This window comes from Thalassophryne amazonica, chromosome 7 (genome assembly GCF_902500255.1).
Source record: "Thalassophryne amazonica chromosome 7, fThaAma1.1, whole genome shotgun sequence".
In the NCBI taxonomy this organism is placed as follows: Eukaryota; Metazoa; Chordata; class Actinopteri; order Batrachoidiformes; family Batrachoididae; genus Thalassophryne; species Thalassophryne amazonica.
In genome coordinates this window covers 13,827,270-13,899,358 of record NC_047109.1, presented here as the reverse complement: position 1 = coordinate 13,899,358, position 72,089 = coordinate 13,827,270, and the positions used below count along the sequence as shown (strand labels likewise).

Sequence of the window (72,089 nt, the reverse complement as noted above, 5' to 3'; positions counted from 1 at the left end):
TCTGTTATTTTCTGGTCATCATAATTATTGAAATAATTAAACTGATAAAGAATTTATATGAAGATGATAATTTAATTAACTTCCACTGGAAGAATTTTGCAGTTGACATTTAAAGAGTAAAATAGAAAGTTATTCATGTCTTTGATGATAAAAGGGTGAAACATAAAAAACACATTTGTGCTAATGACGTCACATTAGATGAGTTAATTCAAACGTGCATGCGTCTATAAACGTATCAACAGGAAAATGTCTGTTATGAGTTAAATGTATCAGTTTATTTTACTATGGGCCATGGACTATATTATCATATTTATGTGCATATTTTTTCATTTGTCCTCCTTATTTGTTTCTTTAGTCACTGTATGTGATAACTATGTTCTGTAATTTCATTAAATGCAAATTAAAAAAGGTTTTCTGTTCATCTCATTCATTCAGATATTAAGATGTGGTTTTGGAAAAAGGTTTTCAAGTCATAATAGGTCATAAAATGTCAGATGATTAAGTCATCCACCGGGATGTTTGTTTGTGTTTCTTTTACATTTAGGGCGGAATCTAAGTTCACCTTTGACACCTTTTGAATAAATCCTTCAGTATCCACAGAACCATTGAGAACATATCAATGATTTTTCTGTGGTAGGAGGTGACAATAAAAATCCTTTTGTTTAGTTTGTTGAGTTGTTACCAGAGTTACTCGAACTCTAAGAGCCGTATTTTACACACACAGTGAAGATCACCACAGGTAGTGTTGTAATCTCCACTTGTCATTTGCACACACAGTGCGTGTTTCTCCTGAATAACAATGCTGTTTGTGGGTGTGTTGGTGTAAAAATGAGCACGTTATCTTCCATCACCAGAAAGTATTTGCACCTTAGACCACCAAAAACCTGGGGCCTCATGTACAAAGGCTTGCTTGAATTTCCGACTGAAACATGGCGTCCGCTCAAACTCAGAAACTGGTGTAAGCACAAAAAAATTCCAATGTATCAACGTGTGCATACACAGGGATCCAAGCATGTTCTGTTTGTACATCCCAGTCAATGTGGAATTAAGCGCACATGCACAAGCACCAAGTTCCTCTCTTAAATATGCAAATTCATGTCAATAGAGAAAGCTAAGAATCCCCCTCTGTCAGATCAGTCAACATGAACACAGAAAAGAAATTATACCAAGTGTGAGCTACAGATGACTGGAAATGACGTGGAAATATGCAGGGACAGTTTATTTGGTACCCTGTCAAATGGAATAAACATGAAACGGGAAAAATGTTAGTGAGAGAGTGTGTGTGAGGCCGTAAATGTTGTGAGCTCAGAGCAGCACACACACACACAAGTTTAAAAAAATGAGGCTGACGCTGTGTGACATACACAACTTCACACATGCATTTATTGACAAATACTGAACACATGGAGACTATCTGTGGCCTGTTAAGAAGCGCTGCAGCTCTAGTTTCACCATCAAGAAAAAGAAAACACATTAATTGTTATGGTTGGGTTCGGAGATAAGCCAAACGGGGATTTGAACGGGACTAAACACAAGGAAACAGAAAGGAGAAAAGAATGAATAACTGAAGCTTTATTCACGCTTAACCCAAAGCAACAGAATAGTAATAATCAGGCAGTATTGGAACACTTGGTATTTCACACATTTTAATTTGTTTATTCCATTTCAGATACATTTTTTTCCTCTAAAATTATCTTCCTTAAACTTAAACTGAAAGCAAATCTCTACAACTTGATATAAAGTCATTAAAAATCTAAAATCCAGCTTCCTGATGAAGTGGTGCAGAGGAGGATTTTCTTAAAAAGAAGACCTGAACGTTCAGCTACAATTTGACAGAAAGTACATTTGAGATGAAAGTCTTGATGTGAAGTTTATCAGGTTTTACAGATTTGCTTTCAGTTTGAGGAAGATCATTTTAGAATTTTTTTTATTCTTTATAGTTTTTTGTGTTTCTTGTATTTAAAATTACAAATTAAAACGTGTGAAATTCCAAGTGTTCCAATGCTTTTGGAGGGCACAGTATCCTAACCTTATGATGAGTGCAAAATGAGTGTGGTATTATTATTACTGTTTTGTTTAAGAATGTTTAATTTTCACTGTTGCTGCACTTTGTGTCAAATCATAGTCATATTGTATATCATACTGACATGATAATTCAGTAAGGTATGTCTTCTATAATACATTCCAATTCTAAGGTAGAACTATACTAGTGTATACTAAGGTATATCTAAAAAAGAAGAGCAGAATAGAAGAGTAGAATAGAATAGAGTAGAGTAGAGCTGCTTAGGTCCCTGGTCTTGAGAACCAGGGATGGCTGACAATATGACAATATTGAGATACGATAATTTGGCCATATCGTACCGCCCTACTGTCAACTAGCTGAAAACTTTGAATATTAATTTACATCTACATTTAAAAAAATGCTTAAAGTGGCAGGGGGTTAAGAGGGCTGTAATTAGGGGGATCAGCTGAAAAGCAAAAAAGAAAAATGCTTAAAAAGGTGGAGGGTCTGGGGGGGGCAGAGCCTGCCCCCAAAAGCTGAAAGCAAAAAAGGAAAATGCCTAAAATAGCTGAAAGGTTTTAGCCATGCTCATGCTCCCATGAAACATTTTACTGAAAAAAAGTCTGAAGGATGTAAATGACATGGTTCGATGCTGAAGAGCTTATAATAATAATAATTTCGACAAGTAAAATGTTTAGAGAGAATTTAAATGTTAGAAAAATGTTAGAAAGAATTTAATAGTTACATTTATAAACAATGTAGGTTAGAAGTTTTACTGTTACAGTGCTGTCAACAGTTAAATATGAGGTCAAGAAAGAGGTCTTTATTTTACTTTTTATAAAACAAGTATTTATTTTCATTGAAGTCAAGAAAGGGTGACTATAAAGTGAGTTTTGGCAAAACAAGTATCATTGTCATGTTGAGGTGGCAGAGGGTTGTTGTCGGCAGCTGGGGAAAGTAACTAAAAAAGTAACTAGTAATCTAACTTAGTTACTTTTACAACTGAGTAATCAGTAAAGTAACTAAGTTACTTTTTCAAGGAGTAATCAGTAATCAGTAATTGGATTACTTTTTCAAAGTAACTGTGGCAACATTGGCCATGTTTTTGTGCCTACGCATGCTTTGTACAAGATGCCCCAGGTCTGAAGTCCTGCCCTGGCTAGCGCTGTATGAAGAGTGTAACAATCAGATGTGGCCCACATAAGCGGCTTCACAACACACGGACACTCTGCCTGCACAAATCACTCATCACCTGCAACGGTCTATACACCATCATATTAATATGACAGCATATTAGCCCCCCCGCGCACACACACACACGCAACATTATGTACATAAAGTATACGATGAACGTGACCTGAGAATGACAAATAAACCAAATAAGTGAGAAAAACCCCAAACCTCACTTCCTGCCTGAAATCCTTTTATTTGTTTCTACTTCCTCGATACTCCAGCTCTGTGTGCTGGGTGCAGTCCAGTTTAAATAGAACAACAGGTGGCGCTCTGACTGGTTATTATCATGTTTGGACTGCATTACACTGATTGAATGTGGTAAATCAAACCCTTTTGTGCCCAGTGTTCAGCTTTGCACCAACATTTTTCATTACTTAAATAGTTATGTGCACATCGACACGCCCCAAATGGACTAACTGACTGTCAAAATAAGGCTCCCTAAATACATTTTTATGACTATAAAGTGAAATTGTAAAATTTGCATAAAGGGGCTGAACCAAAAAAATAAAAACTGCGTAATTATTGCTGCGGCTTCAGCTTTTCATACAACACTCTGAAAATGTTCATTTTGGTTTGAAATAGACACTGATACAAAAAAAAAGAAGGATGGGGCCAACTAATTTTTCAAATATTGTGAGTTTGGACATTTCATTATTTATCTGTGCGATAACGTTGAATTTTAAAACAACAATAGATTTTGGCACTGGGAACACGTGATTCATCTTCGAGGATGATCCAAATCTAGATGCAAAAAGAATTATAATAAAAAACCCTCCAACATTGAAAGTGCTTTGTGTTGAATGCTTATACCACTTGATGCCACAAGGAGGCACTCTTACATAACTGATAACATTGAATGATTTAAAACATCCATCTCTCCATCACTTTATGACAAAGGGATTAGGAAGGCTAGCTCTGTCCTGGGACGTCCCCTGGACTCAGTGCAGGGCAGGAGGTGGCAGAAAGGAGGATGATGGCTAAGCTGTCATCCCTGCTGGAGAACGCCTCCCACCCCCTGAGTGACACACTGAGTGCACCAGAAAGTTCAGTGACACACTGCTCCACCCAAAGTACGTGAAGGAGCAACACCGCAGGTCCTTCCTTCCTGCTGCTGTCAGACTCCACAACCAATACTGTTCCCAGTCGACCACTCAGACCACTCAAATCACTAATATCGTTATAGAGGAAATTTCTCAGCCATTTGCAATAATACAACACATTCTGTGCAATAATACTTGTACACTCATGTACAAATCCCTTGAACACCCATGTACAATATTACCAAACATTCTTTCTGCTTGTACATATTGTAATCAATATATACAGTACCTGAATATATTGTTATTCCATACAGAACTTGACTTAATTATTTTTCTTTTACCTTATTTTTACGTATTTGCACGGTTGTTCTATGACTGTCCCTGTGCTGTTGTAACATGGTAAATTTCCCCGCTGTGGTACTATTAAAGGATTATCTTATCTTATCTTATCTACATAACATCCCTTTTGGATATGTTATGTTGACATTGTTCTTTTGTTTTGTCTTTATGATTTGTTGCTTTTCTATGTTTGCTGTTGCTGCTCTTTGTTTTGTTTTTCATGTCCGAAATAAAACTTTAATTCATTCATTCATTCATCTTATCTTATCTCATCTCATCTACATAACATCCCTTTCGGATATGTTATGTTGACATTGTTCTTTTGTCTTTTTTATGATTTGTTGCTTTTCTATGTTTGCTGTTGTTGCTCTGTGTTTTGTTTTTCATGTCCGAAATAAAACTTTAATTAATTCATTCATCTTATCTTATCTACATAACATCCCTTTCAGATATGTTATGTTGACATTGTTCTTTTGTTTTATCTTTTTTATGATTTGTTGCTTTTCTGTTTGTTGTTGTTGTTCTTTATTTGTTTTGTTTTTCATGTCTGAAATAAAACTTTAATTCATTCATTCATTTGATCTTATTTTATCTACATAACATCCCTTTCGGATATGTTATGTTGACATTGTTCTTTTGTTTTGTCTTTTTTATGATTTGTTGCTTTTCTATGTTTGCTGTTGTTGTTCTTTGTTTTGTTTTTCATGTCCGAAATAAAACTTTAATTCATTCATTAATTTTAGCTTATCTTATCTACATAACATCCCTTTCGGATATGTTATGTTGACATTGTTCTTTTGTTTTATCTTTTTTATGATTTGTTGCTTTTCTGTTTGTTGTTGTTGTTCTTTATTTGTTTTGTTTTTCATGTCTGAAATAAAACTTTAATTCATTCATTCATTTGATCTTATTTTATCTACATAACATCCCTTTCGGATATGTTATGTTGACATTGTTCTTTTGTTTTGTCTTTTTTATGATTTGTTGCTTTTCTATGTTTGCTGTTGTTGTTCTTTGTTTTGTTTTTCATGTCCGAAATAAAACTTTAATTCATTCATTAATTTTAGCTTATCTTATCTACATAACATCCCTTTCGGATATGTTATGTTGACATTGTTCTTTTGTTTTATCTTTTTTATGATTTGTTGCTTTTCTGTTTGTTGTTGTTGTTCTTTATTTGTTTTGTTTTTCATGTCTGAAATAAAACTTTAATTCATTCATCCATCTTATCTTATTGTGGTAATTTTCTATATTTTAGACATTTAATAAACATGATTTTTTTCTTAGTGAATCTTGGCTCTTTTTTCCCCCAGCAGCACTTTCAGCTGTAACATGTCCACGGTGACTGTCTGCCATTTTTTAAAGAACAGCAGCTTCTCTTTGTAATCTCCGAATCAAAGCCGGATCTTTTGGTGATTTTCTAAAGGTGCAGAATACTAATAACCATTTATCCTTTGTGCCTGTTTCATATACGAAAAATAATTGTCATAACGAAACTCCCCCTTCCCCCGAGCCTTTTATGAAAATCAGATGTAGAGAGCGCCTAATTAGGCGTGATTCACGGTAAAGGAAGAGAAAGAGAGGAATGTGAATAAATTGAGAGCAGGAGGAGGAAAGGAGCGACAGACTGGTGATTAATGTGAAGACTGTGATGCACGTCAGCGAGGAGACAAATGAAAGGATGAGGAGAAGAGAAACTATCCTGCAGAAACGCACAGAAAACTGTTCACGCTATTTGGGAAAATAAAGATGCCGGCATCACAATTATCTTTATTTGATTTGGATTTTACATTTCCCTGCATTATACGAAACATCGTAAAAAAAATATAAAAAATATAAAATTATATATATATATATATATATATATATATATAAAATAATATAAAAAAAAATATCGTAAACATAATAACATTTAAATGTTAAAAATATTTATTTGTACTGCTACAATATCTGACAACACAATTTCACAATTTCATTGGATTCTCATTTTAGAATTAATTATGAAAAAAATGAGCATCAACACACACACACACACACTGAAGGGTGGATGCAATTTATTTAACAAACTGTGCTAAATGTACTAAATCGTTAACCTAGAGCACCTTTTTGTTGTTGCTGCTATTGTATCTGTTGATACAACAGCAACCTGTGTTTTCTACTACAAAGTTGCTTTTCTACATATCATGTAAAGTTACATTACACACAATTCAAATAAAATACTGAAATACATTGTCATTTGTAACTGTGCAGGAGTAATACCAGGCAAATTCTACCATAAAGACTCAAGAGAAAAGCTAAAATTGATAATTTTAAAATGAAATTATACACAGAAAGCTATAGTCTATGGTGTCATTTGGTGCTGGTCACCATCATGGAAGAGAGTAAAGTTGAGAAAAGTGCAAATTCTGCCAATGGAAGGGGTAAAGGTTGGGTAGGCTTGGTGATGGGGTGGAGGAGGGGATGTCTTTTCAGTGATCTGTAAACAGCAAGAAGTGAGTGAGATCACTGATGTTTTAAGGAACATGGGCGGTTCCTGTTGGTTGAGAGCCGATAACTAATAGGAAACACCTACTTGTTTGGCGATTCAAGCTGATGTTAATAAACCAATTCTGATTGACTATTTAAAGATCTGAATCTTCTGGTACAACTTACACTGTGCTGCATTTCTCACCTGGTATTTATAGTCATTTGAGGCTCTTGACTTATATTCTATAACAGAATTTATATGCCAATAATGGACAGCATATTAGTGATTGATCTGGAATTGAAAGTATTTATCGTGTATTTAAGTATAGGTGCGGACGTATTTCCTTCATTATTGTTAATGTGTTTTGGATAATTCGGTCGGGTCTGGGAACATGCGCTGGTGCCGTACTCACCTCACTGCAGAACTGCCGTGGGTCCTGGATGGCAGACAGCTGGGTCATTTCCATCTGTGTTATATCAACGATACTGCAATCCCCAGGGATGAATCCACTCTATTCAAGCTAAAATTATTTCAAGGTGTTGACATTACACCTAAAGTTAGCATAAGCTCAGTGCTTCCATTGTGAACAACGGGATTCATAATGTGTTTTTAAAAATACACACATTTGTGGTTGCTGAGGGCAACTGGGGTGGGGTGGGATGGTCACCGCTAAACCTTGAATTATGATGGATTTAATCATTCATGAGTCTTAAAACCTGTTAGCATCACATAATGCAGAGTTGACAGGTTAACATTAGCATGATATTCACATGACAACTCACTAGCGTTGCATAACGCAGTGCTAACAGGTGGCACATAATCTGATGCTAATGGGCTAACATTAGCATTTGCTGACCAAGTGCCTCCATTGTGAGCGATGAGATTTATAATGTTCTTAATCAGGGTTCACACTGACACCGTCCTGACGCAGAATAATCAAGGCTGGATGCAAGATATAAAATGTACCACGCTCCTGGGACAAAACGTCCACGGGACACGTGCATCCTGGGACATCCTGCACATTCCCTAAATGTTAAGGATGTTCCCTAAAAAAGTTCCCTAAAAAGCCTTCAGTTAATTCAAAATGCTGCAGCTAGAGTACTGACGGGGACTAGAAGGAGAGAGCATATCTCACCCATATTGGCCTCTCTTCATTGGCTTCCTGTTAATTCTAGAATAGAATTTAAAATTCTTCTTCTTACTTATAAGGTTTTGAATAATCAGGTCCCATCTTATCTTAGGGACCTCGTAGTACCATATCACCCCAATAGAGCGCTTCGCTCTCAGACTGCAGGCTTACTTGTAGTTCCTAGGGTTTGTAAGAGTAGAATGGGAGGCAGAGCCTTCAGCTTTCAGGCTCCTCTCCTGTGGAACCAGCTCCCAATTCAGATCAGGGAGACAGACACCCTCTCTACTTTTAAGATTAGGCTTAAAACTTTCCTTTTTGCTAAAGCTTATAGTTAGGGCTGGATCAGGTGACCCTGAACCATCCCTTAGTTATGCTGCTATAGACGTAGACTGCTGGGGGGTTCCCATGATGCACTGTTTCTTTCTCTTTTTGCTCTGTATGCACCACTCTGCATTTAATCATTAGTGATTGATCTCTGCTCCCCTCCACAGCATGTCTTTTTCCTGGTTCTCTCCCTCAGCCCCAACCAGTCCCAGCAGAAGACTGCCCCTCCCTGAGCCTGGTTCTGCTGGAGGTTTCTTCCTGTTAAAAGGGAGTTTTTCCTTCCCACTGTAGCCAAGTGCTTGCTCACAGGGGGTCGTTTTGACCGTTGGGGTTTTACATCATTATTGTATGGCCTTGCCTTACAATATAAAGCGCCTTGGGGCAACTGTTTGTTGTGATTTGGCGCTATATAAAAAAAATTGATTGATTGATTGATTGATTCAAAAATCAATTTGTCTCCATTTTCTTTGATTCTCCTTGCTGCCGTCAGTGAGTCACTGCGTCTGTTCCTCTCGCATGACTCTGCAGGTGTTTGAGCATAGATCTGTAACTAGAATGGACACCAGCCTGCACCCTCCAGAATGTTTGGAATAATAAACAGAACTGGTTAATTGGTACATTTTTCTTTCTTACAAACTAGGTACCTAAAAGCGAACATGTACTGAACCACTTTTGTGTTTATTGACTGTGGCTTCAGGAAGACAACGGCACTTATACTACATTACATGTCATGTGACTAGCCAAAATAAATAAATAAAGTGCTGCAAATTAATCAGACACAAATGACAATTAATGTCTTTAATTGAAAAAAGTGTCAGTTTGTCTGTCTCACTGTGTTAATGTGTCTGATGCAGCTCTCAGATTAAAGATACTGTGTGTAGATTAGACATGTGAATCTCATCACTGACAGTGTTTCAATACACACCTCAATACACGACCACCTAGATCTCTGGATCCTAACTCCACAGGCTCTGAGCTGAGCTCAGTCGGCTGCGCTGCACGTCAGGATATAATTCAAAAGAAATGGAGGACGTCTCATTTTGGGAGAAAAAACGGTTTCGGTTGGTTGTAGTTTATTGTTTATTCTAACGTTTGGAAACAGGTGTAATTTGATTTAAAATGCGATTCGCTCTGAAGTTAGTAATTCCGACCATAATCTGCATAGCTCTTTGGAGTTGTGTACTTAGTCCCACAAAACAGACAAACAAATTATTATTATTATGATGATGATGATTTCAATTACCTGATGGACAACTTCAGTTTACACACCGGCTGGTGCTCACGCCAGAGAACCATTGTGTAAAACTCCGGTGTGAAACAGAGGACGATTCTCGGTTCTTGCCTGCAACAAGTCAAGAGTCCCAGTTAGTGACTTTAATCCACACAAAAGTGTCTCACAATTGACATCTTTAAATGGCTTTGAGAGGGGTTAATGAAGAAATTGCTGACCTGCCGCTGGAAGCGAAGAACCAGCGACCAGCGGGTCGAAGTGCTGCTTCATTGCTTAAAGTTTCAAGAAGCCCCACTGCAGTCTGCAACCAATGTAGAGAAATGAGCATTTTCCGATAAACACCCTTAAGAACAACGGCTGCTCCGGTGTCCCAAACTGAAGGACCGATAATGGAATCGTTAAGCAAAAAGGGTTTTGATGTCAACATTTTTGTTGTGGTAGAAATGTTCTTTCTGGCTTCCGTCCATGGTGCATTCAGTGTGCATCAGAATAACATCGATGCAAGCAGGCAGCGACCGATCCATCAATCAACTGAATCAATGCACACTGATTGAATCGATGCACTTACATCACGCACGTTTATACCGATTCGTATCGATTAATCTCCACATGCCTAGTGTAGATGCTATCCATCCAATATTAATGTTTTTAACATGACTCATGATTAATATATAACAAATGACATGAAATATCAAAATAATTCAATATTAAGTGTGCGTCATATTTCAAATGAATTGGCTCAAGTTGTTTCTCTTACAGTAGATAAAAATATCTTGAATGTCAAATTCTGAAGGTGCAAAAAGAATAACTTGACCCAAGACCTGTTTCATTTCAAAAGACCTGCACCCCTACAGTGTCATGGATTTACTCTTGTTTATGCTGCCTTTTTCAGATTTAAATCTACACAGACGCACTTTGCTTTCATGACATCATTTGTCACCTTTCTTTGTACAGTGCAGCACACTTAACTCCTGAAATTAGCAGCTCTGTGGATTGAATTCTGCACTTGTGAGAGGCGGAAAAGCCGCCTCGAGGTGCCTGGATTCAGTGCCGGGCCTTGGGACTCACATTTTCAGTACCTAGTGTGTCCCAGGTAGGGTTGCCACCTTGCAGAAATGAAAATAAAGGCTGTTCACCGTGCCTCCTCAGTACCACCACCCAAGGAGTATTTAATTTTGAAAAAAGCATTTAGTCATACTTAAAGCTTTAAGTGTTTTATTAACACAAAACTGTTAATGATAAACTATGCAGTCACTGAAGTGTGCAACAATAAACATAAATATTAAGGAAAATAGACCAATCATTTTTATCTTTAAAGTGAGGACATTTTTACTTTAAGTACTTTATGTAATTTATAATGTGCTTAAAACCACACTTACAGTTACACTTTTGCTTAGAAAATATTACTGCACATCTTCAGGTAATTTGGAATGTTGCCTGAAAACAATGACAATCTAGTTGTGCATTTTTCCTACGGACAGACTAACTGACATATACGGTATTTGGGATTTGAACCTCTGAGAATTAATGGTATAGATTAAATTTCCCCTGTAAAATGCCATAACTGATTTGAAGTTATTGTGAAATTGCCGCCATACAGAGTCTGAGTTCTTAAGTGATCGGCACGCCTCTGCAGGCTGAATTATCCTCCACCACCAATGTGAGGCACCGTTGCTTTCTGTAAAGCTCAGACCTGTTGATGCTTCACAACGGACCTAAAAAAAAAGTTTGGTCCCTCTGCTGAAGAAATGCAAGTACCATCATGAACCAGAAAGAAATGAATGCGCCCGGCGTGATGATGTCACTGCACACCTGATAGTTGCGTATTGTTCCACCTTCCTGGTTTTGTCGTCCACATGGTGGTTTTGGACTCTGAGGTGTTTGTGCTCTAATGAGTGCAGCTCGACTTTGTGTTTGCGATCATTCGTCAGTATGTTGGCAGTTAACATTGTGCTGCAGCTCTCCCTGCTTTACCCACAATGCCTTGTTGTCTGTGTTGAGCAGCAGGCTTCAGCGCGTCTCCTCTGCCATCAGGGAGTGATCAGTGTTCCTTTTCTAGGTCACTGGTTATGCGATACATGGAGCCACTGGGAGCCACTTCTTCCTTTTCTCCCTCTGCAGGAGAAGCCAGTTGCATGTTCAATTAAGGCGCCTCCACCAGCCGACCCCCCCCACCCACACCACATCCCCCCACCCCCGCTGCAGGATCTGGAGCAGTCATCTCACATTCAGACGTGCTCGCTCGCACTTGCTACCCGCAGTCCCTGAAGATGCCGGGCTGCGACAAGGAAAGATTGTTTTCTGATTGCTGGCAAGAGGAAAAAGGGGGAAGGTTTTTGAAATATTTAAGGGGGAAGTGGTCTCACCGGAACGCAGAGGTTTTGTTTTGTTTTATATTTGATGCTGGTAAACTATGGAGGTACACAGGTCTTCCATTTAAATCACTGAGATGTCACAGGCAATGAGAATTCACGGCCACTTCACTCGGGATGCTGTCGAGACTATTATGACTTGTGGAACAGCCGGGAATAAGAACACGTGGCACATAATTTATGCAGAAAAAATACGGTTAAAGTAGATCAGAGTTTTGTTACTTTGAAAAGCTGTAGATTTATAATGTCCCAGAGCAGCGTTTGTTTCTGCTGACACCAACACTTTGCACACTCATTTCCTTCTAGTTTTACTTTAAAGTTTTTAGAGCCTGATATTTGCTTTATTTTTTGTACTTCCACATTTTGTGTGTTCTGACGTTGGCTGGGGAAGCAACCTGAGATGGACTGGTGTCCCATCCAGGGCAGTTAGAGACTCTCATCTGCTTCACACTACGGAATCCAGGGATAAGCGCCGGCACCAACAAGCCTCGACAGAGTGTAATTCATCAGGTAGCTCAATGGAAAAGGAGTGGGTATTGCTATGTAGACTTGGGTTTGATTCCCAGTCATACTATGGTGCTGGCCTGTGTGAAACTTCTTCTGATACTTTATGTGTCATATAAACTCATGATACCTCCCATATCACCTCTGGTTTCTCACTTCATAAACCTACTAGTTTGTTTGGGATTGTTACTTCCCAGTGATATTACATCCCTCGTATTAAATTGGGTAATTCACATAATATTAATCGGCGGACTGTCGTTTAATAGAAAAAGTTTCTGATAAATATAAGGCTATGTCTGAGGAAGAATTTAGCCCCACAAAACCACTGTCTGCATTTCTGAGGTGTCCCTATTTTCAGTTGTAGTCATAAAATCTGCTATTATGACTGAAATATCTGCGATTAACGAAAACTTCTTCCATTAGAACTTCAACTTGTGGATCAGGCATGAAAACCAAATTCTTTTTCTTTTACAGCATCAAGAAAAGGCTGTTTTGGCATTAAAATTGTTAAATAACTTGACAGGAAACTTTCCTTTAACTATATTCTGTTGTCTTTATTGTCCATAAAAGCTCCATACAAAGCAATAAAAAGATAGAAATAGTTCAGCACAGTGTTTAGCAGAACAAGTAAAAACATGTACAATCAATAAAAATAATAGTTTGCAATTTAGTGAAAAATACTTAAAGTGCATATCATTGGTAAATAAAATGTCAAATTATAACGCAATGCTAAAATATCCTTCGGCCATTGTCTTCTTTATAATTCGGAGTTGTTTAATTAATTATTAAGATCTTATTGTCTTACATACAATTCATACATGTTCAAGGGCGTGCGTGTGTGCATACATGAGCTTTTGACACTAGCAGAAGTTATCTTTGAGTTAGCAGAGGTTATGTGCACGCTAACATCTGCGAAATGTCTTGTAAATTCTTCCAGAGATGTTACAAAAACAGTATTTCAAGTTTTAGAACTGTTTATTTCTTGCTAGCTTTTATATAATATATAAGAAAGGTGTTACATTTAGCCAAAAACAAAGCAAAGTTAGCAGCTAGCAACACAGGAAGTGATGTCACCACGCTCACATCTGCGAGATCATACCATAAAAATAGGAACAGAATGTGGCTTTTTAACCTTTTAAAATACCTCTTACAATATGTCAAGGTTAGTCATCTTTGAACATGTCCCAGGTCTGTGTCCCAAGAATGTTCCCTGTGAATTTAAAGACTCTGGCAGTATTCGGACTGGACTAATGCTGAGCACAGACAGACACAGACAGATGGATGGATGAAAAACCTTGGCAATACCCTGTGGCCGTATTTGATATCTTCTGGTAAAATCCCAACCAAAAATTGGTCATGAGAGACAGAGTTTACTTCCTAAAATCTAACCAATGAGCGAAATGCTTTCCTTCTTGAAGACAAAATTCAGTGGAGCATTGTTAGCCAAGACTTTGATGTGAGGACCGTCAAAGACCACAAGGATTTCAAATTCAGGGGGGAGCTGATGGAAGCCACCTTGAGCAGACTTGTCCATGGTAATGATATATTCCTGTCTTTCTCACTTTTATGAACATACTGATTACTGATAATTCTGTATAATTACAAACACATCATTGAAACACTTACATTGCAGTTGTCAAGGAGATATAAAGTAAACCATGCGCCTTTGTTTGCACTTGGAGTCGCCACAGTAAATGAGAAGTTGATTTGCATGTTGACTTGGCAGATGACAGATGCAACTCCACAGTACATGTGGCAGGATTGGGGTTTGAATCAGGAACCTTCTGCACTGAAATCAAGTTGCACTAGCCACACTCACCTAAAAAAAAGACCAGCTTTTGTTATTTTGGCAAAGCAACTATTTACAAAGTTCTGAACCTAAATTGGATGCTGTTGACATTTTCCATTGTGCTACAAACTCTGGAAAAATGTAATTTGTTTCACTTGAGGGAAGTTATTGCTACATTGTATGATTTCATACTTTTTATTTTAGGGACCGATTCCAAAGATGGTGCCATACCTGTGTACCAGAGCAGGCAAGGAAAACCATCAGCAAGAAGGACAAGCCAGTCAAGTTGGAAACCATCCAAAACCATGTGTCAAGATTCTGTAAATATTGCTGATGGAGTAGTTATCTGGAAAATTATTATAAAAATAAAATATAAAAATATCATCTACTCGTGTAATAACCTGATTTTTAGTAAATCAGTTTATTTTATTTTTTTCTTCAAGGTTTATTTTATTACAAAAAAAATAAATGGAGTACTAGGTGGTTAATGTTTTCTCTTTGTAAAATAACTTACAATACTTCATGGTTTAATGATAAAATATTCACTTTGGTTCATGTTGAAAAACATTGATAAATATTAAGTAATTCATAAAAAAGTTAATAGTTCAGTTGTAAGAAAAAAAGGTTGAATTCCAGATCCATTTAATTTTTTATTAATCTTTTTGGTTGTGATGCTTTGAGTGCCTTACGTTAGACCGGAAGGGAAAAGAGGAAAAAAGCGGGACTTGCGATGCGGAGGAGGACGGAAGGTGTCGTGCAGGTGCAAGCAGGAGACATGCGTTTTGAAGAGACTGAAAGTAATTAAAAGCAGAACTACCTTGAGCTTGGGTACCAGTTCCTCACATCCGTGGACTGCAGAGGAGATTTCTGAACGACCCGCACCAAAAAGGAGTGAGTTTGAGCTGCAGTTCAGGACATAACTGAGCAGGCTAGGCTAAGCTAACACTGAAGCTAACGCTGCTGCTTTGAAGTTTTAGCTCGTTAAGAGTCGGGAGAAGAGACGGTGCTGTTGCCAGTGAAACCACCCTCACCTGCGTGGAGGATCAGGGAATGGAGTTTCTGCATGCACATAGTCACTCTCTGGGTCTTGAAGACGAGGATTTGCTCCAGACTGGTAGGATTATTGTTTTCCAAAGGGTTCTTCAGTGGATATGAGCTCCAACACGCGCCAACAGTCCTAATTCGCAAGCTTGCATAAAACACTCAGAGTACACTCTTAAGACTAAGACTTCATTTAATAGCGTCAAACCATTATTTCATATTTCAATTTAAATGTGTGTTTACCCTATTCTTTCCTTTAATTAATACAAAAAAGACAATCCTGAAACTGCATTTATTGTATGTGTTTATTATTCCTTTGGTTTCAGCAGTACATTCTAGAGATACTATTCCTGAGTTACCTGGTAAGTTACTGTATTCAATTACTTATTCACTGATTTATTATTTCTGGGAGAACCCCTTATTATTAGTTGTGTAAGTGAGAGTCATAATTAACCCTAGACAAAAAGTTATTTATACATCTTGATGTCTCTTTTACCATAGAAGTCAAGGAAAAGGGGTGTACAATAAGAAATCACTCCCTTACCATAATGAGCCGGGTGGTAAAAGGGTTACACTCGTGTCATATTTTGAACTGCTATGGAACAAAATGCAAAGATTTTCAATACACAAAAGAATGTGAGACATTATTAAGCTCAATTATATCAATATAAATATTTGCAAGTTTGCTTATCTGCTTAGTGGTAAATGTGAGTTGTTTGAACAATTTCAGATGGGAAATTTAGAAAAAAAATCTGATCAATAACACTCTCTTTACCAAAATAAGAGGCTCAAATAAATGCTAACAAATATGCAATTATTCTTTTTGACTTTCAAAATTAAACAATCAGCATGATGTATTTTTATATATATATATATATATATATATATATATATATATATATATATAATTTGACTTTATTTCTCTCAATCAACCACATCCAAAATATTTTCATTACCCAAATGTCATTTTACAGATATGAAGACATGTATTGATCCTTATGGAGAAGCTGGACTGGGTCCTCACTCAACACAGCATGGAAGCCTTCATAAATGCCATTCTCTTCTGGGAACCTGTTTATTATCACCATAACTGCACAGGCCGGAATCACCTTTCTGCATTTCCTCCCAAATTTGCCATAGACCCACCAGGTAAAACTTCAGTATGCTATGTATCTGCACAATCTGAAACAATAAAATTCAATAAAACATTTTTTGGACAATGTATGAACAGGTGTCAGAGTGAAATTTACAGATATGGATTCTTTTGGCAATCATTAATAATATTGTTATAATACAATACCAAAGCAGATTTTCAGTCCTGGATGATTGTTCATCATCACTGCTGTCTGTGTCGTCAAAATCACTGTCATGGTAGGTTCAAAAAGAAAACCCTCTCTGGTGCTACTACTCTCTGGCATCTCTGCACAAGATAAAGTGGGAAAAAAAAGCTTTGCAAAAAACCTGTTGTGTTGTACACACGTGCCCATACAATGACGTCACACTTCCGGGTTGATTGCAGCACCACTAGTGACAGATTATATATAGTGAATATGTTTTTAAAAGTGAAGTGGAGGGTGGTTAAGGTTAGAGTTGGGGGAAGGAGTAGGGTTAGTAATAGTGAGTTAAAAAAAAAAACATCACGAAAATTACAATAATTTTGTGACGGGAGCATGAAAAAAAAAACGTGAGACTGGGCTGGATAATTATTAATAGGAAAAAAAATTTTGGGAAAAAAACCTGCAAATATTAGTTTGATTTACCATTTAGAATGAAACTATTGCCCACAAAAATTTTAGAGGAGGTCCCTTTTAAACTGCCGTCTCTGGCAGACGCCTCGAAGCTCCCGATCCTACACATTTAACAAATGACTTCATTTCTTTAACAGTAAAATATAATATAATATAATACAAGCACAGGTACACTTGCTATCAGTCCTCAATCATTATGATTAACTCAAAGCTTTTTATTAATGTAACTTATGTTTTTTTTTTTTACATTTCCAAACAGCGTTATCTTCATTTTTAATCATGTGATAACCAAACTTTATTACCCTCTTTGTTACTGTTCATCTTTTTTCCTCTTTTACTCTCCAGAAGATGTATTTTTATTGCTGCTTGTTTTAACTCCTTTCTCAGTGGCCTCATAAATAAGGAACAGCACGCTGGTTTCTCTCTCTCTGGTCATGAATGCTCATGAATCCTTGGACAGGACAGAACATCCAGGATACAAACAGCTGTGGTGTGGTCCGTCTGCACAAACCTGTCCGCTAAATTACACTTGTCGTCGATGTGATTGACAGTGAGGCTGACGTGCACGCTGACAGCGACGTGAGTGGCATTGGAAAAAGTTAAAATTTTGGCTTTTGTAAGTGCTTTTGGCAGGAGTTAAAAGGGACAAGCATCACTAATCTGTCTTTTTTTAATATGGGCACTTTCTCCTTAAAGGGTACCTACCCAAAATGTGTCACAGGGGTGAAAAGAAAGTATATCCTATTTAGAAAATGTTACTTATAGAAACAAATCAATAACAAAAGCAGAAATGCTGCATTCTTCTCTCCATAAATCACACCTGTATCTGTCCCCACACTTTATTGTCTTGGAGAGGACAAAATTTTTAATGAGGAGACGTTACATTTTGGAAAACTGCATCTAATTTTAACCCTTTTAAATGTAGGTCAGGCATTTTGTAAGGTAAATGTCAAAAGGAATAAATTTGGTGTGGTTTTATCTTGGAACTTTTAAACTTAATTAAGTTTCCATGGGTAATTAAAAAGTACATTAGTTAAAATAAATCTCCATCAGCATTAAATAAATGGATGAGGTAGTACTGTAGATGCAGAAGAAGGGCTTTTGGGTCCAGACTGGCCCATCCTCATGAAGATACTGCACCAACTCGCCCCCGCTGAAGTACAAATAAACACACATGCCCTTAATAAATCTACTATACTGAACAATATCTCTATATTCTGGAGCTTTGAATAAAATAAATGATGAAAATTCTGAAAATAGCAGATTTACATGTTCAAACCACATCACACAGCAACATGTGAGTTGTTTGTAGATCTGCAATTATGTGTGACAGCCTTTGATGAAAGTGTAAAACAGTGGTTAAGTGGTTATTAATAAAAGCAACTAATCATTTAATCAGGATATGAATATGGTATTGTTTTTCAATACTTTAGATAAGTAGATTTAGGAAATAACCCTGTTCTGTCTGATGAGTTGCAGACGTTCATGCTGGTTATCCGGTAAACTGAGCTTTAAAAAGGATTTTTACCAAAAAAAAAGGATATTTGCGACTGTAATACAACATGAACATCTGCAAATCATCAAACACATGGGAGTTATTCCCATTCTAATCCAATTCTATTGTTTGCACAGTTTATTTCTCTGTAGGTAATTTGGTCGGTGAGGCTTACTGTCGAGCCGAGGCAGCATTGCTCCAACAGCGGTCAAGGCGCGGAGTAATCCATCAAACGTGATCATCCATCAAATGTGAAACAGTAATTCTGTATCAGAATCCACATCATCACGCACAATATCACCCATTTCAGCATCTTCGTCGTTACGTGACTTTCTCTCAGATTACACTGCCACTATTGACATCTGCGTAGCAGCGCGCGCGCCGTCAGGACACAGAGTAATACGTCCAAATGTAAAACGGTCAAATATTTTGCCACCCTACACCCAATATTATATGGTCTGAAATTTTACAGGACTAACCAATCAGATTTGTGGAAAAAATGTAATTGGATTAGAATTAGTTGTAACACACCACACTATGCAGAGTTTGCTATGAGGTGAGTGAGTACATTACATATTTGATTTGATCGTTTATGGAGACATAAATCTCTTAGACCTGTAGGTGGAACCGGAAAAAGGCGCGGGGGGTGGGGGGGCCATTTATATGAAAGGCTAAACATTTATATGAATGAGTGTTTAGCCACAGCATGCTGGCACACACCTGCTATCACCTCCACTCCACTATCATCTGTATATATATATATATATATATATATATACACAGTGGGGAAAATAAGTATTTGACCCCCTGTCAGTTTTGCAGGTTTTCCCACCTACAAAGAATGGAGAGGTCTGTAATTTTTATCGTAGGTACACTTCAACTGAGAGACAGAATCTAAAAAAAAAAAAACAAAATCCAAAAAATCACATTGTATGATTTTTAAATAATTAATTTGCATTTTGTTGCATAAAATAAGTATTTGACCCCCAAGAAAAACAGAGCTTAACAATTGATACAGTAGCTTTTGTTTGCAATTACCGAGGTCAGATGATTCCTGTAGTTTTTCACCAGGTTTTCACACATTGCAACAGGGATTTTGGTCCACTCCTCCATACAGATCTTCTCCAAATCTTTCATGTTTGGAGTTTCAGCTCCCTCCAAAGATTTTCTATTGAGTTCAGGTCTGGAGACTGGCCAGGCCACTCCAGGACCTTGAAATGCTTCTTGCGGAGCCCCTCCTTAGTTGCCCTGGCTGTGTGTTTGGGGTCATTGTCATGCTGGAAGACCCAGCCATGACCCATCTTCAATGCTCTTACTGAGGGAAGGAGGTTGTTTGCCAAAATCTCGCAATACATGACCCCATCCATCCTCCCTTCAATACGGTGCAGTCATCCTGTCCCCATTTGCAGAAGTTCACCCCCAGAGTATGAGATGTTTCCACCCCCATGCTTCACGGTTGGGATGATTTTCTTGGGGTTGTTCTCATCCTCTAAACATGGTAAGTGGAGTTGATTCCAAAAAGCTCTATTTTGGTCTCATCTGACCACATGACCTTCTCCCATGCCTCCTCTGGATCATCCAGATGGTCACTGGTGAACTTCAAATGGGCCTGGACATGTGCTGGCTTGAGCAGGGGGACCTTGCTGCCCTGCAGCATTTTAAACCATGACAGCATCATGTGTTACTCATGTAATCTGCAGGTCTACAGTTTTCTCCCTGGTGTCCTTAGACAGCTCTTTGGTCTTGGCTATGGTGGACAGGTTGGAGTATGATTGATTGAGTGTGTGAACAGGTGTCTTTTATACAGGTAACAAGTTCAAACAGGTGCAATTAATACAGGTAAAGAGTGCAGAATAAGAGGGCTTCTTAAAGAAAAATTAACAGGTCTGTGAGAGCCAGAATTCTTGCTGGTTGGTAGGTGTTCAAATACTTATTTCATGTAATAAAATCCAAATTATTTAAAAGTCATACAATGTGATTTTCAGTTTTTTTTCTTTAGATTATGTCTCACAGTGGACATGCACCTAAGATGAAAATTTCAGACCCCTCCATGATTTCTAAGTGGAAGAACTTGCAAAACCGCAGGGTGTTCAAATACTTATTTTCCTCACTGTGTGTATATATATTCACTTATTACACAGTTATTACTGTAAGAAGAGTGAAAACAGTCGAGCTGTGGGGAAAGTTGTGAAAGAAGAATGCAGACAGCTCGATTGTTTTGTCTCTATCCTCTGTTCACCTCAGCTAACCTGCACCAACAGATGCGTCTCCTACACACCATGTGGTGAGGGCCACATTTTTAAAACCACCTCGTTATTCATTTTGGGAAATCTTCACTCAGGCTCCAGCACGTTAAACAACACCCTGACAAAACCTCTGTGCTTTAGAATCCAAACTTTCTTCTTTCAGTGTAATAAACTGGAATAAATCATTTTTTTTTAAAAAGGCAAACCTTTGTGTTGGACTGTGGAATCTGTTTTACAGCTACATTACACCACCATATATAAACTACACTTCAGCCTTATGTTACACACATGTATTTACATATAAATGAAAAAAAAATATATAGTTAGAGAAGCACAAAACCCCCTCATGAGGGACAAATGTCCATCCACACAAAACTAGAGTGAAACACTGGCAGAGCCGAGGAGCGGAGCAGAGTGTCAGGCACAAAGGGGTTGGAGTTACCATGTTCATAGGCCACAGACATGTTGTGGGTGTGACATAATAATCACCCAATCAGAGTGGCACCTATCACTCCTTTTAAACTGGAGTGCAGCAAGGTTGTGGTCTCCAGAAAGCAAATTCATGTGACACATTAACAGATTAATGTCAACCCGTCTGAGTGAACAGTGGACACCAAAACTCCCTGAGGTGAAGCAGTGAAGCAGCAAGGTGAACTTTTTCATGTTTCCAAACGTGTTCACTCTTATTTCATTTAGTGGTTGTTTTCAGGTCACTGTTGTGTATGTCCTGATATCTCCTGTGTGTTGAGAGGGGGTGAGAATAAAGGATTTTTAACCAAGCGCGACTGTATGGGAAAATATCAGACCGTATATATATATATATAAAATATGCTTATACTTATTTCTTTTCTTTGTGTTATGGTATTCTCTGGTGTTGTTTCACATTTATTTTTTGTGTTTTATTATCTGGTTATGTTCCTGTTGTCAGTGGTCTTGTTTTCTGTTAGGGTTTAACTTTTGTCATTTATTGCATTAATGGTTTGCTGTTCATCACTTATTTTCTACTTAACCCCTTTAGTTTGATTTACTATTTTATTGTCATTGTTTGCTGCAACTTTTATACTGCAGCCATGTTCAGTTCTGTTCCAGTTTTGGTTATAGTCTTTTATTGCTCTTGTTCTCTTTTTACATCTGTCACTTTATTTCCTAGTTTGTCCCTTTAAATGGTAAATGGACCACATTTATATAGCACTTTTCCATCTGCATCAGATGTTCACAGCACTTTACAAATAATGCCTCACATTCACCCCGATGTCAGGGTGCTGCCGTACAAGGCGCTCACTACACACCGGGAGCAATAGGGGATTAAAGACCCTATTGCTAATCACCCTTTATGTTGTTCACGCTTCCTTTTGTTGGTCTATGGGCACGTTACATGTTCACCATTGGTTCTTTCTGTCACTGACTCCTCTTGCTTTTGATCTGCTTTGTTTTTCACTTACTCACTCTCTTGCCTCTCTTCCTGCTTCTTTGCTTCACCAGACCACACCTCCTTCCAGAACCTTCACTAACACCTGTGTCTTGTTCCACTAATTACATCACCTGTTATTTAAGCCCTTCACTTTCCTCACAGCTCAGTCTCACATTTTTTTCGTGCTCCCGTAACGAAATGTTTTTTTTTAAAGTCACTATTACTAACCCTACTCCAACCCCCATCCCTAACCTTAACTACTCCCAACTCCCCCCGCTTCACTTTTAATTTCGTGCAGCCATCGCAGAATGTATTAGACTGAATTTGTGCTGCTGTGATAAAAATGTGGCACTTTTCATGACAATAATATGAACCAATAGATTAATGTATATTTTGTGCTGCTGAATCACAACATGCTGTGAGCCTGGGTTGTTCCTCACTGCGCTGCCAGTTCGTTGTCTTTTGCAAGCCTCGTTCCAGCCTTTTGTTATCACCCTGATTGCCTTGCCGTTTTTTTGACCTTGTTTTGTTGTTTCTGGATCCTGCCTCTGTCTTAGCCTGCCGTACTCTGAATTGCCGTGATTGACCTCAGCCTGTTTTTTACTAAGCCTCAGCCTCATGCCTGTTTGTACCTCTGCCTGTTTGCTTGTCATTCTGTGTACCGTATCTCTGCGGTGTTTAAAGATAAAGCCCTTTTATTACGCCAACGTCTGTGTCCTGGAGTCCTGCATTTGTGCCTGCCGCCTCGACTATATATATAATAATAAACAAATTATTAACCTCTGTCATGAACATCGCTTCACTTTGTAACCTCATATTACTGACACTGACCCAAAATATGCACGTGAGGTGCAACAACTTTCAACATTAATATGTGATTCATTAATTATTGATTAATATGCGAGTCTGACATGGCTCTGGTTAATTAAATCTCTCCCTCTATGAGGTTTTGTAGAAATATCTCTTCACTTGGAAAAAATGTAAATGGTTGGCCCGAAGAATTCTATCTATCTATCTATCTATGATGGCCTCGGTGGTGGTTCAGAACTGTGCCGTGAAGACGTTTCAGAATGCGTTTGAATGTGTAAACACGCATCAGCAGGTTTGGATTTGTTTAGAAGCAGCTGAACAAGAATATTTTGTGCCGTAAATGAGATACGTAAAGTGTTTTTGCATTTGTAAGCCACATATTATGGTAATATGTGTATCTGTCAGTCACTTGGAGCGTTTCATTCTATTTGACTGTCTGTGTGTGTGCGGTAAGAGCTCTTTTTTTTTTTTTTTTTTTTTTTTTGGTTTTTAACAGCGTGATTGTGGTTCAGATGAGCCTCGTCGTGTGTGGGTTTGTGCTGCAGGTTGGTTTTCCTGTTTCTATCTTGTTTTTTGGGCCACTGATAATTCCTCGATTTACTGACAAGAAAATAACTAATTAAAATCCACTTCAGCTAACAGGCTGTGTGGGGCAGCACTAACGTAGCTGTGCGCTCCTGCACACTGTAATCGGCTCCCCCACCCCGATTACAACATGAATTTTATGAAAACCACAACATGTAATCAGAGGCTTCAGTATAAACATGTTAAAGCTCAAAGTGAGTGGAATGCATGGATGAAACCTGATTTTAAAGCTGCTGTATGTAGGACTGAGGGATATTTATGAGCATCTGTTTATTAGTGTTTAATTAATTACCAGCACCAACGAGAGCCCCCTCATAGAGGCCGCTGTCTACTGGTCACGAGCGCATGTTAACAAATTTGAGAAGAGGATTATTTATCCAATCCAATCTCACGCCATTCCGTGATGGCATCACGAAATGTAAATTAATCAATGATTCGTGATACCGTTATGAAAGTGCCGCATTTCTGTGACGGTATCACAACTTAATTAGCCCCACATTTCATGAAATGTGGAGTGATGTGGGGTCTGGGGGGGACTATGGTTAGGGCATGGCAGGTGTTAGAAATACTAAAATAAACTGGGCTAAAACAAACTAAATAGACTGGGCTGTATTCATCAGGAGAGAACACAAGGAAGCATGAATCCAACAAGTGAAAACATGAAGGGAAACAAATTCAAAACTGGTGACACCATAATGAAATTTGAATCCTCACCACTAGATGGCACTAAATCCTACATACCGTAGCTTTAATTGCTTTTATATCAGCCTACTAAAAGTGAATTTCTGAATATCTAAAGATTTTCTAATTGTAGCAGTTATTGTACCATTTACATGCTGTTTGTATAATTATATCTTTTTTAAAACTGTAATAACATTTTTCAGTTTAGTGATTTAATTCTTGGTGCACAGCTCTTCTTACAAACTGAAAAAAATTTGCTTCCTCTCTCTCACACACACACACACACTAAATGAGGAGGCAAATGAGTAAATAAGTACATTTCTTTCTTCATGCACAGTGTCCTGTCCTATACCATATATACAGTGGAGCAAAAAAGTATTTAGTCAGCCCCTGATTATGAAAGTTCTCCTACTTAGAAAGATGAAAGAGGTCTGTAATTTTCATCATAGGTACACTTCAATTATGAGAGACAAAATGAAAAAAAAAATCCAGGACATCACATTGTAGGATTTTTAAATAATTTATTTGTAAATTATGGTGGAAAATAAGTATTTGGTCAATAACAAAAGTTCAACTCAATACTTGGTAACATAATCTTTGTTGGCAATGACAGGTCAAACGTATCCTGTGTCTTCACCAGGTTTGCACACACTGTAGCTGGTATTTTGGCCCATTCCTCCATGCAGATCTCTAGAGCAGTGATGTTTTAGGGCTGTCGCTGGGCAACACAGACTTTCAACTCCCTCAACAAATTTTCTATGGGGTTGAGGTCTGGAGACTAGCTTGGCCACTCCAGGACCTTGAAATTCTTTTTATGGAGCCACTCCTTCATTGCCTGAGCGGTGTGTTTGGGATCATTGTCATGCTGGAAGACCCAGCCACGTTGCATCTTCAATGCTCTCACTGATGGAAGGAGGTTTTGACTTAAAATCTCACGATAGATGGCCACGTTTATTCTTCCCTTAACACTGATCAGTCGTCTTGTCCCCTTTGCAGAAAAACAGCCCCAAAGCATGATGTTTCCACCCCCATGCTTCACAGTAGATATGGTGTTCTTGGGATGCAACTCAGCATTGTTCTTCCTCCAAACACAATGAGTTGAGTTTTTCCCAAAGAGTTGTATTTTAGTTTCATCTGACCACATGATATTCTCCCAGTCCTCTTCTGGACCATCCATATACTCTCTGGCAAACTTCAGATGGGCCTGGACACGTACTGGCTTAAGCAGGGGGACACGCCTGGCACTGCAGGATTTGAGTCCCTCTCTGCGTAGTGTGTAGCCTTTGTTACTTTGGTCCCAGCTCTCTGCAGGTCATTCATCAGGTCCCTCCGTGTAGTTCTGGGATTTTTGTTCACCGTTCTTATGATCATTTTGACCCCATGGGATGACATCTTGCGTGGAGCCCCATATCGAGGGAGATTATCAATGGTCTTGTATGTCTTCCATTTTCTTACAATTGCTCCCACAGTTGATTTATTCACACCAACCTGTTTGACTATTGTAGATTCACTCTTCTCAGCCTGGTGCAGGTCTACAATTTTCTTCCTGGTGTCATTCAACAGCTCTTTGGTCTTGGCCATGGTTGAGTTTGGACAGGTGTCAGGTGTCTTTTATACAGATAATGAGTTCAAACAGGTGCCATTAATACAGGTAATGAGTGGAGGACAGAAGAGCTTCTTAAAGAAGTTGTTACAGGTCTGTGAGAGCCAGAAATCTTGCTTGTTTGTGGGTGACCAAATACTTATTTTCCACCATAATTTACAAATAAATTCTTTAAAAATACAATATGATTTTCTGGATTTATTTTCTCATTTTGTCTCTCATCTTTCTAAGTAGGAGAACTTGCTCAATCGGGGCTGATTCAATACTTTTTTGCTCCACTGTATATATGGTATAGGACAGGACACTGCATGAAGCAAGAAATGTACTTATTTACTCATTTGTCTATTCATTTAGTGTGTGTGTGTGTGTGTGTGTGTGTGTGTGTGTGTGTGTGTGTGTGTGTGTGTGTGTGTGTGTGTGTGTGTGTGTGTGTGTGTGTGTGTGTGTGTGTGTGTGTGTGTGTGTGTGTGTGTGCACATCAGATGACCATGAAGCAACTTTACAGGGTAAAATTTGAGAGTAACTCTGATGGTGTGAAAGACTGTGGTACCAGTATGTACATCCAAGTCAGTTCATGGTTGTTGAACATTATCACCTTTTTACAATTAAGCAGTGGTTCCCAAACGTTTTCGGCTTCAGTACCCCTGTACCTGATTTCTGAATCCGACTATTTGCTTCATGTGACTTCAACATTTTGTCTAAAAACTGTAACAGAAGACTGGAGCTTACTGTATGATACAATGATCATTCTCAACCTTATTTTGAAGAATATAACACACGAAAAGAAAATGGGTCAAGGAGCTGCAATTAGTGCCTCCCAAGCAGATCTATGAAATACTGTGGGTTTTACTGTGACATTTCAGTAAGTCTACAATAGTCATTGATGATCCCCGCCCGTAGTACCTCTGCACAGGTCTTTTGCTCGGGGTACATGTGCCCCATGTTTGGAACCACTGGAGTAGTGGCCAGTACTATATTGAACTTGTGGAGGAGAACATAGAACATTCCTATGTAAGTGTTTGTTACTGTCGTGTACGACTCTTCTGTATAACTGATTTGTTTGTTTTATTGTAGTGAATAATGGCATTGGAAGGAAATGAGACCCCTCACATCCTCATGTTGGTGGATAAAGCTGTATTCAACCTGGCCAAGGGCCGAAGACATGGCTGTAATATTATTGGCCACTGGGCCATGGTGGATGTCCCAGGACAGTGAGGGGACAATATATGTGTGCTGCCATTTCTGAGAATGGTGTGGCCACTCACATCCTCAGTCTTGGCCCATACAATAAACAGAAGCTCACGTACGCATTCACCAGAACAGCTCCTCGAAAGTGTGAAAAATTCAAAATTTTACCCTTACGTGGTGCCCCCTCACAGCCGGCCACCAGTCTTTTTCCTTCCAGACTGTTCTCATCCCTGCATTATGGTCCATTTAAAAAAATTAAATAATAATAATAGTAGTAATAATAGTGTCTATATGATAACAAGAACCTAAACAATTCATAAATACATGAAGACAGTAAATTAACATTTAAAAATGACATAATTAATAGGACATAAAAGGGTTGATTTCTCCTAAAAATTGTTGAAGTCTGTAAAGACATTCTGGACTCAGACACCATCCAGACTCATTATACAAGCTTTGCTTAGTTTGTTAACGCCATCCATCCATTTTCTTCCGCTTTATCCGGAGTCGGGTCGCGGGGGCAGCAGCTCAAGCAAAGCCGCCCAGACCTCCCGATCCAAACACACCTCCTCCAGCTCCTCCGGGGGAACCCCCTTGAAAAAAATGTTAGCGACCTATTTTAAAAACATGACCCAATCTAGAGCCCATGGATCCCCAGTTTGTTGAACACTGGATTTAGCTTCCTCATATCACAGACAAGCTTTTACAAAAAGGTAGTGGAGTCACTCAAGGAGAGGAAAGATATGGAACAAAAATCCATGAACGGAATATTTTTCTATACAATGGGACAAATAATCAGCGCCACGTGACACAATCCACAAATCAAATGACAAAGATCGAGAATGAATTAAATAATAAATAGTGGCTGCACTGTTTTTAAATGTAATAATACCTTAAAGTGCTCAACACCTTGTTGCAGCCGTCATTCATGAAATATGAAGTTCTGAGGCAGTAAAATAATGATCATGTTGAAGTTCTGTTATATAAGATGTAATGAAGATGCAGCAGAAAAAGGAGAAAAACACTTTAGAACTGTGTCAGAAGGGATGAGGAGAGATGGAACAGGTCAATACACAATAAAACAAACACACCAGGCTTATCAAAATCATTTTTTATTTCAGAAATACTGAAGTATTTTAAAGAACTTTTGAAAAAAAAAAAGTCTATTAAAATGACAATGTTCATTAAAGTATTTAAATCAGTGAGTTGCCTCAAATGTTCATCTTTAGAAGACAACAGGCCTCTGTGTCTGCAGGTACAGAGCAGATAAAACAGGAGACAGAAAACAAAAAGGGTGAAGAGTTTCAGTCAGGCTGGTGATCTCCAGACAGGAGCAGCCCACAGTGACAATCCTCCAGTGGACAACCTCTGGGAGACGCTGTCAAGGTCGTACCAGGTGGGTATGTGTTCTGTGAAATCAAGAGAACTGAAGTTCTAAGGAGCAGTGGTAGAGTCCACAAATCGGGCAGAACATAAAAGTACAAAAACAGTCCAATCTTTCTCCAAGAGGCTGAGGTGTCCAGAGTATTTAGAGTGTCCATGGATGCTGATTGAGATCAGCTGTCAGAGGTTGTGCAACAGAAATGGACACAAAGAAAGAAACTACACAACAGACAGAGTATCAGAACAGTCACAGGTTGGTTGATGGAGAGGGAGGAGGACAAGGGGGGTTTGTCCTGGTGGTCCGAGTAGGAATTGCAGAACTTCCAGTCGCAGCAGTCATAGAAAATTGTATAAAGGACTTCATGCCACATGTAATGATGAATCTTGCCACACTTGTCTTTGTCCACACAGCCCACACCCTTCATGATGGTGTGCTTCCCATAGCGAACGTAGGCCTTGTAGCACGTCTTATTGGCAGGACACTCAGTGGGGACAATCAGAGGTGTCCTCTCCTTTTCTACAATAGAGCTGTAGTGACACAGCAGCTTGTCAGAAAGGGCCGAGGGGAGGCGAAGACAGACGCACAACAGAGCAACGACACAGACAAACTGGAACATCTTCAACCTGGAAGGAAGCAGAACAACTGACATTTAATCAACATTACTGACTGAAGACATCAAACACACAGTGACCAGAAAAATAGACACAACTGGATGAAGTCCAACACAATTATTCAAGATTAATTTAGTATATATTTTTAAAATCTATGTATTTTGACCAGATATGCTGCTTACCTCTTAACAACGTGCCAGTGTGGGGCTCAAATGAGGCAGATTCAGTTGACACAGCCTTTATATCCTCTGATTCAAAAGGGTTCACGCATCATCAACTGACTCCATGTAACTGAGATTGGGAGCACTGGTACCACAGTCTCTTAAGTCTCTTTATACAAAGAGACTGGTAGCATGTTTTTGAAAACTTGGCTGTGATTGGTCCATCTGATACATCGGCCTCTATTGGCTATCAGGCCACGCTCTGTGATTGGCTGTGGTGTAACCGCCGAAAATGTAAGTTGGTTCCACTCCTCCAGAGACTGTGGTTCCAGTGCTACGTTGTAAACAAAGGCTGCAGCCAATCAGAGAGCGGCGTGTCTCAGCCAATCAGCAAAATGTCAGAATCCTGACTAAAAGTCACGTGACCAAATAACCCGATACCGACTCCTTTGCATTGGCTGGAGGAGTGGAACCAACTTATCAATGATGTGAATATTTTTAAATATGAAACAAATAGCTGATCACATTAACTGTAATATGACACAATTTAATCATCGCTGGAACAAATGAAGCTAAAACAATGTAGGAATCAAAACTGAATATTAGTGTCATCACAACTGATCTGCTGAATTTAGCATTTCTGTGTTTTTAACAAACTCCCCACTGATCCATTGATCATTTCTTCACAAATTTTGTTCAAAATCCATTAATGTTTTAAATTTTTAGAGATGTATTTTACATTGTTGAGGCAGAGTTGGTGGCCAAGTGTTTAGTGCGCTTGGATTCAGTGTGGAAGGTTTCTGGTTCAAACACCACCTCTGCCACATCTTTCCATGTAATGTGCAGTTACATCAGGAAGGACATCCGGTGTAAAACTTGTGCCAAATCAACATGCAGTTCCACCTTGGATCTGCTGTGGCGACGCTGAGTGAAAACAAGCAGCTAAAAGGACTTAATATTTTATATTGTTCAACACCAGCTGGTTTCCTGGACTTTAAATTTCACACATTCAACTGCCAACATGAAGGAAATGTCCATAGAAATGTCTCTCTCACTCACACACTTCCCATTTTTAAAACTGGAAATGTCTTTATTCCATGTCTCAATACATCGTTATAATTTGATTAAGTACAAGTAGCCTACAGTTAGCACAATTTCCAAATGAATGGATGTTGTTGATTCTCTTGTATATTCGTCTGTGAATTGTTCTGTAATTTATGTTTGTAACGTGGCCCAAGCAGAGGGTCACCCCTTTGAGTCTGGTCTACTTGAGGTTTCTTCCTCAGAGTGAGTTTTTCCTTACCACTGTTGCTCTGGGAGTTGGTAAGGTTGGACCTTACCTGTGTGAAGCGCCTTGAGGCAACTCTGTTGTGATTTGGCGCTATATAAAGGAAAATAAATTGAAAAATAAATTGAAATTGTTGTTCTCTCCAAAACAGGTTAGCATCATTTCACTGTATAAGTTATCACATGCAAAATAGTCTGTCCATTTGTCAAAATAAGTCTAGAACATAAGGGCAATTTCACAAACGGGTGTCGGAATGGGGGGGTAAAGGGTACTATGTACCTAGGGCCCAGAGCATTTTTGTGTTGCATGTCATTAATGTTCACACAATTCATGTTGTAATAGAATATAATTAGAATGAATGTATAAATGTTGTGAAACATAATTCTGCTCTAACAATAATATTGAAAGATCTCTGAGGCCCCTTCCACTCCTGCACAGTTGTACAATGGTTTAGTCCAAGCGCACAGGCGGCACGCTGCCCCACACAAACAGATCCCAAACGGGATCTCACAGAAAGAGGAGGTGTTTAGTAGAGCTGGAACAACTAATCAATTTAATCGATTATTAAAATAGTTGTCAACTAATTTAGTCATGGATTAGTTGTTAAATAACCTTGTTTTACTGCAAATGTTTCATGTCTTCCATATAAATCAGCCGTTTCTACAGCGCAGCTTTGCTTTGAACCTTGAACCAATCGAAGCAATGATTCGCAGCTTGAAGCAGTGCTTCAATCTGCTGCTTTGTTGATTCATTCATTTTTTATTTCACTTTATCTTACTTTTTCCCCACTAAAACCCAAAGAGCATATGTCTGTGAGTAATGTTTACCTTTTTATGTTAATCTGACCTGTTATGGTCTTCTGAAACAGTTGATAGATGTATTTTATAATTTAAAAACGGGACCGATGCTAACGTGTTAGCATGTCTATGGCGTTTTCAGTGTTAAAGTTAGCATTAAGCTATTGCAGCTGTCAGCACATTTGTGTGCTAAAAGAGTCAAATGTATTACAAATTGTAATATTTTTTTAATTATTTCTTTACTTATATATTAGTAATACTTGCAACAACAATAATAGTAATAATATCCAGTAATGCTACAATACAATTTTAGAGAATGAAACAAAAGAACCTAATTAAACACATCAGAAAAGATAAATCCAACTAACAATGAGCATAAATAAATAAACATAGAAATAAATAACTGTTTCCTGTGAACACATAGTGACTCTTAATCCTCCACTTCACCCCTGTTTTATTTAAGTTTAATGACAATTAGTTTTGGTCAAACCACATCAAAGCTGTGTTTTTACACAAGAAAAAATAAAAATTGTTTCTTTTTTCATGACAATCTGTTTTTAAAGATCACATATTACACTTTAGTCAGGTCTTTAAAAGGTCTTTTGTGGACTCTTGCTGTAATATGTTGTCAGTGGTTGAGATAGTTGCTGTAGGAATCTAAACCTGATGGAAATCTCTTTGTGGTGTGTCGGTGATGTATATGTACAAAATAAAACAAAACACTACTCCAGGTATGTTTTTGATGACAATATAACATAACTTTGTTACAAGCTCAAACGTTGATGTTGTGTGATAAAGTCCTTTTAATAATAACTCACTTAAAGAAATAATGGCAAAACTCACATGTAAGTAAAGAAAAAAAATAAAACAATCTAAAAAATAATCGACCGATGAATTGATTACTAAAATAATCGCGAGCTGCAGTCCAAGTGTTTAGGCTGAAATAAAATATGTCTTTACTCAAAAATCAAAGTCCGGATTTCAAAAAAGAAGAGAAAAAAGGACAGGGAAAGAAAACTAAATGAGGGAAAGCAGCTGCTAACCAAATTCTTTGAAAAGAGAGGTGAGCTTGAAAGATAGCTATATTGAGTTGGGGGTCTGGGGGACCAAACTGCACCATTTTCTAGAAAAATGGTGGCAAGACAGTACATTAACATTAAAAAATTACATAATTAATAGGACATAAAAGGGTTGATTTCTCCTAAAAATTGTTGAAGTCTGTAAAGACATTCTGGACTCACACACCATCCAGACTCATTAAACAAGCTTTGCTTAGTTTGTTAACACCCTTGAAAAAAAAATGTCAGATACCTATTTTAAAAACACGACCCAATCTAGAGCCCATGGATCCCCAGTTTGTTGAACACTGGATTTAGCTTCCTCATATCACAGACAAGCTTTTACAAAAAGGTAGTGGAGTCACTCAAGGAGTGGAAAGATACGGAACCAAAATCCATGAACGGAATATTTTTCTATACAATGGGACAAATAATCAGCACCATGTGACACAATCCACAAATCAAATGACAAAGATCGAGAATGAATTAAATAATAAATAGTGGCTGCACTGTTTTTAAATGTAATAATACCTTAAAGTGCTCAACACCTTGTTGCAGCCGTCATTCATGAAATATGAAGTTCTGAGGCAGTAAAATAATGATCATGTTGAAGTTCTGTTATATAAGATGTAATGAAGATGCAGCAGAAAAAGGAGAAAAACACTTTAGAACTGTGTCAGAAGGGATGAGGAGAGATGGAACAGGTCAATACACAATAAAACAAACACACCAGGCTTATCAAAATCATTTTTTATTTCAGAAATACTGAAGAATTTAAAGAACTTTTGAAAAAAAAAGTCTATTAAAATGACAATGTTCATTAAAGTATTTAAATCAGTGAGTTGCCTCAAATGTTCATCTTTAGAAGACAACAGGCCTCTGTGTCTGCAGGTACAGAGCAGATAAAACAGGAGACAGAAAACAAAAAGGGTGAAGAGTTTCAGTCAGGCTGGTGATCTCCAGACAGGAGCAGCCCACAGTGACAATCCTCCAGTGGACAACCTCTGGGAGACGCTGTCAAGGTCGTACCAGGTGGGTATGTGTTCTGTGAAATCAAGAGAACTGAAGTTCTAAGGAGCAGTGGTAGAGTCCACAAATCAGGCAGAACATAAAAGTACAAAAACAGTCCAATCTTTCTCCAAGAGGCTGAGGTGTCCAGAGTATTTAGAGTGTCCATGGATGCTGATTGAGATCAGCTGTCAGAGGTTGTGCAACAGAAATGGACACAAAGAAAGAAACTACACAACAGACAGAGTATCAGAACAGTCACAGGTTGGTTGATGGAGAGGGAGGAGGACAAGGGGGGTTTGTCCTGGTGGTCCGAGTAGGAATTGCAGAACTTCCAGTCGCAGCAGTCATAGAAAATTGTATAAAGGACTTCATGCCTCATGTAATGATGAATCTTGCCACACTTGTCTTTGTCCACACAGCCCACACCCTTCATGATGGTGTGCTTCCCATAGCGAACGTAGGCCTTGTAGCACGTCTTATTGGCAGGACACTCAGTGGGGACAATCAGAGGTGTCCTCTCCTTTTCTACAATAGAGCTGTAGTGACACAGCAGCTTGTCAGAAAGGGCCGAGGGGAGGCGAAGACAGACGCACAACAGAGCAACGACACAGACAAACTGGAACATCTTCAACCTGGAAGGAAGCAGAACAACTGACATTTAATCAACATTACTGACTGAAGACATCAAACACACAGTGACCAGAAAAATAGACACAACTGGATGAAGTCCAACACAATTATTCAAGATTAATTTAGTATATATTTTTAAAATCTATGTATTTTGACAAGATATGCTGCTTACCTCTTAACAACGTGCCAGTGTGGGGCTCAAATGAGGCAGATTCAGTTGACACAGCCTTTATATCCTCTGATTCAAAAGGGTTCACGCATCATCAACTGACTCCATGTAACTGAGATTGGGAGCACTGGTACCACAGTCTCTTAAGTCTCTTTATACAAAGAGACTGGTAGCATGTTTTTGAAAACTTGGCTGTGATTGGTCCATCTGATACGTCAGCCTCTATTGGCTATCAGGCCACGCTCTGTGATTGGCTGTGGTGTAACCGCCGAAAATGTAAGTTGGTTCCACTCCTCCAGAGACTGTGGTTCCAGTGCTACGTTGTAAACAAAGGCTGCAGCCAATCAGAGAGCGGCGTGTCTCAGCCAATCAGCAAAATGTCAGAATCCTGACGAAATGTCACGTGACCAAATAACCCGATACCGACTCCTTTGCATTGGCTGGAGGAGTGGAACCAACTTATGAATGATGTGAATATTTTTAAATATGAAACAAATAGCTGATCACATTAACTGTAATATGACACAATTTAATCATCGCTGGAACAAATGAAGCTAAAACAATGTAGGAATCAAAACTGAATATTAGTGTCATCACAACTGATCTGCTGAATTTAGCATTTCTGTGTTTTTAACAAACTCCCCACTGATCCATTGATCATTTCTTCACAAATTTTGTTCAAAATCCATTAATGTTTAAATTTTTAGAGATGTATTTTACATTGTTGAGGCAGAGTTGGTGGCCAAGTGTTTAGTGCGCTTGGATTCAGTGTGGAAGGTTTCTGGTTCAAACACCACCTCTGCCACATCTTTCCATGTAATGTGCAGTTACATCAGGAAGGACATCCGGTGTAAAACTTGTGCCAAATCAACATGCAGTTCCACCTTGGATCTGCTGTGGCGACGCTGAGTGAAAACAAGCAGCTAAAAGGACTTAATATTTTACGTTGTTCAACACCAGCTGGTTTCCTGGACTTTAAATTTCACACATTCAACTGCCAACATGAAGGAAATGTCCATAGAAATGTCTCTCTCACTCACACACTTCCCATTTTTAAAACTGGAAATGTCTTTATTCCATGTCTCAATACATCGTTATAATTTGATTAAGTACAAGTAGCCTACAGTTAGCACAATTTCCAAATGAATGGATGTTGTTGATTCTCTTGTATATTCGTCTGTGAATTGTTCTGTAATTTATGTTTGTAACGTGGCCCAAGCAGAGGGTCACCCCTTTGAGTCCGGTCTACTTGAGGTTTCTTCCTCAGAGTGAGTTTTTCCTTACCACTGTTGCTCTGGGAGTTGGTAAGGTTGGACCTTACCTGTGTGAAGCGCCTTGAGGCAACTCTGTTGTGATTTGGCGCTATATAAAGGAAAATAAATTGAAAAATAAATTGAAATTGTTGTTCTCTCCAAAACAGGTTAGCATCATTTCACTGTATAAGTTATCACATGCAAAATAGTCTGTCCATTTGTCAAAATAAGTCTAGAACATAAGGGCAATTTCACAAACGGGTGTCGGAATGGGGGGGTAAAGGGTACTATGTACCTAGGGCCCAGAGCATTTTTGTGTTGCATGTCATTAATGTTCACACAATTCATGTTGTAATAGAATATAATTAGAATGAATGTATAAATGTTGTGAAACATAATTCTGCTCTAACAATAATATTGAAAGATCTCTGAGGGCCCTTCCACTCCTGCACAGTTGTACAATGGTTTAGTCCAAGCGCACAGGCGGCACGCTGCCCCACACAAACAGATCCCAAACGGGATCTCACAGAAAGAGGAGGTGTTTAGTAGAGCTGGAACAACTAATCAATTTAATCGATTATTAAAATAGTTGTCAACTAATTTAGTCATGGATTAGTTGTTAAATAACCTTGTTTTACTGCAAATGTTTCATGTCTTCCATATAAATCAGCCGTTTCTACAGCGCAGCTTTGCTTTGAACCTTGAACCAATCGAAGCAATGATTCGCAGCTTGAAGCAGTGCTTCAATCTGCTGCTTTGTTGATTCATTCATTTTTTATTTCACTTTATCTTACTTTTTCCCCACTAAAACCCAAAGAGCATATGTCTGTGAGTAATGTTTACCTTTTTATGTTAATCTGACCTGTTATGGTCTTCTGAAACAGTTGATAGATGTATTTTATAATTTAAAAACGGGACCGATGCTAACGTGTTAGCATGTCTATGGCGTTTTCAATGTTAAAGTTAGCATTAAGCTATTGCAGCTGTCAGCACATTTGTGTGCTAAAAGAGTCAAATGTATTACAAATTGTAATATTTTTTTAATTATTTCTTTACTTATATATTAGTAATACTTGCAACAACAATAATAGTAATAATATCCAGTAATTCTACAATACAATTTTAGAGAATGAAACAAAAGAACCTAATTAAACACATCAGAAAAGATAAATCCAACTAACAATGAGCATAAATAAATAAACATAGAAATAAATAACTGTTTCCTGTGAACACATAGTGACTCTTAATCCTCCACTTCACCCCTGTTTTATTTAAGTTTAATGACAATTTGTTTTGGTCAAACCACATCAAAGCTGTGTTTTTACACAAGAAAAAATAAAATTTGTTTCTTTTTTCATGAGAATCTGTTTTTAAAGATCACATATTACACTTTAGTCAGGTCTTTAAAAGGTCTTTTGTGGACTCTTGCTGTAATATGTTGTCAGTGGTTGAGATAGTTGCTGTAGGAATCTAAACCTGATGGAAATCTCTTTGTGGTGTGTCGGTGATGTATATGTACAAAATAAAACAAAACACTACTCCAGGTATGTTTTTGACGACAATATAACATAACTTTATTACAAGCTCAAACGTTGATGTTGTGTGATAAAGTCCTTTTAATAATAACTCACTTAAAGAAATAATGGCAAAACTCACATGTAAGTAAAGAAAAAAAATAAAACAATCTAAAAAATAATCGACCGATGAATTGATTACTAAAATAATCGCGAGCTGCAGTCCAAGTGTTTAGGCTGAAATAAAATATGTCTTTACTCAAAAATCAAAGTCCGGATTTCAAAAAAGAAGAGAAAAAAGGACAGGGAAAGAAAACTAAATGAGGGAAAGCAGCTGCTAACCAAATTCTTTGAAAAGAGAGGTGAGCTTGAAAGCTAGCTATATTGAGTTGGGGGGTCTGGGGGACCAAACTGCACCATTTTCTAGAAAAATGGTGGCAAGACAGTACATTAACATTAAAAAATTACATAATTAATAGGACATAAAAGGGTTGATTTCTCCTAAAAATTGTTGAAGTCTGTAAAGACATTCTGGACTCACACACCATCCAGACTCATTAAACAAGCTTTGCTTAGTTTGTTAACACCCTTGAAAAAAAATGTCAGATACCTATTTTAAAAACACGACCCAATCTAGAGCTCATGGATCCCCAGTTTGTTGAACACTGGATTTAGCTTCCTCATATCACAGACAAGCTTTTACAAAAAGGTAGTGGAGTCACTCAAGGAGTGGAAAGATACGGAACCAAAATCCATGAACGGAATATTTTTCTATACAATGGGACAAATAATCAGCACCACGTGACACAATCCACAAATCAAATGACAAAGATCTATAATGAATTAAATAATAAATAGTGGCTGCACTGTTTTTAAATGTAATAATACCTTAAAGTGCTCAACACCTTGTTGCAGCCGTCATTCATGAAATATGAAGTTCTGAGGCAGTAAAATAATGATCATGTTGAAGTTCTGTTATATAAGATGTAATGAAGATGCAGCAGAAAAAGGAGAAAAAGCACTTTAGAACTGTGTCAGAAGGGATGAGGAGAGATGGAACAGGTCAATACACAATAAAACAAACACACCAGGCTTATCAAAATCATTTTTTATTTCAGAAATACTGAAGTATTTCTGTACTGTAGCTTTCCGCACCGACTTCCTGTGTCTTTCCGCACCGAACGCCGAACTGTTTACACAGAGACTGCTACCTGCTGCTTTGGACTCTGAACTAACAGTCTTTTTCAAGACTTTTTCACCGTGCTCCAACTCCTGAAGAAGACCTCTAACGGTCGAAACGTCGCGACGGAGCACTTTTTTCAATTTTTTGGCCATATCAATTTTTTTTTAGCAAGCTAACTAGCTTGCTAACGCTTTCGTTTTTATTTTATTTTTTAGCACTGTTGCCGTGCGTTACCTGTGCTGCTCCACAGCGTGTCTGGTGGATTTTTATTTTATTTTATTTTTTAGCACCGTTGTCGTGCGTTACCTGTGCCGCTCCATGGCCTGTTTGGTGGATTTTTATTTTATTTTTTAGCACTGTTGTCGTGCGTTACCTGTGCTGCTCCACAGCCTGTCTGGTGGATTTTTATTTTATTTTATTTTTTTAGCACTGTTGCCGTGCGTTACCTGTGCTGCTCCACAGCCTGTCTGATGGATTTTTATTTTATTTTTTAGCACTGTTGCCGTGCGTTACCTGTGCTGCTCCACAGCCTGTCTGGTGCCTTAACTAAAGCAATCCTTCTGCTGAATCACCTCTAAATTATTTACACATTATTCACTTTGCGTGTTTTTAGGAATCCGCTAGGTTAGCGTAGCTACTAGCTCTTAGCCGATTTAGCATGGCGGCTTCTCCTGTCTCTCCCGCACTTTTCTGCTCTGGGTGTGAAATGTTTAGTTATTCCTCGGCCTCCTTTAGCAGTAACGGTACTTGTAATAAGTGTAGCTTATTCGTAGCTTTGGAGGCCAGGCTGGGCGAATTGGAGACTCGGCTCCGCATCGTGGAAAATTCTACAGCTAGCCAGGCCCCTGTAGTCAGTGCGGACCAAGGTAGCTTAGCCGCCGTTAGTTCCCCCCTGGCAGATCCCGAGCAGTCGGGAAAGCAGGCTGACTGGGTGACTGTGAGGAGGAAGCGTAGCCCTAAACAGAAGCCCCGTGTACACCGTCAACCCGTTCACATCTCTAACCGTTTTTCCCCACTCGACGATACACCCGCCGAGGATCAAACTCTGGTTATTGGCGACTCTGTTTTGAGAAATGTGAAGTTAGCGACACCAGCAACCATAGTCAATTGTCTTCCGGGGGCCAGAGCAGGCGACATTGAAGGAAATTTGAAACTGCTGGCTAAGGCTAAGCGTAAATTTGGTAAGATTGTAATTCACGTCGGCAGTAATGACACTCGGTTACGCCAATCGGAGGTCACTAAAATTAACATTAAATCGGTGTGTAACTTTGCAAAAACAATGTCGGACTCTGTAGTTTTCTCTGGGCCCCTCCCCAATCGGACCGGGAGTGACATGTTTAGCCGCATGTTCTCCTTGAATTGCTGGCTGTCTGAGTGGTGTCCAAAAAATGAGGTGGGCTTCATAGATAATTGGCAAAGCTTCGGGGGAAAACCTGGTCTTGTTAGGAGAGACGGCATCCATCCCACTTTGGATGGAGCAGCTCTCATTTCTAGAAATCTGGCCAATTTTCTTAAATCCTCCAAACCGTGACTATCCAGGGTTGGGACCAGGAAGCAGAGTTGTAGTCTTACACACCTCTCTGCAGCTTCTCTCCCCCTGCCATCCCCTCATTACCCCATCCCCGTAGAGACGGTGCCTGCTCCCAGACCACCAATAACCAGCAAAAATCTATTTAAGCATAAAAATTCAAAAAGAAAAAATAATATAGCACCTTCAACTGCACCACAGACTAAAACAGTTAAATGTAGTCTATTAAACATTAGGTCTCTCTCTTCTAAGTCCCTGTTGGTAAATGATATAATAATTGATCAACATATTGATTTATTCTGCCTAACAGAAACCTGGTTACAGCAGGATGAATATGTTAGTTTAAATGAGTCAACACCCCCGAGTCACACTAACTGTCAGAATGCTCGTAGCACGGGCCGGGGCGGAGGATTAGCAGCAATCTTCCATTCCAGCTTATTAATTAATCAAAAACCCAGACAGAGCTTTAATTCATTTGAAAGCTTGTCTCTTAGTCTTGTCCATCCAAATTGGAAGTCCCAAAAACCAGTTTTATTTGTTATTATCTATCGTCCACCTGGTCGTTACTGTGAGTTTCTCTGTGAATTTTCAGACCTTTTGTCTGACTTAGTGCTTAGCTCAGATAAGATAATTATAGTGGGCGATTTTAACATCCACTCAGATGCTGAGAATGACAGCCTCAACACTGCATTTAATCTATTATTAGACTCTATTGGCTTTGCTCAAAAAGTAAATGAGTCCACCCACCACTTTAATCATATCTTAGATCTTGTTCTGACTTATGGTATGGAAATAGAAGACTTAACAGTATTCCCTGAAAACTCCCTTCTGTCTGATCATTTCTTAATAACATTTACATTTACTCTGATGGACTACCCAGCAGTGGGGAATAAGTTTCATTACACTAGAAGTCTTTCAGAAAGCGCTGTAACTAGGTTTAAGGATATGATTCCTTCTTTATGTTCTCTAATGCCATATACCAACACAGTGCAGAGTAGCTACCTAAACTCTATAAGGGAGATAGAGTATCTCGTCAATAGTTTTACATCCTCATTGAAGACAACTTTGGATGCTGTAGCTCCTCTGAAAAAGAGAGCTTTAAATCAGAAGTGTCTGACTCCGTGGTATAACTCACAAACTCGTAGCTTAAAGCAGATAACCCGTAAGTTGGAGAGGAAGTGGCGTCTCACTAATTTAGAAGATCTTCACTTAGCCTGGAAAAAGAGTCTGTTGCTCTATAAAAAAGCCCTCCGTAAAGCTAGGACATCTTTCTACTCATCACTAATTGAAGAAAATAAGAACAACCCCAGGTTTCTTTTCAGCACTGTAGCCAGGCTGACAAAGAGTCAGAGCTCTATTGAGCTGAATATTCCATTAACTTTAACTAGTAATGACTTCATGACTTTCTTTGCTAACAAAATTTTAACTATTAGAGAAAAAAGTACTCATAACCATCCCAAAGACGTATCGTTATCTTTGGCTGCTTTCAGTGATGCCGGTATTTGGTTAGACTCTTTCTCTCCGATTGTTCTGTCTGAGTTATTTTCATTAGTTACTTCATCCAAACTATCAACATGTTTATTAGACCCCATTCCTACCAGGCTGCTCAAGGAAGCCCTACCATTATTTAATGCTTCGATCTTAAATATGATCAATCTATCTTTGTTAGTTGGCTATGTACCACAGGCTTTTAAGGTGGCAGTAATTAAACCATTACTTAAAAAGCCATCACTTGACCCAGCTATCTTAGCTAATTATAGGCCAATCTCCAACCTTCCTTTTCTCTCAAAAATTCTTGAAAGGGTAGTTGTAAAACAGCTAACTGATCATCTGCAGAGGAATGGTCTATTTGAAGAGTTTCAGTCAGGTTTTAGAATTCATCATAGTACAGAAACAGCATTAGTGAAGGTTACAAATGATCTTCTTATGGCCTCGGACAGTGGACTCATCTCTGTGCTTGTTCTGTTAGACCTCAGTGCTGCTTTTGATACTGTTGACCATAAAATTTTATTACAGAGATTAGAGCATGCCATAGGTATTAAAGGCACTGCGCTGCGGTGGTTTGAATCATATTTGTTTAATAGATTACAATTTGTTCATGTAAATGGGGAATCTTCTTCACAGACTAAAGTTAATTATGGAGTTCCACAAGGTTCTGTGCTAGGACCAATTTTATTTACTTTATACATGCTTCCCTTAGGCAGTATTATTAGACGGTATTGCTTAAATTTTCATTGTTACGCAGATGATACCCAGCTTTATCTATCTATGAAGCCAGAGGACACACACCAATTAGCTAAACTGCAGGATTGTCTTACAGACATAAAGACATGGATGACCTCTAATTTCCTGCTTTTAAACTCAGATAAATCTGAAGTTATTGTACTTGGCCCCACAAATCTTAGAAACATGGTGTCTAACCAGATCCTTACTCTGGATGGCATTACCCTGACCTCTAGTAATACTGTGAGAAATCTTGGAGTCATTTTTGATCAGGATATGTCATTCAAAGCGCATATTAAACAAATATGTAGGACTGCTTTTTTGCATTTACGCAATATCTCTAAAATCAGAAAGGTCTTGTCTCAGAGTGATGCTGAAAAACTAATTCATGCATTTATTTCCTCTAGGCTGGACTATTGTAATTCATTATTATCAGGTTGTCCTAAAAGTTCCCTAAAAAGCCTTCAGTTAATTCAAAATGCTGCAGCTAGAGTACTGACGGGGACTAGAAGGAGAGAGCATATCTCACCCATATTGGCCTCTCTTCATTGGCTTCCTGTTAATTCTAGAATAGAATTTAAAATTCTTCTTCTTACTTATAAGGTTTTGAATAATCAGGTCCCATCTTATCTTAGGGACCTCGTAGTACCATATCACCCCAATAGAGCGCTTCGCTCTCAGACTGCAGGCTTACTTGTAGTTCCTAGGGTTTGTAAGAGTAGAATGGGAGGCAGAGCCTTCAGCTTTCAGGCTCCTCTCCTGTGGAACCAGCTCCCAATTCAGATCAGGGAGACAGACACCCTCTCTACTTTTAAGATTAGGCTTAAAACTTTCCTTTTTGCTAAAGCTTATAGTTAGGGCTGGATCAGGTGACCCTAAACCATCCCTTAGTTATGCTGCTATAGACGTAGACTGCTGGGGGGTTCCCATGATGCACTGTTTCTTTCTCTTTTTGCTCTGTATGCACCACTCTGCATTTAATCATTAGTGATCGATCTCTGCTCCCCTCCACAGCATGTCTTTTTCCTGGTTCTCTCCCTCAGCCCCAACCAGTCCCAGCAGAAGACTGCCCCTCCCTGAGCCTGGTTCTGCTGGAGGTTTCTTCCTGTTAAAAGGGAGTTTTTCCTTCCCACTGTAGCCAAGTGCTTGCTCACAGGGGGTCGTTTTGACCGTTGGGGTTTTACATAATTGTTGTATGGCCTTGCCTTGCAATATGGAGCGCCTTGGGGCAGCTGTTTGTTGTGATTTGGCGCTATATAAAAAAAAATTGATTGATTGAAGTATTTTAAAGAACGTTTGGAAAAAAAAAGTCTATTAAAATGACAATGTTCATTAAAGTATTTAAATCAGTGAGTTGCCTCAAATGTTCATCTTTAGAAGACAACAGGCCTCTGTGTCTGCAGGTACAGAGCAGATAAAACAGGAGACAGAAAACAAAAAGGCTAAAGAGTTTCAGTCAGGCTGGTGATCTCCAGACAGGAGCAGCCCACAGTGACAATCCTCCAGTGGACAACCTCTGGGAGACGCTGTCAAGGTCGTACCAGGTGGGTATGTGTTCTGTGAAATCAAGAGAACTGAAGTTCTAAGGAGCAGTGGTAGAGTCCACAAATCGGGCAGAACATAAAAGTACAAAAACAGTCCAATCTTTCTCCAAGAGGCTGAGGTGTCCAGAGTATTTAGAGTGTCCATGGATGCTGATTGAGATCAGCTGTCAGAGGTTGTGCAACAGAAATGGACACAAAGAAAGAAACTACACAACAGACAGAGTATCAGAACAGTCACAGGTTGGTTGATGGAGAGGGAGGAGGACAAGGGGGGTTTGTCCTGGTGGTCCGAGTAGGAATTGCAGAACTTCCAGTCGCAGCAGTCATAGAAAATTGTATAAAGGACTTCATGCCACATGTAATGATGAATCTTGCCACACTTGTCTTTGTCCACACAGCCCACACCCTTCATGATGGTGTGCTTCCCATAGCGAACGTAGGCCTTGTAGCACGTCTTATTGGCAGGACACTCAGTGGGGACAATCAGAGGTGTCCTCTCCTTTTCTACAATAGAGCTGTAGTGACACAGCAGCTTGTCAGAAAGGGCCGAGGGGAGGCGAAGACAGACGCACAACAGAGCAACGACACAGACAAACTGGAACATCTTCAACCTGGAAGGAAGAAGAACAACTGACATTTAATCAACATTACTGACTGAAGACATCAAACACACAGTGACCAGAAAAATAGACACAACTGGATGAAGTCCAACACAATTATTCAAGATTAATTTAGTATATATTTTTAAAATCTATGTATTTTGACCAGATATGCTGCTTACCTCTTAACAACGTGCCAGTGTGGGGCTCAAATGAGGCAGATTCAGTTGACACAGCCTTTATATCCTCTGATTCAAAAGGGCTCACGCATCATCAACTGACTCCATGTAACTGAGATTGGGAGCACTGGTACCACAGTCTCTTAAGTCTCTTTATACAAAGAGACTGGTAGCATGTTTTTGAAAACTTGGCTGTGATTGGTCCATCTGATACGTCGGCCTCTATTGGCTATCAGGCCACGCTCTGTGATTGGCTGTGGTGTAACCGCCGAAAATGTAAGTTGGTTCCACTCCTCCAGAGACTGTGGTTCCAGTGCTACGTTGTAAACAAAGGCTGCAGCCAATCAGAGAGCGGCGTGTCTCAGCCAATCAGCAAAATGTCAGAATCCTGACTAAAAGTCACGTGACCAAATAACCCGATACCGACTCCTTTGCATTGGCTGGAGGAGTGGAACCAACTTATCAATGATGTGAATATTTTTAAATATGAAACAAATAGCTGATCACATTAACTGTAATATGACACAATTTAATCATCGCTGGAACAAATGAAGCTAAAACAATGTAGGAATCAAAACTGAATATTAGTGTCATCACAACTGATCTGCTGAATTTAGCATTTCTGTGTTTTTAACAAACTCCCCACTGATCCATTGATCATTTCTTCACAAATTTTGTTCAAAATCCATTAATGTTTTAAATTTTTAGAGATGTATTTTACATTGTTAGGGGTGGTGGTCAAGTGGTTAATGCGCTTGGTTTCAGTTCAGACGGTTCCGGGTTCAAATCGCACCCCTGCCACATTTCTCCATGTAATGCAGAGTTGCGTCAGGAAGGGCATCCGGCGTAAAACTTGTGCCAATTCAACATGCAGATCCACCTTGGATTTGCTGTTGCGACCCCAAGTGCAAAAAAGGGAGCAGCCGAAGGGACTTACTTTTTACGCAGAGTTGGTGGCCAAGTGTTTAGTGCGCTTGGATTCAGTGTGGAAGGTTTCTGGTTCAAACACCAGCTCTGCCACATCTTTCCATGTAATGTGCAGTTACATCAGGAACGACAGCCGGTGTAAAACTTGTGCCAATTCAACATGCAGATCCACCTTGGATTTGCTGTTGCGACCCCAAGTGCAAAAAAGGGAGCAGCCGAAGGGACTTACTTTTTACGCAGAGTTGGTGGCCAAGTGTTTAGTGCGCTTGGATTCAGTGTGGAAGGTTTCTGGTTCAAACACCAGCTCTGCCACATCTTTCCATGTAATGTGCAGTTACATCAGGAACGACAGCCGGTGTAAAACTTGTGCCAAATCAACATGCAGTTCCACCTTGGATCTGCTGTGGCGACGCTGAGTGAAAACAAGCAGCTAAAAGGACTTAATATTTTACATTGTTCAACACCAGCTGGTTTCCTGGACTTTAAATTTCACACATTCAACTGTCAACATGAAGGAAATGTCCATAGAAATGTCTCTCTCACTCACACACTTCCCATTTTTAAAACTGGAAATGTCTTTATTCCATGTCTCAATACATCGTTACAATTTGGATAAGTACAAGTAGCCTACAGTTAGCACAATTTCCAAATGAATGGATGTTGTTGATTCTCTTGTATATTCGTCCGTGAATTGTTCTGTAATTTATGTTTGTAACGTGGCCCAAGCAGAGGGTCACCCCTTTGAGTCTGGTCTGCTTGAGGTTTCTTCCTCAGAGTGAGTTTTTCCTTACCACTGTTGCTCTGGGAGTTGGTAAGGTTGGACCTTACCTGTGTGAAGCGCCTTGAGGCAACTCTGTTGTGATTTGGCGCTATATAAAGGAAAATAAATTGAAAAATAAATTGAAATTGTTGTTCTCTCCAAAACAGGTTAGCATCATTTCACTGTATAAGTTATCACATGCAAAACAGTCTGTCCATTTCTCAAAATAAGTCTAGAACATAAGGGCAATTTCACAAACAGGGGTGTCGGAACGGGGGGGGTAAAGGGTACTATGTACCTAGGGCCCAGAGCATGGGGGGGCACAAAAAACTGGCATTAAATACATTTTTGTGTTGCATGTCATTAATGTTCACACAATTCATGTTGTAAAAGAATATAATTAGAATGAATGTATAAATGTTGTGAAACATAATTCTGCTCTAACAATAATATTGAAAGATCTCTGAGGGCCCTTCCACTCCTGCACAGTTGTACAATGGTTTAGTCCAAGCGCACAGGCGGCACGCTGCCCCACACAAACAGATCCCAAACGGGATCTCACAGAAAGAGGAGGTGTTTAATAGAGCTGGAACAACTAATCAATTTAATCGATTATTAAAATAGTTGTCAACTAATTTAGTCATCAGTTCATCATCAATTTATCAATTTTATTTATATAGCGCCAAATCACAACAAACAGTTGCCCCAAGGCGCTTTATATTGTAAGGCAAGGCCATACAATAATTATGTAAAACCCCAACGGACAAAACGACCCCCTGTGAGCAAGTACTTGGCGACAGTGGGAAGGAAAAACTCCCTTTTAACAGGAAGAAACCTCCAGCAGAACCAGGCTCAGGGAGGGGCAGTCTTCTGCTGGGACTGGTTGGGGCTGAGGGAGAGAACCAAGAAAAAGACATGCTGTGGAGGGGAGCAGAGATCAATCACTAATGATTAAATGCAGAGTGGTGCATACAGAGCAAAAAGAGAAAGAAACACTCAGTGCATCATGGGAACCCCCCAGCAGTCTAAGTCTATAGCAGCATAACTAAGGGATGGTTCAGGGTCACCTGGTCCAGCCCTAACTATAAGCTTTAGCAAAAAGGAAAGTTTTAAGCCTTATCTTAAAAGTAGAGAGGGTGTCTGTCTCCCTGATCCGAATTGGGAGCTGGTTCCACAGGAGAGGAGCCTGAAAGCTGAAGGCTCTGCCTCCCATTCTACTCTTACAAACCCTAGGAACTACAAGTAAGCCTGCAGTCTGAGAGCGAAGCGCTCTATTGGGGTGATATGGTACTATGAGGTCCCTAAGATAAGATGGGACCTGATTATTCAAAACCTTATAAGAAGAATAATTTTAAATTCTATTCTAGAATTAACAGGAAGCCAATGAAGAGAGGCCAATATGGGTGAGATATGCTCTCTCCTTCTAGTCCCCGTTAGTACTCTAGCTGCAGCATTTTGAATTAACTGAAGGCTTTTCAGGGAACTTTTAGGACAACCTGATAATAATGAATTACAATAGTCCAGCCTAGAGGAAATAAATGCATGAATTAGTTTTTCAGCATCACTCTGAGACAAGACCTTTCTAATTTTAGAGATATTGCGTAAATGCAAAAAAGCAGTCCTACATATTTGTTTAATATGCGCTTTGAATGACATATCCTGATCAAAAATGACTCCAAGATTTCTCACAGTATTACTAGAGGTCAGGGTAATGCCATCCAGAGTAAGGATCTGGTTAGACACCATGTTTCTAAGATTTGTGGGGCCAAGTACAATAACTTCAGTTTTATCTGAGTTTAAAAGCAGGAAATTAGAGGTCATCCATCTTTATGTCTGTAAGACAATCCTGCAGTTTAGCTAATTGGTGTGTGTCCTCTGGCTTCATGGATAGATAAAGCTGGGTATCATCTGCGTAACAATGAAAATTTAAGCAATGCCGTCTAATAATACTGCCTAAGGGAAGCATGTATAAAGTGAATAAAATTGGTCCTAGCACAGAACCTTGTGGAACTCCATAATTAACCTTAGTCTGTGAAGAAGATTCCCCATTTACATGAACAAATTGTAATCTATTAGATAATTATGATTCAAACCACCGCAGCGCAGTGCCTTTAATACCTATGGCATGCTCTAATCTCTGTAATAAAATTTTATGGTCAACAGTATCAAAAGCAGCACTGAGGTCTAACAGAACAAGCACAGAGATGAGTCCACTGTCTGAGGCCATAAGAAGATCATTTGTAACCTTCACTAATGCTGTTTCTGTACTATGATGAATTCTAAAACCTGACTGAAACTCTTCAAATAGACCATTCCTCTGCAGATGATCAGTTAGCTGTTTTACAACTACCCTTTCAAGAATTTTGAGAGAAAAGGAAGGTTGGAGATTGGCCTATAATTAGCTAAGATAGCTGGGTCAAGTGATGGCTTTTTAAGTAATGGTTTAATTACTGCCACCTTAAAAGCCTGTGGTACATAGCCAACTAACAAAGATAGATTGATCATATTTAAGATCGAAGCATTAAATAATGGTAGGGCTTCCTTGAGCAGCCTGGTAGGAATGGGGTCTAATAGACATGTTGATGGTTTGGATGAAGTAACTAATGAAAATAACTCAGACAGAACAATCTGAGAGAAAGAGTCTAACCAAATACCGGCATCACTGAAAGCAGGCAAAGATAACGATACGTCTTTGGGATGGTTATGAGTAATTTTTTCTCTAATAGTTAAAATTTTATTAGCAAAGAAAGTCATGAAGTCATTACTAGTTAAAGTTAAAGGAATACTCGGCTCAATAGAGCTCTGACTCTTTGTCAGCCTGGCTACAGTGCTGAAAAGAAACCTGGGGTTCTTATTTTCTTCAATTAGTCATGAGTAGTAAGATTTCCTAGCTTTACGGATGGCTTTTTTTATAGAGCAACAGACTCTTTTTCCAGGCTAAGTGAAGATCTTCTAAATTAGTGAGATGCCATTTCCTCTCCAACTTACGGGTTATCTGCTTTAAGCTGTGAGTTTGTGAGTTATACCACGGAGTCAGGCACTTCTGATTTAAAGCTCTCTTTTTCAGAGGAGCTACAGCATCCAAAGTTGTCTTCAATGAGGATGTAAAACTACTGACGAGATACTCTATCTCACTTACAGAGTTTAGGTAGCTACTCTGCACTGTGTTGGTATATGGCATTAGGGAACATAAAGAAGGAATCATATCCTTAAACCTAGTTATAGCGCTTTCTGAAAGACTTCTAGTGTAATGAAACTTATTCCCCACTGCTGGGTAGTCCATCAGAGTAAATGTAAATGTTATTAAGAAATGATCAGACAGAAGGGAGTTTTCAGGGAATACTGTTAAGTCTTCAGTTTCCATACCATAAGTCAGAACAAGATCTAAGATATGATTAAAGTGGTGGGTGGACTCATTTACATTTTGAGCAAAGCCAATTGAGTCTAATAATAGATTAAATGCAGTGTTGAGGCTGTCATTCTCAGCATCTGTGTGGATGTTAAAATCGCCCACTATAATTATCTTATCTGAGCTAAGCACTAAGTCAGACAAAAGGTCTGAAAATTCACAGAGAAACTCACAGTAACGACCAGTTGGACGACAGATAATAACAAATAAAACTGGTTTTTGAGACTTCCAATTTGGATGGACAAGACTAAGAGTCAAGCTTTCAAATGAATTAAAGCTCTGTCTGGGTTTTTGATTAATTAATAAGCTGGAATGGAAGATTGCTGCTAATCCTCCGCCCCGGCCCGTGCTACGAGCATTCTGACAGTTAGTGTGACTCGGGGGTGTTGACTCATTTAAACTAACATATTCATCCTGCTGTAACCAGGTTTCTGTAAGGCAGAATAAATCAATGTGTTGATCAATTATTATATCATTTACTAACAGGGACTTAGAAGAGAGAGACCTAATGTTTAATAGACCACATTTAACTGTTTTAGTCTGTGGTGCAGTTGAAGGTGCTATATTATTTTTTCTTTTTGAATTTTTATGCTTAAATACATTTTTGCTGGTTATTGGTGGTCTGGGAGCAGGCACCGTCTCTACGGGGATGGGGTAATGAGGGGATGGCAGGGGGAGAGAAGCTGCAGAGAGGTGTGTAAGACTACAACTCTGCTTCCTGGTCCCAACCCTGGATAGTCACGGTTTGGAGGATTTAAGAAAATTGGCCAGATTTCTAGAAATGAGAGCTGCTCCATCCAAAGTGGGATGGATGCCGTCTCTCCTAACAAGACCAGGTTTTCCCCAGAAGCTTTGCCAATTATCTATGAAGCCCACCTCATTTTTTGGACACCACTCAGACAGCCAGCAATTCAAGGAGAACATGCGGCTAAACATGTCACTCCCAGTCCGATTGGGGAGGGGCCCAGAGAAAACTACAGAGTCCGACATTATTTTTGCAAAGTTACACACCGATTCAATGTTAATTTTAGTGACCTCCGATTGGCGTAACCGGGTGTCATTACTGCCGACGTAAATTACAATCTTACCAAATTTACGCTTAGCCTTAGCCAGCAGTTTCAAATTTCCTTCAATGTCGCCTGCTCTGGCCCCCGGAAGACAATTGACTATGGTTGCTGGTGTCGCTAACTTCACATTTCTCAAAACAGAGTCGCCAATAACCAGAGTTTGATCCTTGGCGGGTGTGTCGCCGAGTGGGGAAAAACGGTTAGAAATGTGAACGGGTTGGCGGTGTACACGGGGCTTCTGTTTAGGGCTACGCTTCCTCCTCACAGTCACCCAGTCGGCCTGCTTTCCCGGCTGCTCGGGATCTGCCAGAGGGAAACTAACGGCGGCTAGCTACCTTGGTCCGCACCGACTACAGGGGCCTGGCTAGCTGTAGAATTTTCCACGGTGCGGAGCCGAGTCTCCAATTCGCCCAGCCTGGCCTCCAAAGCTACGAATAAGCTACACTTATTACAAGTACCATTACTGCTAAAGGGGACTGAGGAATAACTAAACATTTCACACCCAGAGCAGAAAAGTGCGGGAGAGACAGGAGAAGCCACCATGCTAAACCGGCTAAGAGCTAGTAGCTGCGTTAAGCTAGCGGATTCCTAAAAACACACAAAGTGAATAATGTGTAAATAATTTAGAGGTGATTCAGCAGAGGGAGTGCTTTAGTTAAGGCACGTGAAGATTACAATGTGAAGCAAATCGTTATCTAGGTAACTAGAGCAATCTAACTGCGCAGATTAAACAGCTAACAGATGCAGCAAAACACCGCTGTGCTCCCGAACAGGAAGTGATACAATACTGCAGTGAGAGCCAACCACCAGTAGAGGCAAGCAAGAGATCCTGGATTAGTTGTTAAATAACCTTGTTTTACTGCAAATTTTTCGTTTCTTCCATATAAATCAACTGTTTCTACAGCGCAGCTTTGCTTTGAACCTTGAACCAATTGAAGCAATGATTCGCAGCTTGAAGCAGTGCTTCAATCTGCTGCTTTGTTGATTCATTCATTTTTTATTTCACTTTATCTTAATTTTGCCCCACTAAAACCCAAAGAGCATATGTCTGTGAGTAATGTTTACCTTTTTATGTTAATCTGACCTGTTATGGTCTTCTGAAACAGTTGATAGATGTATTTTATAATTTAAAAACGGGACCAATGCTAACATGTTAGCATGTCTATGGAGTTTTCAATGTTAAAGTTAGCATTAAGCTGTTGCAGCTGTCAGCACATTTGTGTGCTAAAAGAGTCAAATGTATTACTAATTGTAATATTTTTTTAATTATTTCTTTATTTATATATTAGTAATAATAGCAACAACAATAATAGTAATAATAACCAGTAATGCTACAATACAATTTTAGAGAATGAAACAAAAGAACCTAATTAAACACATCAGAAAAGATAAATCCAACTAACAATGAGCATAAATAAATAAACATAGAAATAAATAACTGTTTCCTGTGAACACATAGTGACTCTTAATCCTCCACTTCACCCCTGTTTTATTTAAGTTTAATGACAATTAGTTTTGGTCAAACCACATCAAAGCTGTGTTTTTACACAAGAAGAAATAAAATTTGTTTCTTTTTTCATGAGAATCTGTTTTTAAAGATCACATATTATACTTTAGTCAGGTCTTTAAAAGGTCTTTTGTGGACTCTTGCTGTAATATGTTGTCAGTGGTTGAGATAGTTGCTGTAGGAATCTAAACCTGATGGAAATCTCTTTGTGGTGTGTTGGTGATGTATATGTACAAAATAAAACAAAACACTACTCCAGGTATGTTTTTGACGACAATATAACATAACTTTATTACAAGCTCAAACGTTGATGTTGTGTGATAAAGGCCTTTTAATAATAACTCACTTAAAGAAATAATGGTAAAACTCACATGTAAGTAAAGAAAAAAAATAAAACAATCTAAAAAATAATCGACCGATGAATTGATTACTAAAATAATCGCGAGCTGCAGTCCAAGTGTTTAGGCTGAAATAAAATATGTCTTTACTAAAAAATCAAAGTCCGGATTTCAAAAAAGAAGAGAAAAAAGGACAGGGAAAGAAAACTAAATGAGGGAAAGCAGCTGCTAACCAAATTCTTTGAAAAGAGAGGTGAGCTTGAAAGATAGCTATATTGAGTTGGGGGTCTGGGGGACCAAACTGCACCATTTTCTAGAAAAATGGTGGCAAGACAGTACATTAACATTAAAAAATTACATAATTAATAGGACATAAAAGGGTTGATTTCTCCTAAAAATTGTTGAAGTCTGTAAAGACATTCTGGACTCACACACCATCCAGACTCATTAAACAAGCTTTGCTTAGTTTGTTAACACCCTTGAAAAAAAATGTCAGATACCTATTTTAAAAACATGACCCAATCTAGAGCCCATGGATCCCCAGTTTGTTGAACACTGGATTTAGCTTCCTCATATCACAGACAAGCTTTTACAAAAAGGTAGTGGAGTCACTCAAGGAGTGGAAAGATATGGAACCAAAATCCATGAACGGAATATTTTTCTATACAATGGGACAAATAATCAGCACCACGTGACACAATCCACAAATCAAATGACAAAGATCGAGAATGAATTAAATAATAAATAGTGGCTGCACTGTTTTTAAATGTAATAATACCTTAAAGTGCTCAACACCTTGTTGCAGCCGTCATTCATGAAATATGAAGTTCTGAGGCAGTAAAATAATGATCATGTTGAAGTTCTGTTATATAAGATGTAATGAAGATGCAGCAGAAAAAGGAGAAAAACACTTTAGAACTGTGTCAGAAGGGATGAGGAGAGATGGAACAGGTCAATACACAATAAAACAAACACACCAGGCTTATCAAAATCATTTTTTATTTCAGAAATACTGAAGTATTTTAAAGAACTTTTGAAAAAAAAAGTCTATTAAAATGACAATGTTCATTAAAGTATTTAAATCAGTGAGTTGCCTCAAATGTTCATCTTTAGAAGACAACAGGCCTCTGTGTCTGCAGGTACAGAGCAGATAAAACAGGAGACAGAAAACAAAAAGGGTGAAGAGTTTCAGTCAGGCTGGTGATCTCCAGACAGGAGCAGCCCACAGTGACAATCCTCCAGTGGACAACCTCTGGGAGACGCTGTCAAGGTCGTACCAGGTGGGTATGTGTTCTGTGAAATCAAGAGAACTGAAGTTCTAAGGAGCAGTGGTAGAGTCCACAAATCAGGCAGAACATAAAAGTACAAAAACAGTCCAATCTTTCTCCAAGAGGCTGAGGTGTCCAGAGTATTTAGAGTGTCCATGGATGCTGATTGAGATCAGCTGTCAGAGGTTGTGCAACAGAAATGGACACAAAGAAAGAAACTACACAACAGACAGAGTATCAGAACAGTCACAGGTTGGTTGATGGAGAGGGAGGAGGACAAGGGGGGTTTGTCCTGGTGGTCCGAGTAGGAATTGCAGAACTTCCAGTCGCAGCAGTCATAGAAAATTGTATAAAGGACTTCATGCCACATGTAATGATGAATCTTGCCACACTTGTCTTTGTCCACACAGCCCACACCCTTCATGATGGTGTGCTTCCCATAGCGAACGTAGGCCTTGTAGCACGTCTTATTGGCAGGACACTCAGTGGGGACAATCAGAGGTGTCCTCTCCTTTTCTACAATAGAGCTGTAGTGACACAGCAGCTTGTCAGAAAGGGCCGAGGGGAGGCGAAGACAGACGCACAACAGAGCAACGACACAGACAAACTGGAACATCTTCAACCTGGAAGGAAGCAGAACAACTGACATTTAATCAACATTACTGACTGAAGACATCAAACACACAGTGACCAGAAAAATAGACACAACTGGATGAAGTCCAACACAATTATTCAAGATTAATTTAGTATATATTTTTAAAATCTATGTATTTTGACCAGATATGCTGCTTACCTCTTAACAACGTGCCAGTGTGGGGCTCAAATGAGGCAGATTCAGTTGACACAGCCTTTATATCCTCTGATTCAAAAGGGCTCACGCATCATCAACTGACTCCATGTAACTGAGATTGGGAGCACTGGTACCACAGTCTCTTAAGTCTCTTTATACAAAGAGACTGGTAGCATGTTTTTGAAAACTTGGCTGTGATTGGTCCATCTGATACGTCAGCCTCTATTGGCTATCAGGCCACGCTCTGTGATTGGCTGTGGTGTAACCGCCGAAAATGTAAGTTGGTTCCACTCCTCCAGAGACTGTGGTTCCAGTGCTACGTTGTAAACAAAGGCTGCAGCCAATCAGAGAGCGGCGTGTCTCAGCCAATCAGCAAAATGTCAGAATCCTGACGAAATGTCACGTGACCAAATAACCCGATACCGACTCCTTTGCATTGGCTGGAGGAGTGGAACCAACTTATCAATGATGTGAATATTTTTAAATATGAAACAAATAGCTGATCACATTAACTGTAATATGACACAATTTAATCATCGCTGGAACAAATGAAGCTAAAACAATGTAGGAATCAAAACTGAATATTAGTGTCATCACAACTGATCTGCTGAATTTAGCATTTCTGTGTTTTTAACAAACTCCCCACTGATCCATTGATCATTTCTTCACAAATTTTGTTCAAAATCCATTAATGTTTAAATTTTTAGAGATGTATTTTACATTGTTGAGGCAGAGTTGGTGGCCAAGTGTTTAGTGCGCTTGGATTCAGTGTGGAAGGTTTCTGGTTCAAACACCACCTCTGCCACATCTTTCCATGTAATGTGCAGTTACATCAGGAAGGACATCCGGTGTAAAACTTGTGCCAAATCAACATGCAGATCCACCTTGGATCTGCTGTGGCGACGCTGAGTGAAAACAAGCAGCTAAAAGGACTTAATATTTTACATTGTTCAACACCAGCTGGTTTCCTGGACTTTAAATTTCACACATTCAACTGCCAACATGAAGGAAATGTCCATAGAAATGTCTCTCTCACTCACACACTTCCCATTTTTAAAACTGGAAATGTCTTTATTCCATGTCTCAATACATCGTTATAATTTGATTAAGTACAAGTAGCCTACAGTTAGCACAATTTCCAAATGAATGGATGTTGTTGATTCTCTTGTATATTCGTCTGTGAATTGTTCTGTAATTTATGTTTGTAACGTGGCCCAAGCAGAGGGTCACCCCTTTGAGTCTGGTCTACTTGAGGTTTCTTCCTCAGAGTGAGTTTTTCCTTACCACTGTTGCTCTGGGAGTTGGTAAGGTTGGACCTTACCTGTGTGAAGCGCCTTGAGGCAACTCTGTTGTGATTTGGCGCTATATAAAGGAAAATAAATTGAAAAATAAATTGAAATTGTTGTTCTCTCCAAAACAGGTTAGCATCATTTCACTGTATAAGTTATCACATGCAAAATAGTCTGTCCATTTGTCAAAATAAGTCTAGAACATAAGGGCAATTTCACAAACGGGTGTCGGAATGGGGGGGTAAAGGGTACTATGTACCTAGGGCCCAGAGCATTTTTGTGTTGCATGTCATTAATGTTCACACAATTCATGTTGTAATAGAATATAATTAGAATGAATGTATAAATGTTGTGAAACATAATTCTGCTCTAACAATAATATTGAAAGATCTCTGAGGGCCCTTCCACTCCTGCACAGTTGTACAATGGTTTAGTCCAAGCGCACAGGCGGCACGCTGCCCCACACAAACAGATCCCAAACGGGATCTCACAGAAAGAGGAGGTGTTTAGTAGAGCTGGAACAACTAATCAATTTAATCGATTATTAAAATAGTTGTCAACTAATTTAGTCATGGATTAGTTGTTAAATAACCTTGTTTTACTGCAAATGTTTCATGTCTTCCATATAAATCAGCCGTTTCTACAGCGCAGCTTTGCTTTGAACCTTGAACCAATCGAAGCAATGATTCGCAGCTTGAAGCAGTGCTTCAATCTGCTGCTTTGTTGATTCATTCATTTTTTATTTCACTTTATCTTACTTTTTCCCCACTAAAACCCAAAGAGCATATGTCTGTGAGTAATGTTTACCTTTTTATGTTAATCTGACCTGTTATGGTCTTCTGAAACAGTTGATAGATGTATTTTATAATTTAAAAACGGGACCGATGCTAACGTGTTAGCATGTCTATGGCGTTTTCAATGTTAAAGTTAGCATTAAGCTATTGCAGCTGTCAGCACATTTGTGTGCTAAAAGAGTCAAATGTATTACAAATTGTAATATTTTTTTAATTATTTCTTTACTTATATATTAGTAATACTTGCAACAACAATAATAGTAATAATATCCAGTAATTCTACAATACAATTTTAGAGAATGAAACAAAAGAACCTAATTAAACACATCAGAAAAGATAAATCCAACTAACAATGAGCATAAATAAATAAACATAGAAATAAATAACTGTTTCCTGTGAACACATAGTGACTCTTAATCCTCCACTTCACCCCTGTTTTATTTAAGTTTAATGACAATTTGTTTTGGTCAAACCACATCAAAGCTGTGTTTTTACACAAGAAAAAATAAAATTTGTTTCTTTTTTCATGAGAATCTGTTTTTAAAGATCACATATTATACTTTAGTCAGGTCTTTAAAAGGTCTTTTGTGGACTCTTGCTGTAATATGTTGTCAGTGGTTGAGATAGTTGCTGTAGGAATCTAAACCTGATGGAAATCTCTTTGTGGTGTGTCGGTGATGTATATGTACAAAATAAAACAAAACACTACTCCAGGTATGTTTTTGACGACAATATAACATAACTTTATTACAAGCTCAAACGTTGATGTTGTGTGATAAAGTCCTTTTAATAATAACTCAAAGAAATAATGGTAAAACTCACATGTAAGTAAAGAAAAAAAATAAAACAATCTAAAAAATAATCGACCGATGAATTGATTACTAAAATAATCGCGAGCTGCAGTCCAAGTGTTTAGGCTGAAATAAAATATGTCTTTACTCAAAAATCAAAGTCCGGATTTCAAAAAAGAAGAGAAAAAAGGACAGGGAAAGAAAACTAAATGAGGGAAAGCAGCTGCTAACCAAATTCTTTGAAAAGAGAGGTGAGCTTGAAAGATAGTTATATTGAGTTGGGGGTCTGGGGGACCAAACTGCACCATTTTCTAGAAAAATGGTGGCAAGACAGTACATTAACATTAAAAAATTACATAATTAATAGGACATAAAAGGGTTGATTTCTCCTAAAAATTGTTGAAGTCTGTAAAGACATTCTGGACTCACACACCATCCAGACTCATTAAACAAGCTTTGCTTAGTTTGTTAACACCCTTGAAAAAAAAATGTCAGATACCTATTTTAAAAACACGACCCAATCTAGAGCTCATGGATCCCCAGTTTGTTGAACACTGGATTTAGCTTCCTCATATCACAGACAAGCTTTTACAAAAAGGTAGTGGAGTCACTCAAGGAGTGGAAAGATATGGAACCAAAATCCATGAACGGAATATTTTTCTATACAATGGGACAAATAATCAGCACCACGTGACACAATCCACAAATCAAATGACAAAGATCGAGAATGAATTAAATAATAAATAGTGGCTGCACTGTTTTTAAATGTAATAATACCTTAAAGTGCTCAACACCTTGTTGCAGCCGTCATTCATGAAATATGAAGTTCTGAGGCAGTAAAATAATGATCATGTTGAAGTTCTGTTATATAAGATGTAATGAAGATGCAGCAGAAAAAGGAGAAAAACACTTTAGAACTGTGTCAGAAGGGATGAGGAGAGATGGAACAGGTCAATACACAATAAAACAAACACACCAGGCTTATCAAAATCATTTTTTATTTCAGAAATACTGAAGAATTTAAAGAACTTTTTAAAAAAAAAGTCTATTAAAATGACAATGTTCATTAAAGTATTTAAATCAGTGAGTTGCCTCAAATGTTCATCTTTAGAAGACAACAGGCCTCTGTGTCTGCAGGTACAGAGCAGATAAAACAGGAGACAGAAAACAAAAAGGGTGAAGAGTTTCAGTCAGGCTGGTGATCTCCAGACAGGAGCAGCCCACAGTGACAATCCTCCAGTGGACAACCTCTGGGAGACGCTGTCAAGGTCGTACCAGGTGGGTATGTGTTCTGTGAAATCAGGAGAACTGAAGTTCTAAGGAGCAGTGGTAGAGTCCACAAATCAGGCAGAACATAAAAGTACAAAAACAGTCCAATCTTTCTCCAAGAGGCTGAGGTGTCCAGAGTATTTAGAGTGTCCATGGATGCTGATTGAGATCAGCTGTCAGAGGTTGTGCAACAGAAATGGACACAAAGAAAGAAACTACACAACAGACAGAGTATCAGAACAGTCACAGGTTGGTTGATGGAGAGGGAGGAGGACAAGGGGGGTTTGTCCTGGTGGTCCGAGTAGGAATTGCAGAACTTCCAGTCGCAGCAGTCATAGAAAATTGTATAAAGGACTTCATGCCTCATGTAATGATGAATCTTGCCACACTTGTCTTTGTCCACACAGCCCACACCCTTCATGATGGTGTGCTTCCCATAGCGAACGTAGGCCTTGTAGCACGTCTTATTGGCAGGACACTCAGTGGGGACAATCAGAGGTGTCCTCTCCTTTTCTACAATAGAGCTGTAGTGACACAGCAGCTTGTCAGAAAGGGCCGAGGGGAGGCGAAGACAGACGCACAACAGAGCAACGACACAGACAAACTGGAACATCTTCAACCTGGAAGGAAGCAGAACAACTGACATTTAATCAACATTACTGACTGAAGACATCAAACATACAGTGACCAGAAAAATAGACACAACTGGATGAAGTCCAACACAATTATTCAAGATTAATTTAGTATATATTTTTAAAATCTATATTTTTGACAAGATATGCTGCTTACCTCTTAACAACGTGCCAGTGTGGGGCTCAAATGAGGCAGATTCAGTTGACACAGCCTTTATATCCTCTGATTCAAAAGGGTTCACGCATCATCAACTGACTCCATGTAACTGAGATTGGGAGCACTGGTACCACAGTCTCTTAAGTCTCTTTATACAAAGAGACTGGTAGCATGTTTTTGAAAACTTGGCTGTGATTGGTCCATCTGATACGTCGGCCTCTATTGGCTATCAGGCTCTGTGATTGGCTGTGGTGTAACCGCCGAAAATGTAAGTTGGTTCCACTCCTCCAGAGACGGTGGTTCCAGTGCTACGTTGTAAACAAAGGCTGCAGCCAATCAGAGAGCGGCGTGTCTCAGCCAATCAGCAAAATGTCAGAATCCTGACTAAAAGTCACGTGACCAAATAACCCGATACCGACTCCTTTGCATTGGCTGGAGGAGTGGAACCAACTTATCAATGATGTGAATATTTTTAAATATGAAACAAATAGCTGATCACATTAACTGTAATATGACACAATTTAATCATCGCTGGAACAAATGAAGCTAAAACAATGTAGGAATCAAAACTGAATATTAGTGTCATCACAACTGATCTGCTGAATTTAGCATTTCTGTGTTTTTAACAAACTCCCCACTGATCCATTGATCATTTCTTCACAAATTTTGTTCAAAATCCATTAATGTTTTAAATTTTTAGAGATGTATTTTACATTGTTAGGGGTGGTGGTCAAGTGGTTAATGCGCTTGGTTTCAGTTCAGAAGGTTCTGGGTTCAAATCCCACCCCTGCCACATTTCTCCATGAAATGCAGAGTTGCGTCAGGAAGGGCATCCAGCGTAAAACTTGTGCCAATTCAACATGCAGATCCACCTTGGATTTGCTGTTGCGACCCCAAGTGCAAAAAAGGGAGCAGCCGAAGGGACTTACTTTTTACGCAGAGTTGGTGGCCAAGTGTTTAGTGCGCTTGGATTCAGTGTGGAAGGTTTCTGGTTCAAACACCAGCTCTGCCACATCTTTCCATGTAATGTGCAGTTACATCAGGAACGACAGCCGGTGTAAAACTTGTGCCAAATCAACATGCAGATCCACCTTGGATCTGCTGTGGCGACGCTGAGTGAAAACAAGCAGCTAAAAGGACTTAATATTTTATATTGTTCAACACCAGCTGGTTTCCTGGACTTTAAATTTCACACATTCAACTGTCAACATGAAGGAAATGTCCATAGAAATGTCTCTCTCAGTCACACACTTCCCATTTTTAAAACTGGAAATGTCTTTATTCCATGTCTCAATACATTGTTACAATTTGGATAAGTACAAGTAGCCTACAGTTAGCACAATTTCCAAATGAATGGATGTTGTTGATTCTCTTGTATATTCGTCCGTGAATTGTTCTGTAATTTATGTTTGTAACGTGGCCCAAGCAGAGGGTCACCCCTTTGAGTCTGGTCTGCTTGAGGTTTCTTCCTCAGAGTGAGTTTTTCCTTACCACTGTTGCTCTGGGAGTTGGTAAGGTTGGACCTTACCTGTGTGAAGCGCCTTGAGGCAACTCTTTGTGATTTGGCGCTATATAAAGGAAAATAAATTGAAAAATAAATTGAAATTGTTGTTCTCTCCAAAACAGGTTAGCATCATTTCACTGTATAAGTTATCACATGCAAAACAGTCTGTCCATTTCTCAAAATAAGTCTAGAACATAAGGGCAATTTCACAAACAGGGGTGTCGGAACGGGGGGGGGGGTAAAGGGTACTATGTACCTAGGGCCCAGAGCATGGGGGGGCACAAAAAACTGGCATTAAATACATTTTTGTGTTGCATGTCATTAATGTTCACACAATTCATGTTGTAAAAGAATATAATTAGAATGAATGTATAAATGTTGTGAAACATAATTCTGCTCTAACAATAATATTGAAAGATCTCTGAGGGCCCTTCCACTCCTGCACAGTTGTACAATGGTTTAGTCCAAGCCCACAGGCGGCACGCTGCCCCACACAAACAGATCCCAAACGGGATCTCACAGAAAGAGGAGGTGTTTAATAGAGCTGGAACAACTAATCAATTTAATCGATTATTAAAATAGTTGTCAACTAATTTAGTCATCAGTTCATCATCAATTTATCAATTTTATTTATATAGCGCCAAATCACAACAAACAGTTGCCCCAAGGCGCTTTATATTGTAAGGCAAGGCCATACAATAATTATGTAAAACCCCAACGGACAAAACGACCCCCTGTGAGCAAGTACTTGGCGACAGTGGGAAGGAAAAACTCCCTTTTAACAGGAAGAAACCTCCAGCAGAACCAGGCTCAGGGAGGGGCAGTCTTCTGCTGGGACTGGTTGGGGCTGAGGGAGAGAACCAAGAAAAAGACATGCTGTGGAGGGGAGCAGAGATCAATCACTAATGATTAAATGCAGAGTGGTGCATACAGAGCAAAAAGAGAAAGAAACACTCAGTGCATCATGGGAACCCCCCAGCAGTCTAAGTCTATAGCAGCATAACTAAGGGATGGTTCAGGGTCACCTGGTCCAGCCCTAACTATAAGCTTTAGCAAAAAGGAAAGTTTTAAGCCTTATCTTAAAAGTAGAGAGGGTGTCTGTCTCCCTGATCCGAATTGGGAGCTGGTTCCACAGGAGAGGAGCCTGAAAGCTGAAGGCTCTGCCTCCCATTCTACTCTTACAAACCCTAGGAACTACAAGTAAGCCTGCAGTCTGAGAGCAAAGCGCTCTATTGGGGTGATATGGTACTATGAGGTCCCTAAGATAAGATGGGACCTGATTATTCAAAACCTTATAAGAAGAAGAATTTTAAATTCTATTCTAGAATTAACAGGAAGCCAATGAAGAGAGGCCAATATGGGTGAGATATGCTCTCTCCTTCTAGTCCCCGTTAGTACTCTAGCTGCAGCATTTTGAATTAACTGAAGGCTTTTCAGGGAACTTTTAGGACAACCTGATAATAATGAATTACAATAGTCCAGCCTAGAGGAAATAAATGCATGAATTAGTTTTTCAGCATCACTCTGAGACAAGACCTTTCTAATTTTAGAGATATTGCGTAAATGCAAAAAAGCAGTCCTACATATTTGTTTAATATGCGCTTTGAATGACATATCCTGATCAAAAATGACTCCAAGATTTCTCACAGTATTACTAGAGGTCAGGGTAATGCCATCCAGAGTAAGGATCTGGTTAGACACCATGTTTCTAAGATTTGTGGGGCCAAGTACAATAACTTCAGCTTTATCTGAGTTTAAAAGCAGGAAATTAGAGGTCATCCATCTTTATGTCTGTAAGACAATCCTGCAGTTTAGCTAATTGGTGTGTGTCCTCTGGCTTCATGGATAGATAAAGCTGGGTATCATCTGCGTAACAATGAAAATTTAAGCAATGCCGTCTAATAATACTGCCTAAGGGAAGCATGTATAAAGTGAATAAAATTGGTCCTAGCACAGAACCTTGTGGAACTCCATAATTAACCTTAGTCTGTGAAGAAGATTCCCCATTTACATGAACAAATTGTAATCTATTAGATAATTTGATTCAAACCACCGCAGCGCAGTGCCTTTAATACCTATGGCATGCTCTAATCTCTGTAATAAAATTTTATGGTCAACAGTATCAAAAGCAGCACTGAGGTCTAACAGAACAAGCACAGAGATGAGTCCACTGTCTGAGGCCATAAGAAGATCATTTGTAACCTTCACTAATGCTGTTTCTGTACTATGATGAATTCTAAAACCTGACTGAAACTCTTCAAATAGACCATTCCTCTGCAGATGATCAGTTAGCTGTTTTACAACTACCCTTTCAAGAATTTTGAGAGAAAAGGAAGGTTGGAGATTGGCCTATAATTAGCTAAGATAGCTGGGTCAAGTGATGGCTTTTTAAGTAATGGTTTAATTACTGCCACCTTAAAAGCCTGTGGTACATAGCCAACTAACAAAGATAGATTGATCATATTTAAGATCGAAGCATTAAATAATGGTAGGGCTTCCTTGAGCAGCCTGGTAGGAATGGGGTCTAATAGACATGTTGATGGTTTGGATGAAGTAACTAATGAAAATAACTCAGACAGAACAATCTGAGAGAAAGAGTCTAACCAAATACCGGCATCACTGAAAGCAGCCAAAGATAACGATACGTCTTTGGGATGGTTATGAGTAATTTTTTCTCTAATAGTTAAAATTTTATTAGCAAAGAAAGTCATGAAGTCATTACTAGTTAAAGTTAAAGGAATACTCGGCTCAATAGAGCTCTGACTCTTTGTCAGCCTGGCTACAGTGCTGAAAAGAAACCTGGGGTTGTTCTTATTTTCTTCAATTAGTCATGAGTAGTAAGATTTCCTAGCTTTACGGAGGGCTTTTTTTATAGAGCAACAGACTCTTTTTCCAGGCTAAGTGAAGATCTTCTAAATTAGTGAGATGCCATTTCCTCTCCAACTTACGGGTTATCTGCTTTAAGCTGTGAGTTTGTGAGTTATACCACGGAGTCAGGCACTTCTGATTTAAAGCTCTCTTTTTCAGAGGAGCTACAGCATCCAAAGTTGTCTTCAATGAGGATGTAAAACTACTGACGAGATACTCTATCTCACTTACAGAGTTTAGGTAGCTACTCTGCACTGTGTTGGTATATGGCATTAGGGAACATAAAGAAGGAATCATATCCTTAAACCTAGTTACAGCGCTTTCTGAAAGACTTCTAGTGTAATGAAACTTATTCCCCACTGCTGGGTAGTCCATCAGAGTAAATGTAAATGTTATTAAGAAATGATCAGACAGAAGGGAGTTTTCAGGGAATACTGTTAAGTCTTCAGTTTCCATACCATAAGTCAGAACAAGATCTAAGATATGATTAAAGTGGTGGGTGGACTCATTTACATTTTGAGCAAAGCCAATTGAGTCTAATAATAGATTAAATGCAGTGTTGAGGCTGTCATTCTCAGCATCTGTGTGGATGTTAAAATCGCCCACTATAATTATCTTATCTGAGCTAAGCACTAAGTCAGACAAAAGGTCTGAAAATTCACAGAGAAACTCACAGTAACGACCAGGTGGACGACAGATAATAACAAATAAAACTGGTTTTTGGGACTTCCAATTTGGATGGACAAGACTAAGAGTCAAGCTTTCAGATGAATTAAAGCTCTGTCTGGGTTTTTGATTAATTAATAAGCTGGAATGGAAGATTGCTGCTAATCCTCCGCCCCGGCCCGTGCTACGAGCATTCTGGCAGTTAGTGTGACTCGGGGGTGTTGACTCATTTAAACTAACATATTCATCCTGCTGTAACCAGGTTTCTGTAAGGCAGAATAAATCAATATGTTGATCAATTATTATATCATTTACTAACAGGGACTTAGAAGAGAGAGACCTAATGTTTAATAGACTACATTTAACTGTTTTAGTCTGTGGTGCAGTTGAAGGTGCTATATTATTTTTTCTTTTTGAATTTTTATGCTTAAATAGATTTTTGCTGGTTATTGGTGGTCTGGGAGCAGGCACCGTCTCTACGGGGATGGGGTAATGAGGGGATGGCAGGGGGAGAGAAGCTGCAGAGAGGTGTGTAAGACTACAACTCTGCTTCCTGGTCCCAACCCTGGATAGTCACGGTTTGGAGGATTTAAGAAAATTGGCCAGATTTCTAGAAATGAGAGCTGCTCCATCCAAAGTGGGATGGATGCCGTCTCTCCTAACAAGACCAGGTTTTCCCCAGAAGCTTTGCCAATTATCTATGAAGCCCACCTCATTTTTTGGACACCACTCAGACAGCCAGCAATTCAAGGAGAACATGCGGCTAAACATGTCACTCCCAGTCCGATTGGGGAGGGGCCCAGAGAAAACTACAGAGTCCGACATTATTTTTGCAAAGTTACACACCGATTCAATGTTAATTTTAGTGACCTCCGATTGGCGTAACCGGGTGTCATTACTGCCGACGTGAATTACAATCTTACCAAATTTACGCTTAGCCTTAGCCAGCAGTTTCAAATTTCCTTCAATGTCGCCTGCTCTGGCCCCCGGAAGACAATTGACTATGGTTGCTGGTGTCGCTAACTTCACATTTCTCAAAACAGAGTCGCCAATAACCAGAGTTTGATCCTTGGCGGGTGTGTCGCCGAGTGGGGAAAAACGGTTAGAAATGTGAACGGGTTGGCGGTGTACACGGGGCTTCTGTTTAGGGCTACGCTTCCTCCTCACAGTCACCCAGTCGGCCTGCTTTCCCGGCTGCTCGGGATCTGCCAGAGGGAAACTAACGGCGGCTAGCTACCTTGGTCCGCACCGACTACAGGGGCCTGGCTAGCTGTAGAATTTTCCACGGTGCGGAGCCGAGTCTCCAATTCGCCCAGCCTGGCCTCCAAAGCTACGAATAAGCTACACTTATTACAAGTACCATTACTGCTAAAGGGGACTGAGGAATAACTAAACATTTCACACCCAAAGCAGAAAAGTGCGGGAGAGACAGGAGAAGCCACCATGCTAAACCGGCTAAGAGCTAGTAGCTGCGTTAAGCTAGCGGATTCCTAAAAACACACAAAGTGAATAATGTGTAAATAATTTAGAGGTGATTCAGCAGAGGGAGTGCTTTAGTTAAGGCACGTGAAGATTACAATGTGAAGCAAATCGTTATCTAGGTAACTAGAGCAATCTAACTGCGCAGATTAAACAGCTAACAGATGCAGCAAAACACCGCTGTGCTCCCGAACAGGAAGTGATACAATACTGCAGTGAGAGCCAACCACCAGTAGAGGCAAGCAAGAGATCCTGGATTAGTTGTTAAATAACCTTGTTTTACTGCAAATTTTTCGTTTCTTCCATATAAATCAACTGTTTCTACAGCGCAGCTTTGCTTTGAACCTTGAACCAATTGAAGCAATGATTCGCAGCTTGAAGCAGTGCTTCAATCTGCTGCTTTGTTGATTCATTCATTTTTTTATTTCACTTTATCTTAATTTTGGCCCACTAAAACCCAAAGAGCATATGTCTGTGAGTAATGTTTACCTTTTTATGTTAATCTGACCTGTTATGGTCTTCTGAAACAGTTGATAGATGTATTTTATAATTTAAAAACGGGACCAATGCTAACATGTTAGCATGTCTATGGAGTTTTCAATGTTAAAGTTAGCATTAAGCTGTTGCAGCTGTCAGCACATTTGTGTGCTAAAAGAGTCAAATGTATTACTAATTGTAATATTTTTTTAATTATTTCTTTATTTATATATTAGTAATAATAGCAACAACAATAATAGTAATAATAACCAGTAATGCTACAATACAATTTTAGAGAATGAAACAAAAGAACCTAATTAAACACATCAGAAAAGATAAATCCAACTAACAATGAGCATAAATAAATAAACATAGAAATAAATAACTGTTTCCTGTGAACACATAGTGACTCTTAATCCTCCACTTCACCCCTGTTTTATTTAAGTTTAATGACAATTAGTTTTGGTCAAACCACATCAAAGCTGTGTTTTTACACAAGAAGAAATAAAATTTGTTTCTTTTTTCATGAGAATCTGTTTTTAAAGATCACATATTACACTTTAGTCAGGTCTTTAAAAGGTCTTTTGTGGACTCTTGCTGTAATATGTTGTCAGTGGTTGAGATAGTTGCTGTAGGAATCTAAACCTGATGGAAATCTCTTTGTGGTGTGTCGGTGATGTATATGTACAAAATAAAACAAAACACTACTCCAGGTATGTTTTTGATGACAATATAACATAACGTTATTACAAGCTCAAACGTTGATGTTGTGTGATAAAGGCCTTTTAATAATAACTCACTTAAAGAAATAATGGCAAAACTCACATGTAAGTAAAGAAAAAAACCCCAAAACGATTAATCTAAAAAATAATTGACCGATGAATTGATTACTAAAATAATCGCGAGCTGCAGTCCAAGTGTTTAGGCTGAAATAACATATGTCTTTACTAAAAAATCAAAGTCCGGTTTTCCAAAAAATGAGAAAAAAGGACAGGGAAAGAAAACTAAATGAGGGAAAGCTGTTATGTGTCGGACGCAGCCCGGAGAACCGACCAGCGTTTGAAGGACCCAGTATAAAATAAGCAGAGCACGGTACAAAGGATAACAGAGTTTAATAAACATAACAGTGATGTGAAAAAATACAAACAAATAAGTGCGCAGTCTGGCGTGGCGGATTTGCGGTGTGCTCCCAGCAGCACAAAACGGTCCGGAGCCAGAACCAGTTCGGACCCAAGGACCCCGCCGACACCCCCCAGCTGGCCGCGACAAACCGAGTCTGTGAAAGAAGGAATCATTATGTGAGTCCACACTCAACACACAGAGAGACCACTCAAAGGTGTACAAACAGCAAACACTTCCTGGCTTAATTGCAAATCAGCTTCCCACCCTGCAGGCATAGAACACCCTGTTCACAAAACTCCACTGCAGTGGAAGCTGATTTAAACGACCAACATACAGCTCAATATAATAAGGTGTGAGGGACACCACATTTACTGACTGTATAAATGTTAGTCACAAAATCTAACGTACCTCAGGAAGTGTGCTGACGAGCGTGAGACCTCACCCCCTCCTCTTTCACAGACCATGCATCAAACCTGGACGTTCTCTGCATCCACTGATGATGAGATGGCTCCCGAGACGACGATCTCACCCGTCTGGTCACAAGGTCGAGTCTTTGGCAAATACACACTGTGTACTCCAGTCTTAAATGCCACCATGTTCCAATCCATTGTAGATGCACCACAGCTGTGAGTCCTGACGAGCCGCAGGTGATCAGCCTCAGGTGATCAGGGTGAGGTCCTGATAAACTCAGCTACACAGCCACTCAGTCCCAAATGCAAGCCACCTGGAAGGAAAAACAAAAGACAGGACAGAAAACAGAAACAAAAGGCAGCCAGGCCCCCCCAGCCACACAACAAAAGCAGCTGCTAACCAAATTCTTTGAAAAGAGAGGTGAGCTTGAAAGCTAGTTATATTGAGTTGGGGGGTCTGGGGGACCAAACTGCACCATTTTCTAGAAAAATGGTGGCAAGACAGTACATTAACATTAAAAAATTACATAATTAATAGGACATAAAAGGGTTGATTTCTCCTAAAAATTGTTGAAGTCTGTAAAGACATTCTGGACTCACACACCATCCAGACTCATTAAACAAGCTTTGCTTAGTTTGTTAACACCCTTGAAAAAAAATGTCAGATACCTATTTTAAAAACACGACCCAATCTAGAGCCCATGGATCCCCAGTTTGTTGAACACTGGATTTAGCTTCCTCATATCACAGACAAGCTTTTACAAAAAGGTAGTGGAGTCACTCAAGGAGTGGAAAGATATGAAACCAAAATCCATGAACGGAATATTTTTCTATACAATGGGACAAATAATCAGCACCACGTGACACAATCCACAAATCAAATGACAAAGATCTATAATGAATTAAATAATAAATAGTGGCTGCACTGTTTTTAAATGTAATAATACCTTAAACTGCTCAACACCTTGTTGCAGCCGTCATTCATGAAATATGAAGTTCTGAGGCAGTAAAATAATGATCATGTTGAAGTTCTGTTATATAAGATGTAATGAAGATGCAGCAGAAAAAGGAGAAAAACACTTTAGAACTGTGTCAGAAGGGATGAGGAGAGATGGAACAGGTCAATACACAATAAAACAAACACACCAGGCTTATCAAAATCATTTTTTATTTCAGAAATACTGAAGTATTTTAAAGAACTTTTGAAAAAAAAAGTCTATTAAAATGACAATGTTCATTAAAGTATTTAAATCAGTGAGTTGCCTCAAATGTTCATCTTTAGAAGACAACAGGCCTCTGTGTCTGCAGGTACAGAGCAGATAAAACAGGAGACAGAAAACAAAAAGGGTGAAGAGTTTCAGTCAGGCTGGTGATCTCCAGACAGGAGCAGCCCACAGTGACAATCCTCCAGTGGACAACCTCTGGGAGACGCTGTCAAGGTCGTACCAGGTGGGTATGTGTTCTGTGAAATCAGGAGAACTGAAGTTCTAAGGAGCAGTGGTAGAGTCCACAAATCAGGCAGAACATAAAAGTACAAAAACAGTCCAATCTTTCTCCAAGAGGCTGAGGTGTCCAGAGTATTTAGAGTGTCCATGGATGCTGATTGAGATCAGCTGTCAGAGGTTGTGCAACAGAAATGGACACAAAGAAAGAAACTACACAACAGACAGAGTATCAGAACAGTCACAGGTTGGTTGATGGAGAGGGAGGAGGACAAGGGGGGTTTGTCCTGGTGGTCCGAGTAGGAATTGCAGAACTTCCAGTTGCAGCAGTCATAGAAAATTGTATAAAGGACTTCATGCCACATGTAATGATGAATCTTGCCACACTTGTCTTTGTCCACACAGCCCACACCCTTCATGATGGTGTGCTTCCCATAGCGAACGTAGGCCTTGTAGCACGTCTTATTGGCAGGACACTCAGTGGGGACAATCAGAGGTGTCCTCTCCTTTTCTACAATAGAGCTGTAGTGACACAGCAGCTTGTCAGAAAGGGCCGAGGGGAGGCGAAGACAGACGCACAACAGAGCAGCGACACAGACAAACTGGAACATCTTCAACCTGGAAGGAAGCAGAACAACTGACATTTAATCAACATTACTGACTGAAGACATCAAACACACAGTGACCAGAAAAATAGACACAACTGGATGAAGTCCAACACAATTATTCAAGATTAATTTAGTATATATTTTTAAAATCTATGTATTTTGACCAGATATGCTGCTTACCTCTTAACAACGTGCCAGTGTGGGGCTCAAATGAGGCAGATTCAGTTGACACAGCCTTTATATCCTCTGATTCAAAAGGGTTCACGCATCATCAACTGACTCCATGTAACTGAGATTGGGAGCACTGGTACCACAGTCTCTTAAGTCTCTTTATACAAAGAGACTGGTAGCATGTTTTTGAAAACTTGGCTGTGATTGGTCCATCTGATACATCGGCCTCTATTGGCTATCAGGCCACGCTCTGTGATTGGCTGTGGTGTAACCGCCGAAAATGTAAGTTGGTTCCACTCCTCCAGAGACTGTGGTTCCAGTGCTACGTTGTAAACAAAGGCTGCAGCCAATCAGAGAGCGGCGTGTCTCAGCCAATCAGCAAAATGTCAGAATCCTGACTAAAAGTAACGTGACCAAATAACCCGATACCGACTCCTTTGCATTGGCTGGAGGAGTGGAACCAACTTATCAATGATGTGAATATTTTTAAATATGAAACAAATAGCTGATCACATTAACTGTAATATGACACAATTTAATCATCGCTGGAACAAATGAAGCTAAAACAATGTAGGAATCAAAACTGAATATTAGTGTCATCACAACTGATCTGCTGAATTTAGCATTTCTGTGTTTTTAACAAACTCCCCACTGATCCATTGATCATTTCTTCACAAATTTTGTTCAAAATCCATTAATGTTTTAAATTTTTAGAGATGTATTTTACATTGTTGAGGCAGAGTTGGTGGCCAAGTGTTTAGTGCGCTTGGATTCAGTGTGGAAGGTTTCTGGTTCAAACACCACCTCTGCCACATCTTTCCATGTAATGTGCAGTTACATCAGGAAGGACATCCGGTGTAAAACTTGTGCCAAATCAACATGCAGATCCACCTTGGATCTGCTGTGGCGACGCTGAGTGAAAACAAGCAGCTAAAAGGACTTAATATTTTACATTGTTCAACACCAGCTGGTTTCCTGGACTTTAAATTTCACACATTCAACTGCCAACATGAAGGAAATGTCCATAGAAATGTCTCTCTCACTCACACACTTCCCATTTTTAAAACTGGAAATGTCTTTATTCCATGTCTCAATACATCGTTATAATTTGATTAAGTACAAGTAGCCTACAGTTAGCACAATTTCCAAATGAATGGATGTTGTTGATTCTCTTGTATATTCGTCTGTGAATTGTTCTGTAATTTATGTTTGTAACGTGGCCCAAGCAGAGGGTCACCCCTTTGAGTCTGGTCTACTTGAGGTTTCTTCCTCAGAGTGAGTTTTTCCTTACCACTGTTGCTCTGGGAGTTGGTAAGGTTGGACCTTACCTGTGTGAAGCGCCTTGAGGCAACTCTGTTGTGATTTGGCGCTATATAAAGGAAAATAAATTGAAAAATAAATTGAAATTGTTGTTCTCTCCAAAACAGGTTAGCATCATTTCACTGTATAAGTTATCACATGCAAAATAGTCTGTCCATTTGTCAAAATAAGTCTAGAACATAAGGGCAATTTCACAAACGGGTGTCGGAATGGGGGGGTAAAGGGTACTATGTACCTAGGGCCCAGAGCATTTTTGTGTTGCATGTCATTAATGTTCACACAATTCATGTTGTAATAGAATATAATTAGAATGAATGTATAAATGTTGTGAAACATAATTCTGCTCTAACAATAATATTGAAAGATCTCTGAGGGCCCTTCCACTCCTGCACAGTTGTACAATGGTTTAGTCCAAGCGCACAGGCGGCACGCTGCCCCACACAAACAGATCCCAAACGGGATCTCACAGAAAGAGGAGGTGTTTAGTAGAGCTGGAACAACTAATCAATTTAATCGATTATTAAAATAGTTGTCAACTAATTTAGTCATGGATTAGTTGTTAAATAACCTTGTTTTACTGCAAATGTTTCATGTCTTCCATATAAATCAGCCGTTTCTACAGCGCAGCTTTGCTTTGAACCTTGAACCAATCGA

At 39.1% G+C, this 72,089-nt stretch overlaps 1 long non-coding RNA gene across 1 annotated transcript; it reads right to left on the bottom strand.

Annotated features, from left to right (window-relative positions):
* Positions 1–18,122: 18,122 nt before the first annotated feature.
* LOC117513639 lies at positions 18,123–38,915 on the bottom strand. The gene is made up of 3 exons (XR_004561656.1): positions 38,896–38,915; positions 38,811–38,815; positions 18,123–18,198 (listed from the first exon to the last, which is right to left on the bottom strand). It is a non-coding gene; the product is annotated as an uncharacterized LOC117513639 (long non-coding RNA).
* Between the last annotated feature and the right edge of the window lie 33,174 nt (positions 38,916–72,089).